This window comes from Hylobates moloch, unplaced genomic scaffold, assembly GCF_009828535.3.
Source record: "Hylobates moloch isolate HMO894 unplaced genomic scaffold, HMol_V3 SCAFFOLD_4, whole genome shotgun sequence".
NCBI lineage: Eukaryota > Metazoa > Chordata > Mammalia > Primates > Hylobatidae > Hylobates > Hylobates moloch.
Window position 1 is genome coordinate 52,820,772 of NW_026652279.1, and position 72,089 is coordinate 52,892,860.

Here is a 72,089-nt window from a genome sequence, read left to right on the forward strand (position 1 = left end):
AATGGATAAGTTTTACATTCTATGACCTTATTATCACTTTTTTTTTTTTTTTTTAGACAGAGTCTCACTGTCGCCCAGGCTGGAGTGCAGTGGCACAATCTCAGCTCACTTGCAACCTTTGCCTCCAGGGTTGAAATGATTCTCTTGCCTCAGCCTCCCGAGTAGCTGGGATTACAGGCGTGTGCCACCATGCCTGGCTAATTTTTGTATTTTTAGTAGAAATGGGATTTCACCAGGTTGCCCAAGCTGGTCTCGAATTCCTGACCTCAAGGGATCCACCCACCTTGGGCTCCCAAAGTGCTGAGATTTCAGGCATGAGCCACTGTCCCCAGCCCTTTTATTTAACTCTATATTTATGACATCGAAATGTCCCATTGAGAGTCTACATTGATATGTTTGAAATAAAATTAACCATATTCACCATAACCACCACCACTTCTGGTCAAGGCAGTTCATTTAGGCCGTGATGGCTCCTTCTTAGGAATCAAGGGTTTTATAATAAACAGGTAATCAGTCAGGATTAAGGAATAGGGACAAAGACAGAGACCAGATATATGAACTGGGCCAAAATGAAAATAGAAGAATTGAGTGAGGTTAGAAAAGAGAACTGTAGGCCAGGTGTGGTGACTTGTGCCTGTAACCCCAGCACTTTGGGAGGCTGAGGCGGATCACGAGGTCAGGAGATCGAGACCATCCTGGCTAACATGGTGAAACCCCGTCTCTACTAAAAATACAAAAAATTAGCTGGGCGTGGTGGCGGGTGCCTGTAGTCCCAGCTACTGGGGAGGCTGAGGCAGGAGGGTGGCGTGAACTCATGAGGCGGAGCTTGCAGTGAGCCAAGATCATGCCACTGCACTCCAGCCTAAGCGACAGAGCGAGAGTCCATCCATCTCAAAAAAAAAAAAAAAAGAGAACTATAATTTAGGGGTAACCGAATTATATTCCACCTGGGGCTTTCTGGTTCTAAGTATGGTTGGTACCAAAATGGATTGAGGACCACACAAAGCATTCATTTCCACTACTGGACCTTGGATACAGTTCTTAGGTCCATTGACCCTGTTCTTAAGTTCATTGGCAAATGGGGCTTGGTTAGGACAAGATTAGCCAGATTAGAAAACTGGAGTGAGATAAAGCTGGCAGGCCAATGGCATGTGTAGATACTTGAGAGACCAGAAAAAGGTAAGAACAGAGGGTGGGGGAGAGAAAGGAAGAACACCACCAGAAGACACAGCCCAATATGTTCCTTTATCTGACTACTACATCTAAAGTTCTTCTTAGTACTATTTGATTCTCTCTACCTATTTTTCTCTCTTATACATAGACTTATTTTTAATAATACTCAATGTATGATTTTTTCATGTAAAATGTTATCTAAATTTATCTTCACAATACTCAGGTATGAAAAGGCAGAAACTTGTATTACTGTTTTACAGATGAGGAAACAGACAAGAATGTAAGTAATGTTTCAATGTGGTTAATAAGTGGAAGAACAAAGCATAGAATCTAGGCTTCCTTATTGCAACTCAAAGTTCCTGCCATTAGACCCACTGTACCACTCAATAATGTAGGCAAAATTTATGGCTAACAATATAACAAGGATCACCCTCTCTAAAATATTGCCTCTTCCCTTCACAAAAAACTATGTCTGTGCATGACTGTAAGCATGTTAGTTACCAAGTGCCAAGTGACCTTGATTTTAAAACTGGGCAGATGAGTTAATCTCACTGGCTTTCTATTCTTATTTAGCTGTTGCTGTAAGAGGTTTAGAGTAGCTTTCTGAGGGCATATGTTAGCCTTCAGTTTTAGTGAGGAGTAAGGGACTAAATCCAGCGAAAACTTATGTGAAAACAACCTGAGGAAAAGCTGTAGACTGTGAGTCAAGATGGGGAATGGCAAATCTATAGCTGGTGATCAGATAGCAGTTCCTACACAAGAGACCCATGTGTGGTACAGAACATTTATGATGGAATATCCATCTGGCCTGCAAACACTACATGAATTTAAGACACTTTTGGGTCTGCAAGGTCTGAATCAGAAGGCCAATAAACATATTGATCAAGTTTATAATACCTTTGACACGAACAAGGTAAGATCTTTTACTTTTCGTTTCATTTGAAAATGCTGTGGTTCTGCACTCCTTCCTTTTTTTTTGTTTTTCCTATAAAATAGCCTTAAGTAAAATGTGTGCATCCCACTGAATAGAGAGGTCTTCAGGCAACTCACAGCTTGTAGGTAAGTGAGTCATTAAACACTTTTAGTACTGACGGCATGAAAATAATTGGGAACTAGCCTCTCCCACCCTAGGAAGTGTTCTGCATGTAGGGAGTTATTTTAAAACCAAATTAAATCTCGGCATGGAATTCTAATGCTATCATTTAAATAAATCTAATAAGTACAGATTGATTTACAAAGACTGTTTTCGAAGTATTTAATGCATTGGTGACATTTTATAGAAAAGCAAATTACAGGACTCTGCTTTTAAGAGTGTGATTGCATCTAGATTGGCAGATATAATCAATACAAATTAGCCAACATGTTGTCTGTACTCAAATCAAAAGTTAAACTGCTTCGTATTACTTTTTTCCCCATAGTTGACCAATTTAGTTTGGGGAAAATGGAAAGTTAACAGTTTTAAATTCAGACAAATTTTTGTTTCTAAAGATTGTTACTCAACTATTGTCTTGAATTTACTCATTACTGAGGAGCTGTAGTGCATTTAATTTCATTTCTTGAAAAAATACAAAGAGAAGAGAAAAGAATATATGGAATGGAAAAAAAAAGGAGAGACAAAAAAGCAACAACCTCAAACATCAGGCTCAGGTTCTGCCTGCTTTTACTTGTTTATTTTGGTTATTTTACTGTAGATTTGTATATTTCAAAATATGTAGATGTTGACTAGAATAAAAAGGAACAGAGAAAATGCTAATAGAAAATAGATGACTTTAGAAGGCCATCCAACTGATAATAGAAGAGAAAGAAGGGGAGGTAAATTGAGTAAAATTAAAAAAAAACTGGTTGTTTGATAGGATGTGTAGAATTTAGCAAAATACTTTAAACCAAGAAGCAGGTGACTTAAAAGGAGGTAACAGGCAGGAACTTGGGAAAATTAAACCCGTGCAAAATTAACAGCTATTTTAATCCTTGTAGCAATGTCAGGAACAGATTTCTTTAGGACAGTATGGTATGGTCTTTTGTGCTTTGTTACCAAACATGAGTTAAGCACTGCCTGTTTAGCATGACAGTGCTTTCCTCCTCATCAATTTTACTTAGTGTCAATGTAAGCAAAAGGCGACCTTCAAAGAGCTGACAAATCAGTGGGAAAATGTGGCAGATTCCGCTTTTGTTATTAATCCTGGAAATGTGTTCCAGATACTATAACCATGATGCCACGTTGTCTTTATTTGCCTCTCCCTGTGTGTGTGTCTCTCAACTCTCAATCTCAGTTTTCTCTTTCTTTCTCTCTGTCATTCTCTGTGCTTCACTCTTTGTATGGCTGCTATAAGCAGCCCAATATCAGGATGAAAGTTTGTTGCTCTAGACAGCAGCTTCTTAGGCTCTAACTACTCCTGAGAGGTTAGAAAATGAGCTGTCATCGAGTTTTACAGTTATTATCCAAAGGCGTTGATGTCATATACCATGCCAGCAGTTAGGTTGCTGGCCCAGTATTTGTGAACACATTGTACATGTCAGTGGTTCACATGCAAGAGTGGGAACATGCGGAAAGGAGTCCTGGATAGAAGCAAGGATCTGCTGTCAGATGAAGCCCACTGTCAAGGAAGCAGGGACAATGTCCAAACAGGTGTGTGTGTCCTTGGTGTGAGAGCCCTCTCAGTGTCCACCACAGGAATGGCCCGACCCATCCCAGGAGCTTAATTTAGATGGCTTGGAAGTTCCGCTGCTATTCATCAAAGAGATTTTATGTTTGCTTAGGAAGGAAGTGAGCCTAAGCAGTAATGACAAATGCCACAAAAGGTGTGGGGATTTCAACATAAAATCAGGTGGTAAAATGACAAGAGTAAGGATTGTTCATTATCAAGTGATACTAAGAAATGATGTGCAATTATGCACAGAAAAACAAAGTCATATATTTAATTAGATGAACTGATAAAACTAGCAACTGTCCAGAATCCCCAAAGATTTGCTATTTCTATGCAGCTTCTCTGCAGTTTTCTTTTTTTCTTTGTGTTTTTGTAAGTTCGACTTTATTTTTTAAATTTTATTTTTAAAATGAATTTTATTGTGTATGTCTAAGGTATACAACATGATGTTATGGGATACATATGGATAGGAAAAAGGGTTACTGTAATGAAGCAAATTAACATATCCATCATCTCACATAGTTACCCATTTTTTGGTCTTTGTGGCAAGAGCAGTAAAATCTACTCATTTAGCATGAGTTGCATATAAGTACAATTTTATTACTGTAGTCCTCATGGTGTGTAATGAATCTCCAGACTTGTTCCTCCTACATATCTGCTACTTTTATCCTCTGACCTACATCTCCCCATTTCCTTTTCTCCCACCCCACTCCTCGTAACCACTCTATTTGATTTTTTTTAGATTCCACATGTAAATGAGATCATGCAATATTTTTCTTTTTCTTTTATGTTCTATAGATGGAAATTATTTTAAAATGCATTTCATACTTTTCTACCTCCTCAAAGTGCTGGTAAAGCGCTTTCTTAATATATCAGGGTCATTATTATGAACAGCAGTTGTTATATTCTGTGTAATACCATGAGACACCCATTCCCATTGAAGTTTCTGGAGCTGTTTCCTTTTGTGCTTTTATCATTGTGTTTGCTTTTTCTTGTTGTTCTGTCTTTTCTCCTGCTGTCAAACTCACATTTCACAGCTTTCTTATTGTTATAATATTAATGAGCTTTTGATCTCTTTTTAATGTGCCATTTCTAACCTGGCTTTGGATTGTATTCAAGCTAAGCAAGCCTATTAGGATAGTGCTTAAAATAAAAGTAAATACATTCTGAGATTTAAAGCATAAAATTTATAATAATATTTTTTAGCTAATCACACAGCATGGTGGATTTCTCCTTGGCATTCAGTAACAATAACACTTTCTGAGTGTCAAGGATGTGGGGAAAAGAGAGACCTTACACACTATTCATGGGAATATAAACTACTACAGCTACTATGGAAAACAGTATGCAGGTTCCTCACAAAATTAAAAATAGAACTACCATATGAACCAGAAATCTCACTTCTGGGTATATATCCAAAGGTAATGAAATCAATATGTTGAAAGGTTATCTGCACTCCATGTTTATTGCAGCACTATTCACAACAGGCAAGATATGGAATCAACCCAAGTATTATCCATCAGCAAATGAATGGATTAAGAAAGTATGTCATGTATATGCAATGGAATACTATTCAGCCTCAAAAAAACAGGGAAATCCTGTCATTTCCAGTAACATAGATGAACCTGGAGGACATTATGCTTGGTGAAATAAGCCAGACACAGAAAGACAAGTAATGCATAATCAACCTCACTGATATGTGGAGCCTAAGAAAGTCAAGCTCAGAGAAGCAGAGAGTAGAATGGCTGTTGCCAAGGACTGGGGGTGACGGGGAAGAGGAGTAATAGGGAGATGTTTGTCAAAGGGTACAAAGTTTTAGTTATGCAGGATGAGTAAGTTCTGGGCATCTTGTACAGCATGGTGACTATGGTTAATAAAATATTTCATACTTGAAAATTTCTAAGAAAAAATCTTAGATGTTCTAACCACAAAAAAAGATAAGTATGTGATAAGGTGATGGATATGGAAATTAGCTTCTTTTAATCATCTCACATTGAATACACATATAAAAATAACACATTGTATACCATAAATATATATAATTTTTATTTGTCAACTATTCCTTAATAAAGCTGGAAAACAAAACCCACTTTCTGAGTGGTTGTGATGTGCCTGACACTGTTCTAGGTGCACTGAATAGATGATTACATTCAACTGTCACAATGGTAATGGAACCTATTTTATGGTAATGGCCATGGCCTTAGCACCTCAGACCTTTGGGAAATGTAATTGACCAATGCCTTAGATGCTTCACTTTAGAATTCAAATTGTGCTTGCCCTGAATCCATGCGGCCTGGGCTTAGACTACCACCAATGATTGAGTGCAGCAAAAATACTAAGGCTGGGTTATTCCTAACAGACAGGAGAGTCCTCTGTCTACAGGCTTTGGCTCAGGGATTCCCTGGCAGCTTTGCTGGACCTTGGGTTACAGGAGTGCCTAGGACACTTCTCCCAACCTTCCCTCCCTCTCTTCTTCACCTGGATCAGATTGACACCGTGGTCTGACAGCTGGCTCAACTGTTACAGACTCCCTCCCTATTTCCTTCCACACATGCATTTCTCCAAATAAAATCCTTAAATTGAGCTGAATGGGTCTACTATCCTATTAATAAGACTCACAGAAAAAGGGGCCAGAGAAAGTAGAAGATTATAACAAAAAAATCAGAAAAATTGGCCACTGTGGTGGCTCATGCCTGTAATCCCAGCACTTTGGGAGGCTGAGGCAGGCAAATCACTTGAGGTCAGGGTTCGAGACCAGCCTGGCCAACATGATGAAACCCTATCTCTATTGAAAACACAAAAATTAGCCAGGCGTGGTGGTGGGCACCTGTAATCCCAGCTGCTTTGGAGGCAGAGACAAGAGAATTGCTTGGACCTGGGAGGCGGAGGTTGCAGTGAGTTGAGATCGTGCCCTTGTACTCCAGCCTGGGTGACAGAGTGAGACTCCATCTCAGGAAAAAAAAAAAGGAAAATTTCCCAGATCTGTTAGACGCAAGTTTCACAAGGCCCAGCACAATGTGCAGAAAGACATCAACCTACAGCGTATTCTGAGAAATTTTATAAGAAGGGTAAAAAGAAAATCCTAAAGTCTTTCAAGAAAGGAAAGAAAACAGAAATAGAAACCAAAATAGCATTGAGCTTCTTAACACCAACACCAGAAGCTAGAAGTGGAAAAAAACCTTCCAAAATTCTGAGAGGAAATTATCGAGCCAAATCAAATATGAAGAGAGAATAAAGACATGCGAAGACTAGAAAATTTATTTCACACTTACTTTTTTCTTTTTTTCTTTTTTTTTTTTTTGAGACGGAGTCTCGCTCTGTCGCCCAGGCTGGAGTGCAGTGGCGCAATCTCGGCTCACTGCAAGCTCCGCCTCCCGAGTTCACGCCATTCTCCTGCCTCAGCCTCTCTGAGTAGCTGGGACTACAGGCGCCCGCCACCATGCCAGGCTAATTTTTTGTATTTTTAGTAGAGACAGGGTTTCATCGTGGTCTCGATCTCCTGACCTCGTGATCTGCCCGCCTTGGCCTCCCAAAGTGCTGGGATTACAAGCGTGAGCCACCGCACCCGGCCTACTTTTTTTTTTAGGAAGCTCTGGAGTAGGTGCTCCATCAAAAATGAGGGTTTATTAGTCTGTTCTCACACTGCCATAAAGAACTACCTGAGACTGGGTAATTTATAAAGAAAAGAGGTTTAATTGGCTTAGAGTTCTGCAGGCTGCACAGGAGACATGGCTGGGGAGGCCTCAGGAAACTTACAATCATGATAGAAGGGTGAAGCACGTCTTTACATGGTGGCAGGAGAGAGAGGGCAAAGGGGAAAGTGCTACACACTTTTAAACAACCAGATCTCGTGAGAACTCACTATTGCGAGAACAGCAAGGGGAAAACCACCCCCATGATCCAATCACCTCCCACCAGGTCCCTCTCCCAACATTGAAGATTACAATTCAACATGAGATTTGGGTGGGGACACAGAGCCAAACCATATCAGAGGACATGTATCAACAAGCGGGAAAAGAGGAATCCAACATAGGAAATCAGGTAAGGGCAGTCTCAGGATCATAGAAAAGGAAAGTCCAGATCAACAGCTATATGCAGAAAGCCCAATGAGCTGCTAATCCCATTTGAGAAGGAAGAAGGGGGATCCTGGGAGGACCTTAAAGAATGACATTGATGAATCAGCTACTATGTTTGAGGATTTCAAAAGAAATATTAATTTGTTAATAGATATTTAACAAATCTGATGCTACATTTGACTGAAAATAACAAGGCAAAGTACAAGGAAAACTACCAAAATTTAAAATGAAATACCTTAAACATTTTTATTATGAAAATTTTCCACATACAAACGTAGAATAGCTCTCATAGACGCATCACCCAGCTTCAGCAATTATAAAAATTTTGCCATTTTTGTTTCATCTGTCCTCCTACATGTGTTCTGGATTTTTTAAAAGAAAAAATACTCCAACATTATGTAATTTTGTCCTAAAAATATTTATTATTCATCTATACCAATAAGGACATTTTAAAAACATAAGTACTATGCCATTAGCATACCTAAAAATAACAGTAATTCCATCTGAAACTTTAAATAGACAAATAATAATGGTATATATTTATGGGGTACAATGCTATGATATGATATACAGTTGACCCTTGAACAACACAGGTTTGAACTATGAGGGTCCACTTACAGATTTTCTTCCTTCTCTGCCACCCCTGAGACAACAGAACCAACCCCTCCTCTTCCTCCTCCTCAGCCTACTCAAACGTGAGGATATCCTGATGAGGATGAAGACCTTTATGATGATCCACTTCTACTTAAAGAGTAGTAAATATATTTTCTCTTCCTTATTATTTTCTTCATAACATTTTATTTTCTCTAGCTTACTTTATTGTTAGAATGCATTATACAGTACACATAAGATAGAAACTATGTGTTAATCAACTGTTTCTGTTATTGGTAAGGCTTCCAAGCAATAGCAGGCTATTAGTAGTTAATACATTGTGAAGTGATTAACTCAAGCTAATTAAAATATACATCATCTCACATACTTATCATTTAAGTGTGAGAGAACATTTAAAATCTACTCTTTTAGTGATTTTGAAATACACATTATTATTAACTAATAATTGCTAATATCATCTAATACCCAGTCTGTGGACCAATTTTCAATTGTTTCAAGCATCCTTTTTTTTTTTTTCAGATTCTTGATTTGAGCTAAGATCCAAACAATGTGCCATGTTGCATTTGTGGTTATGACTCTCAAGTCTTCATTTTTTTTCTGTAATAGTTCTCTAATCATCTCCTTCCCTTTTCATGCCAATGATTCATTAGGGAAAGTGAGTCATTGGTTCTGTAGAATATCCCGCATTCTAAATGTATCTGATTGTCCTCTTGTGTCATCTAACTTGCTTTTGATTCTTCATATTACCCATAAACTGGTATTTAGCTGTAGAAACTTAAATCGATTCAGATTTGTTTGGCAAGAATAGTTTAAAGGCACATAATTATTGGTTGTCTTTAGTGAATTGTCTGCTAGGTTCAGGTGGTGTCAGGCTGATTACAATGAGTCAATTACTAACTCCATGTAAAACAAGGAAGTCAATAATTTTGGTATGCCACGGCTATGCAGAGAACAAAATGTTCCATAGGCTGGGCACGGTGGCTCACGCCTGTAATCCCAACACTCTTCAAAGGCCAAGAAGGCGAGTAGATGGCTTGAGTGCAGGAGTTCGAGACCAGCATGGGCAACATAGCAAAACCTTGTCTCTAAAAAAAATACACAAAAAAAAGTAGCTGGGCACAGTGGCTCACACTAATAGTCCCAGATACTCAGGAGGCTGAGGTGGGAGGATCGCTTGAGTCCGGAGGGGTTGAGACTGCAGTGAGCAGTGATTGCACCACTGCACTCTAGCCTGGGTGACAGAGACCCTGTTTCAAAAAACCAATTACCACAATCATTAAAATGAAACTCTTTTAGATTAACTACAATTAAGGGAATCTGGTGGGAGAACAATAGTGTGCTGGTGAATGCTTCATTAGCTCAGAGGGTTCAAGGGCAGGTAACTCTGGTGACATTTGCTTATTTCCATAGAGTAAATACTCGCGCGGTGGCCAATTTTGAAGCTAATGACTGTTTAATACTTGGCTTATACAATTTAACAATCAGCTCACACTGGCAGATGAAATACGCTCCAGCACATCATTGGGTTATATGAGGGTCATAAAATTAAATACTTATCTTTTGTATAACAGGAAGCCAATGTCTAAAATTAATAAATCAAGATATAAGAATAAGCATCTTAATTACAAATGTTGAGTAAAGACTAGGAAAAACCCCACACGTTCAGTGTTTTTAATGATAGGCCTTTTAGTTGTATTTAATTTTAAATAGGTACATGTTCTATGTACATGCTTAAAAACGGGATTCTTTAAAAATTTAAAGATAGCACAGAAGACAGCAAATCTTAATAGGTGAGGTCAGTGAGGGAAACTGCTCCTCTCAAAATTAAGATCTGTCTCTGGGAAAGACTTGGCAACACAAGTTCCTTAGTTTCTACAGCTGGAAATCATCCATTCTATTATGAAAATTCTACTGATTTCAAAGCCGATGTCCTAGATTGGTGTAAACGTGTCAAAACATAAAGTCTCCATGATGAGTACAAAATGAAAGTATGTGCCTCTTGCGGTCAGTGTTACACCTAAACCAGGTGAGATGATGGGACTTGAAGTTAGGTGGGCTCCAAAGACCGGCCACAACAACTACCACTGCCAACGCAAAACCTGGTGACGGCCTAGTGAGCCTTTGAGGGCCGGGTGCGGGCCAGCACAGATATAACAGAAACTGTAGATTTTTGTTGCTGGCCATTGGTTCCTTAAAGGCAGTGAAAGTGGGCAGGGGCTGCACTATTCTCACCTAAGCATCCATAGGCTTCACCTGGAGACTGATACAAACCACCCAGTTCTTGGGAAAGTACTTGCTGTTCTGGGAATGAACCTGCACTCTGGCTATGCTCCTAGGGAGTGCACAAAGTGGAACTTCCTTCTGCTCTGCTAACATCCATGCAGAGGCTGAGGATGAAGGAGCACCTGGCCCTGCCACTCATCCTGCGCTCTGCACTTTAGGCGTGCTGCCTTCCTTCTCACCCTCCGTTTACTCCTCTAAGTCTCCTTTCTCTTTTTAAGTGCAAGTGGTACATCAATTCATCATCATGAAACAATAGTACAGAAACATGAAGTTTATAAGAGGATTATTGACCCCCTCAAATCCCACATTTCCCCAGAATGGGCACCTATTCTAGCATGATGGCATACAGGAGATAGCAAACATATTTACTGAGTGATTAAATAAAATAATAGGGAGATGTTGTGCTGAACCCCTATTAACCTTCATAAGGAAGGCACCAGGTTCAAGAGGCCAAACAAGCTGCCCAGAGCCAGCAAATGAGACATGGGGTTTCATTAGGGGCTTATATACAAGACAGAGCCCAGTGGCAGGGGCTGGACAACATAACTGCATGGCCCAGTGGTGGCAGGCTGGGCAGGAAAACTGCAATCGCTTACAAACAGCATGCAGTTGCTATAGTGTTTTCAGTTAAGACCCTCCCCTTAATGACCTCCACCTGGCAACCTTCATGTTACCTAAAATTCAGGGCCTCAATCACCTGTGACCCATGTTCCATAGGACGGGACAGGGGCTTAGCTGTTCCTCATAGACAAGAAACAAATCTCCGGGTTGGCCAGTCCCGGATTCTCTATCTCAGAACACATTCAGGTGCATCTGCCAGACAGGGTCATCCTCAGGTTTCTCTGAAATTATTCCTATCAGGTGTGTTTACCCTGCAGGAAACAACTTAAGTAGCCTCACTTTTACATATGCACTTCTTTCCTTTCCATTCCTCTCTTTCCCTCCTTTTTTCCCCATATGTATTCCAAAGGAGGCCACCATACCTTCCAAATTGCAAGTTAGTGCTTAATTGGAGTAATTATCTCAAGAAGAAGTTTAAAATATATTTCTTTTCTTTATATGTTTATTTTTTTATTTGAATTTCTTGTTTTGTCCACAGACTTTATATGCTTATTTTAAATTTGGTTTATCATTATATTTATTTATTAAAAAATTTTTCCATAAGTTATTGGGGTACAGGTAGAATGACCTGGATGAGATTGGAGACTATTATTCTAAGTGAAGTAACTCAGGAATGGAAAACTAAACATCATATGTTCTCAGTAATATGTGGGAGCTAAGCTATGAGGATGCAAAGACATAAGAATCGTATAATGGACTTTAGGGGCTTATGGGGAAAAGTGAGAGGGGGGCGAGGGATAAAAGACTAAAATGTATTTCTTATTTGTGTATCTGGTAAGAATTTCAGCTTCCATACTCAGGCATTCAAGAAATGTTACTTTAGTTTTCTACTAAATTTACATTTTGAGTCCTCCTTTAAGAAGGAGGGCTCTCCCGCCACTCTCCAGGATTGCATGTAAACCCCAAATCTGCATCCAAACCTCCAGGTGTTGGGGGAGAATCTGTCTACACCAGTGTTTGTGGAGATAGTCCCCCTCCTTATCTCCTGATTCATTCAGAGGGCTGTTGTTTCTTCACGGCTATGCCTCCTAAGTCAGATTCTCTCTTAGCTACTTTATACTCCAAGGCCTCTTAGTCTGGGTCAGGCTTCTCTGGCCAAATACACCTACAGCCTTTTCTCCCAATCTACGCTAGGTGCAGGGGAACTTGGTGTATCTCTACCCAGGAGGTGAATCACAGGTGCTTCTGCTCTTACAACTGCCAAACGTGGTGTTTGTATTATGTCATCCAACTATTCTTGGCTCTCACATATCAGCGCCCCCCTCCCCCTCGATATCTGGCAACTCTCTCTTCCTTCCCTTATTCCACACCTTCCCAGCCTATGGAATCTTTATGTAATTTGGGAGTAGACTGGAGAATCTAGAAAAACTGTCTCTAATTATGCATTCTTCTGAATCTTTTGTTTATGGCATAAACTTTATGCTCTGAATCCTAAGTGGCTTCAACCATTGAAACTTGAGAGCTAAGAATGAACTCTTGATTCTTGCTTGACCTTCTGCTACAATGACCTATCTCTTAGGCAATGAATTTCTTTATGAATGTGGGGAGAGCTGGATGACAGGAGGGATTACCAGGAGGAAACTCACATAGTTAACATTCTGTATTATTATCTCACTGCACTTGCAAATATTTACTAAGCACCTGGAGGCATGGAGGAGGGAAGGATGCCGCAAAGATGGATGAGAATTGGTCTCTGTCCTAAATTGACTTTACAATCTAGTGGGGAAGATAGGCACATCCTCAAAAAATAAAAAGAAGTAAATAAAGAATCAAAGCTTGAGAGAGGTTTCCCTCACATTGTACTAACTCTGTGGTTCCAAGGTTCCAAATGGACCCATGGTGTTAAGGGCTGCTTTTAAACCTGGTAATATGGTCAAGGGTCCCCTAGGGGAATTCTTCAATCCCATCCCAGCAGGGCAGATCAGAATAGAAAAATTACATTCAAATATTAAGGTTGTGTGGGGCTAGGGGTGTGTGAATAGGTAGAAAATATGATTTTCTGTTCCCTCGAAGAATTTATAACCTAGTTGAGGAAAAAAGTTATATCAAGATTGTATAACCAATGAATAAAACAAGACAGTATAAGCAGAACTGACTGTGTGATCCAAGGTTCATTTACTGGCATCAGAAGATGCAGCAGAGGTTGAGCGATGGACTTAGTTAGGAAAGGCTTTCTAGAGAAGTTGAGGCATTTGGGGATCTTGAAAGAAGTGAAAAACTTTGATCATTACTAATAAAGGCTAACACTCAACACTTCTGTGCCAGTCACCCTTTTATGCATTTTATGTTTATTATCTCATAGAATCCTTACAACTGTATCATAGAGTAGATACTATTTTTCTCATCCGCATTTACACATGAGGAACCTGAGGCACAGAGAAGTAACTTGCCAGAAACTACACATCAGGATTAGAATGCTGGCTGCACCCTTGAATTGGTGTGTTATTCCACCTTTAACAAAGGAGTTGAGAACTGTAATGGAGAAAACAGCTCTAATTAGAGCAGGAGGGAAGAGGGAGAGGGCATGTGGGGGCCTAGTTGAGGCAGAGGGTTATGGCTAGAGCATAACTGGCCACAGACTCTAGGTGTCTCAACTAGAACTTTTGCTCCATATGGGTAACAAAACAGTCGTCAGGAGTACAGTTACATCCTAGCTGAGAAATCAGGCACTCAGAGCACTGAGATGCCTGGAGAGTCTCAGAGCAGAAAGTCAGCCTTTGATGATACTTCCAGCTTCTGGTCCACTTTCTTGTTGCTGTAATAGATGTGACGGTAAATAAACAGCCCTCAGGGCCACACCTAGGCATCTGGGTTTTATGCAAATAGAGTGTCATTGTTGACCCTTAAACTAGGCCAAAACTCCTCTAAGAATACTCACTTGTCAGATGCAGGAAGGCAGGGATGAGCCCATTTCCAAAGGGCAAAACTGGACTAATAGAAGTCTGATTTTTGGTGGCAAGGGAATGAAATGGAGGAGGGAAATGGGTCTAAAAAACTTGTCAAAAGTCTTTGCCTCTTTTGGCACTCCAAAAATCTTACAGAGGGAGGTAAAATGGTTTCTCTAAATGTATGGGTTTGGAACTCAAACCACAAATGGAGTGCCAGTTTAAGCCAGAAGAACAGTTGTCAGCACTAGGTTCATGTAAACTCCAGGATAAAACAAAACACCCAGAAAATCCTTAGGTTGTTATTTTCAGTTAGCAGCTTCAGCCAAACCCTGGGCATCAGGAGTGAGGGGATGATGAGTGAATTCTTAGAAACGGGGCAAAGGTTTATCCTGGACAGGAAGAGGAATGAGAAGTAGCGGGGCTGTGGGATTTGAATAATGATTATTACAGTGGGTGTGATGATGGTTTACCTACAAATCTGTTCATAAACCACATCTTAGCTTTAATGTAGCAGAAGTCCTTGCTGTTTTTTTTTTTTTTTTAAATGAGTCCCTTAGGGAATCTCTTTATGATATGAATCACAGCCCAACAACAGGACAGTGGAGGCAGCACCTTGGGAAGAATCAGAATGTCTGGCCTCCTGTCCCCGCTCTGACCCTTACTTGGGGTATGTAATCTTGGACAAGACCATTAACCTCTCTGTGTCTCAAATCATTCATTTCCAAAACTGGGACAACAAGACCTATGCTGCCTGCATTATCATTGAGCTCATGTGAAATAATGCAGTTGAAAACACTTTGAAAAAATGTGCAATCCAGTCCACAAAAGGATGGAATGTTTATCTGTAAAATGCAGATAACTCTGACCTCAGCCCCCACAGGTTTGATAACAGTGCAGATTTAACAGTATTTCTTATCAAGCTTGTATTGTATTTCCAAACGAAAGGTATTTCTACAGGTGCGGGAGTTGCTTTCCTGCCATTTCTTGTTTTTAATTTTTCTTAATGCTTTCGACATTTATTCGTGCTGTTTTGGGCAACATTTGCCCCTTGCAATGGCTGCCAATCATGGAATGAAATTCATTAAATGAGAATCATCTTAGTATTTTGACTGTCGTCTTACTATAACCCAGGACTCATGCTTGGGAGCCCCAGCTCTACTTGAAATTCAGAAGTGACCTTTGGTTATCTGCTCCCTAGCTTCTTTGTGTAGGAGCCCTTAAAAATTGGAGCAGGCAACATGCCTTTTAACTTGTGTCATAATCACTGTTGTTCATTAACCGGTGGCTACCCTGCAACCTGTAACACTGTACTGGGTTTTCTGGCCTACAAAGTGACCACAATTAACTGTTTATATTCATAAGATACATTTACTGGAAACAAATGATCTTATATTACATTGTAAATCATTAAGTTGCAATCTCTTAAGGGTTAAGAGCAAGGGTTCAGAGCTACTAGCATGGAAGCTCTCAGGAAGCATTTGTTGTGATAATAAAGTACATCATATTTGTTTGGTACTTCATAATTTACAAAGAATTTTCATATATACTATCAAACAACATTTTGGTTAAGCTTCTCACAGAATTTTACCTGTTAAAGACATCAACTTTACCCACTGACATACATTTAAACGTAAGCTGTTGTAATTCATGTATTTTAACAAAATCTATTGAAATTGTGGTTCTTAATTCTGGCTATATATGAGAAGCACCTAGAGACATTATTAAAAATACCAGTGGCTGTGTTTCTAACTCAGAACAACTAAATCAAAACAATGTTTTGTTTTTTTAAGCTGCCCAATTATTCTAATGTGTAGCCACACATAAGGATCACTGCTCTCCAAGAAAGACTGCAGTCTAAGCAGCAGAAAACTAAGGGGCCGTCTATATGTGTGCCATGGGTACATAAAGAAAGTGGATTCTGACTCCAAAACTACTAATTCAGAAGCAGTTCTTCTGACTTTTAGTTACAGCCCCGGTTAAAAAAAAATGTCGGCCTTGGCCGGACGCGGTGGCTCACTCATGCTTGTAATCCCAGCACTTTGGGAGGCTGAGGCTGGTGGATCACCTGAGGTCACGAGTTTGAGATCAACCTGGCCAACATGGTGAAACCCTGTCTCTACTAAAAATACAAAAATGAGCCGGGCATGGTGGTGGGCACCTGTAATCCCAGCGACTTGGGTGTCTGAGGCAGGAGAATCTCTTGAACCTGGGAGGCAGAGGTTGCTGTGAGATTGTGCCACTGCATTCCTGCCTGGGTGACAGAGCAAGACTCTGTCTCAAAAAAAAAAAAAAAAAAAAAAAAACCCTTGAAGCAAGTAATATACTAATAGTTATATCCATCCCACCATCGAATTCTGCCATTTTCTACATCCTCAACTCACCTCTTCTGTTCATTAAGGAGCAAGGATCCAGGCTTTTGCAAAGGAAATGAAACACTTGTAGGAGACAGGCTGATTGAATAAGGGTGAAGCTGGGTTTTATTTTATCTGTTGCAATATCAGTTTAGGAAGACAGATGCTTAGGAAGCCCATAATATCTACCTGAGAAAGTTCCTTGCAAAAGGCTACTGTGACTATAGTCCTAGGTCTGCAGTAATTAACTATAGTATTCAGAAGTGGTCAAACTTGGACAATTGTCTTGCCTTCCCCAAACCCACATGAGATGACTTCTGATTCACAGTGGACCTGCTAAGCTGGCTGCATTCTGGGGGCAGATGGCTAGGGCTTTCTGATATCCAGAAAAAATAATCAGGAGCTCATTTGGCAAATATTATGAGAAGTCATTTGTCTCAGAACCCCTTGAATTGTTACAGTCATGGTCAAGTCAAGAACAACAGTGTCTGATCTCAGATCTGCATAAAGATCACATTATATAACCAATTACCAAGCCAGCAGTATATTTCTGATCTCACAGAGGCAAGCCTCTCATCAGGACATTCCAGCAATTCTGTGTTTCATAGAGACGGTGTTTTGCTGTTAATATTAGTATCTGTGGGTGAAAATAGGCTAGGTCATAAATCCTGTACACAACATTTCCCTTGCGGATTTTTAAAATTCACAAAAGGTATTAGTATATATTTAATATGACAGGACCTTATGTTGTCTATTTTTAAAGTTCCTAAAATGTAAATTAAATACCACTGACAATTATTGATCAATTGTGTAATGTGCTTATGCTAGCCGTCTAGGTTTCCTTACTTCTGACCATCTGAGTAATCATTTTCAGAGACATTTCAATCCATATGTTGCTATCAAATCACCACAGCTGGTAAAATGTCATTGAAAAGTGTCATATGTTAAAGAAAGCATGCAAATGTCTTCAGGTTATGGGGCTGTGAAAATTCATGAATTTTTCACAGATAGTGATGCTATGAAAAATAACTGAAAGTTAATGCTGTGTGGGGAATCAGTTTTGATCTGTCTATAGTTCAGTGAATTTTTGTTGGAGCTGGATTGTTTTCCTAAATTAGAGAGTACATAGAAAAAATGGGTTTATCCCCAGTTGCTGTAATAACAACAATTTCTATTTCTGTGGTTTGTTTTTTTTTTTTTTTGGACAGAGTATCGCTCAATCAGAGTGCAGTGGTGCGATCTCGGCTCACTGCAACCTCCACCTCCTGGGTTCAAGCAATTCTCTGCCTTAGCTTCCTGAGTAGCTGGAATTGCAGGCGCCTGCCACCACGCCTGGCTAAGTTTTGTATTTTTAGTAGAGACGGGGATTTCACCATCTTGGTCAGGCTGGTCTTGAACTCCTGACCTCATGGTCCACCCTCCTCTGCCTCCCAAAGTGCTGTGATTACAGGTGTGAGCCATCGCATTCCCTTCCTTCTGTAGTCTTAATATTACTAGAACTCTAGATGCTATGGTTCTTGGTTAATACTGTGTAGAGCCTTATTAGAACTCTTTGTTAACACTATGTAGGCCTCATGTCTGCAAAGCACAATACCTGGTCTTATATGCATAGCAAGTATTACATCAACACCAGTAATTATAATTGTCATCATGATAACTTTTATTATGATTGTTATTATTACTAGTTCGGTCTGTTTCCCATCTAAAAACAAAGGACTGTTTCTAGAACTAAAATTCTAAGATTTGAAGCAATGAAATGAAGCCAAGTTCCCTTAATGACATTACTCAATTTATAAATTCATAGCTCTATTATTGGGACAAAACCCCAAAGCAGATGTCTCTGAAATATACTAAGATAACATTTTAGTATCTATTTCTGGAGTTACTCAAGCAAACAGAGAGGGAACAATGGTGGGACCATACTGGGCATATCAGATGGTATCTGCAGTGAAATTTCACCCAGGGATTGCACAGGGTGAGGAGAATGGAAGAATTAGTCGGGCCTATAATGCAGCTACGAGGCCCCCTGGATGGCAGGTGGGTGGAGAGATGCTGAATCAAAGCAAAGACAGGCTGCACAGCAAAAGCCAGCTGTGGATTCCTAGCCGAGAGTGTGGGTGAAGATTAACAACAAAGTCAGTTGAGGCTGGACAAGGATGAACACATCAGGCTTGGAAGGGCATTTGGGAACATTTCCTGGGGACACTGTAGGCTGAGGGAGACTATTGTCTATGGGGTGCTGAAGGTTAAACTTATGGGCAAGGGGCCAAGGGCTAAGGATTCCAAAATGGACAGAAGAAATGTTCATGAAATACACCAGGAAGCAGAGGAGGAGAAAAAGAGAATGAGCCAGATGGCACTGAAAGTGAGGTGTGGGAGGGCCCTAGAAGTGGTGGCCCCAAGAGCTGTCTGGGCTCAAAGTCTCCAGGAGACTGAGCAGATTATTGTACCCAGGCCAGACTTCCCTTGAGCTGGTATGAAAAGAGCATAGGCCCCAAGGTGCAGCATCTTCATCTCCAAGCACCTCTGAATTTCCTTACTATATACAATTCTATCTACTACCAAGTAGCTCACACACAGGAATCCAGAATAGCACACTGCACTGAACGTGTCCCATCTACTCAAGTCTGTGATGCCTCTCCTAGAAAGAGAATTCAATTGTAATGAGTTCTGAGGGTAATGGTGGGTGGTACCAAAAACCAAGGCCTTAGAGTATGGCTGACTGGGTTTAAATCCTGCATTTACCCCGTCCTCATTTTTGTTACTTTAATTCATTTATTTAACTTCTCTGAAAATCAGTTTTATTCTCTGTAAAGTAAGAATAATAAGATGACCCACAAAATTGCTGTTAGAATTAGAAATAATGCATTGAAAGTGACTAACACAGTGCCCAGGACACAGGCTTTTTTCTTTTTTTTTTTTTGAAAAATTAATGGTAGCTTTTATACTTAGCAATAAATAATAAAATAATATTTTCACATGTACATAAGCCTTTTTTTTTTGAGACAGGGTCTCACTCTGTCACCCAGGCTGGAGTGCAGTGTTGCGATCATGGCTCATCTCAACCTCCAACTCCCGGGCTCAGTGATCCTCTCATTTCAACCTCCCGAATAGCTGGGACGACAGGTGCACACCACAACACCTGGTTTATTTTTGTATTTTTTGTAGAGACGGTGCTTCACCATGTTGCCCAGGCTGGTTTCAAACTCCTGGGCTCAAGCGTTTCACCTGTCTTAGTTGCCCAAAGTGGTGGGATTACAAGCATGAGCCGCCACGCCCCACCTCATATAAGCCTTATAATTTAACTTTTTACCTGCCTGCAAATTGATCGTATCCTGAAAACACCTATGATTTCTGGGAGCTCATGAACATTGCCTGAAGACCATATATTCCACTTCTGGTTTTCTGTTGGACAGAAGTACTACAAGCTCTCGTTTTCCTTATTTTGATTATTTCCTTATTTTGACTTCTAAAGTTTCATCTATTTAATGGTAGAAAGGAAAAAAATTAACCATATATTCATACATACATATTTTTATGCTTTCTTTTTTTTTCTTTTTTTGAGACAGAGTTTTGCTCTGTTGCCCAGGCTGGAGTGCAGTGGCGTGATCTCGGCTCACTGCAACCTCTGCCTCCCAGGTTCAAGCGATTCTCCTGCCTCAGCCTCCCAAGTAGCTGGGACTACAGGTGCGTACCACCATGCCTAGCTAATTTTTTTTTTTTTTGTATTTTTAGTAGAGATGGGGTTTCACCATGTTAGCCAGGATGGTCTCCATTTCCTAACTTCATGATCTGCCTGCCTTGGCCTCCCCAAGTGCTGGGATTACAGGCATGAGCCACCGCACCCGGCCTTTATGCTTTCTTTATAGATATAAAAACGTGCTTATATTTTTTATGGTTTTTTTTTTCAATTTTCATTTTAAATTCAGGAGTACAGGTTTGTTATCTGGGTATTTTGCATGATGCTGAGGTTTGGGATACTACTGATCCCATCATCCAGATAGTGATTATAGTACCCAATAGGTAGTTTTTCAACCCCTACTCCCTTCCTCTCCTTCCCCAGCCAGTAGTCCCCAGTTGCTATTGTTGCCATGTTTGTGTCCATGAGTACCCAGCGTTTAGCTCCTACTTAAGAGCAAGAACATAAGTGAGAACATGTGGTATTTGCTTTTCTGTACCTGTGTTAATTTCCTTAGGATAATGGCCTCCAGCTTCATCCATGTTGCTGCAAAAGATATGATTTTGTTCTGTTTTTCGGCTGCATAGTATTCCATGGTGTACATGCACCACATTTTCTTTATCCAATCCACTGTTGATGGGCACCTAGGTTGATTCCGTGTCTTTGCTATTGTGAGTAGTGCTGTGGTGAACTTAGAAGTGCATACATCTTTTTGGTAGAATGATTTGTTTTCTTTTAGGATATATACCCAGTAATGGGATTGCTGGGTCAAATGGTAGCTCTGTTTTAAGTTGTTTGAGACATCTCCAAACTGCTTTCTGTAGTGGCTGAACTAATTTACATCCCCACCAACACTATATAAACATTCCTTCTTCTCTGCAGCCTCGCTGGCATCTATTGTTTTTTGACTTTTTAAAAATTATATTTTAAGTCCTGGTATACATGTGCAAAGCATGCAGGTTTGTTACATAGGTATACATGTGCCATGGTGGTTGGCTGTACCCATGAACCCGTCATCTAGGTTTTAAGCCCTGAATGCATTATGTATTTGTCCTAATGCTTTCCCTCCCCTTGCCCCCCACCCCCCAGTAGGCCCTGGTGTGTGATGTTCCCCTCCCTGTGTCCATGTGTTCTCATTGTTCAACTCCCACTTATGAGTGAGAACATGCAGTGTTTGGTTTTCTTTTCCTGTGTTAGTTTGCTGAAGATGATGGTTTCCAGATTGATCCATGTCCCTGCAAAGGACATAAACTCATTTTTTTATGGCTGCATAGTATTCCATGGTGTATATGTACAAGGTTTTCTTTATCCCGTCTATCATTGATGGGCATTTGGGTTGGTTCCAAGTCTTTGCTATTGTGAATACTGCTGCAATAAATGTGAGTGTGTATGTGCCTTTATAGTAGAATGATTTATAATCCTTTGGGTATATACCCAGTAATGGGATTGCTGGGTCAAATGCTAGCTCTGTTTTAAGTTCTTTGAGAAATCTCCAAACTGCTTTCCATAGTGGCTGAACTAATTTACATTCCCGCCAACAGTATATACATGTTCCTTCTTCTCTGCAGCCTCGCCAGCCTCTACTTTTTTTCAACTTTTTAATAATAGGCATTCTGACTGGTATGAGATGATATCTCACTGTGGTTTTGATTTGCATTTCTCTGAAGATTAGTGATGTTGACCGTCCATAGGTTTTGGGAACCAGAAGAAACCTTAAATTTGAAGTCTCCATATAGTTTTTCCTTCTTTCCTCTCCCCCTTATGAAATGATTCACAATATATAATGAAGCCAAACCCCCTTAGGGGCCTGAGAAGCTGTTATGCTTTCATATCCTGACACCTCCTCCCCTAGCTCCCCATTAAACTTTTCCCTGGAATCCACTCCAGAACATGATGTATACATCGATAAACATGTTGGGGTTAAAATTGTTTTATATGCATGCTCCAAACTCTCCTTTCCTGAGCCTCACTAGAATGGGTTCTGGCTTTGCGAGCTCTTAATTTCTTCCCCTTCCTCAGTTTCAAAGGGGGATCTGCCATTGCCAAATAGATTCTTTACAATTTTGTGATGTAGAATTATAAGACAAATTGGTGGGGGTAAAAGAATAAAATGTTCTCATGCTAGGGCTGGTAGTGAAAGATTAGGAAGTGGAGATTATTGAAAATTGAAGAGTATGACATATGTGGAGAAGTAGATGAGAGAGGAAGGGGGTGTTGTGAAGAAATCCTTAAAGTTTCTTGCAACTCATATGTATTCCAGAAATGCAAGCAAAGACCTTCCATTAGTTTGAAATTAATGTTTGATTGCTGGACTTCTTTTTCTTTTTTTTTTTTTTTTGAGATGGAGTTTCACTCTTGTTGCCCAGGCTGGAGTGCAATGGCGCGATCTCGGCTCACTGCAACCTCTGCCTCTCAGGTTCAAGCGATTTCTCCTGCCTCAGCTTCCCAAGTAGCTGGGATTACAGGCATGCGCTGCCACACCTGGCTAATTCTGTATTTTTAGTAGAGATGGGGTTTCTCCATGTTGGTCAGGCTGGTCTTGAACTCCCAACTTCAGGTGATCCACCCACCTCAGCCTCCCAAAGTGCTGGGATTACAGGCATGAGCCACCGTGCCCGGCCTGCTGGACTTTATTGTTATGGCATATATCATTTTGAGACTGAGCCATATGGGTCATAATTTTTCAAATTAGTTGTAATAAGGTTACATAAATTTACATTGGAATAAATCACAATTACAATAGCCACTTGGAGAGATGGCTAGATGATAAAATTGCCTACAGAGAAAGGTGTGGATTAGAAAAACAGTGTAGCTCCATGGTTCTCCAATCTTAGGATATATAAGACTTATCTGGGGAGCATTTTAAAATGCAGACTCTTGGACTATATCCCAAGGAGCTTTGATGCCGTTTTTTTTTTTGTTTTTTTTTTTGGTGGGAGGTCTAGGAATCTGCATGTTTCATTATCCCCCATATGATTCTTGTGCAAGGAATTTATGAACCCCACTCAGGCTCAGGCCAATAAGAATTCGTCATTTCCAAACAGTTCCGTGTGTCAGGGGACTCCTGAAGTTCAACTATGGAAACGTGAGCTTAAGAGTGTTCCCGGCCGGGCACGGTGGCTCACACCTGCAATCCCAGCACTTTGGGAAGCCAAGGTGGGTTGATCACGAGGTCAAGAGATTGAGACCATCCTGGCTAACACAGTGAAACCCCGTCTCTACTAAAAATACAAAAAATTACCTGGGCGTGGTGGTGGGCACCTGTAGTCCCAGCTACTTGGGAGGCTGAGCAGGAGAATGGCATGAACTCGGGAGGCCAGATTGCACCACTGCACTCCAGCCTGGGCGACAGAGCAAGACTCCGTCTCAAAAAAAAAGAAAGAAAGAAAGAAAGAAAAAACGACTATTCCCTTGGATCACCCCAAAGGAAACCTTTGGACTGTCTCTATTGCATCCTTCTTAGTCACATTTGCAGGGATATCTCCTCACCTTTGCAGTGATAATTATCCCCCTCTCCAGCCCTTGAAATCCATAGATTAACTGAAAACAATAATTTTTTTTCCTCCTGATTCATAGAATGAGCAGGTACCCTAAACCCTCTCCAACACTAACACAAGCCATTAAATCACATTTGCCAAAGTCATTTCACCAATGCAAATTTCTACAAAATCTTAACAGAAAGATAATGGAACAGAAGAATTGGCTGCAAATTGTAAAGATTAATTTGCCTGAGTGCATGACAGAATACTGAAATGAAAACACAAAATGTTTTGCTTACAGAAGTTTTTCAAAGAGGATGCCCTTGTCTAAGTAGAAAGGTTTGATTAACCAGGTTGTTCATTTAAAAACCATACAGTGAAAATATTTATGTGCATCTCATGGTAAGGGCTCACCCAGGGCTCTTAAAGCCTGAATTAAAAGATATTAGGACCACCCATGCACTGTACCTAAAAATAAAATATCAAATATTCTAAGGGCAACATTGCTCTATTTAGCCTTTTGCCATTCATCATGCAGGTGACATTGAAAAATGCAGTCACCGAAGTGGAACTTGTAAAGTGAAACTGACCATCATCAAATAAAAGGCTTTTATGGAAACTCTGGAGGATCAACTTAATAACAAGCCAGGCTTGCAGGGTGGATGCTCCTGTGACTCTTTGGTAAATTCACACAATAACTGTCCAGGAGACTGCTGAATTGATTGGTCAACCCTAAAGACCCCGGAGGAAGGCCTGGGAGTAAATGTACCTCTGGTTGGATACCGTCCATTCAGCTTATTTCATCCACACTTCCAGACCTGTTTCTGAAAAATAATGGTCATGTCCTGCTGAATCTGGAGATATGATACCTCGTTGTCATCTTAAATAAATTTCAACCCTATAATAACATATTTCCCTTGTCTCAGTCATAGCTCTGCTAGAGATTAATAAAGTGAAGTGGCAGTGAGCAGTAGGAAAGGCAAGCAGCGAAAAGGTAAAATCAGTTAGGTTTTGTGTATTTGAACACATTTCTTTTAGGGCACCCATTCAAATAGACTCCTATCTGTTAGAAGAAATCTTATCTCTTATAAGAAGTATCAAAGTTACTGATGAGGTAAAGAGGTCTAAGTTGTAAAACACAAAAATCTAATACTAAATGTAGTAAAATGACTTTGAAATGTTTTCTTATCACTTTCTGACTGTAAAAGTAAAACATCCACAGTGTAGAAAATAAAAGTATAATAAATTTAGAAAACAATGCTACAGTGATTACCATATTAGCTTCCAACATCTGAAATATTGTGGTAATCTTATTTTTAAAAACTTTTAAAAGGCCAAATAGACTTTGCTTCCCAATTCAGAACTATTGGTTGTTTCTCAGTTGCTTTTCTTATAGGCTTCGTGAAACTATTCACAAAAGCTTGAGACTCAGTCAAACACATAACACTTTACAGACTGATAAATATAAAGCTGTTTATTTCCGGGGAGCAGTGGTTCACTTTATGTCACATCCCGGGTTTGTAAACAGGCCCTGGCATCACAAATACTTCAAAAAAACTACAGCCTGCAGCATGTTTTCTTGTGCTGAATATGCCACCATTAGCATTAGAACTCACATGGGATATAGCGAAGAATGAGTCACATGCCTCCCTAGAGCTGGCCACCTTTCCTAAAACAGTTGAACATTTATGTATGTGAGGTTTGAAGCATATGATTCTAAATAGTGACATAGATTGTTTCTGTTTCAACTGAAAATGTTTTACCAATTAAAAACAGGATAAGGCACACTACCTAAACTTACAGTCCTTAAATAATCTTCTCCAAGATTGATGACTATGACAAAATCTTTATAGAAAAAGAGCCTCATTAATTTTGATTCATACCTACAACTATGCACTTAAATCCTAACCTGGAATTTAGCAGTCCAAAATATCAACCAGTTCCTATTAAAAGGAATATAAAATTTGTCTGCTTGATATGTTTTTCTTCTATTAAAAATTGGTACTTGGTCTTCAGAAAAGGACAAAATCTGAAGAAATTCAGAAGAAAGGCATTGAAGAAGTTAAGTGGTGAGGATTCAGCCTTCTATCATGGCATTTTATGTTTGTTTCTTTGGCATAAGAAGTAAACATTTTCTCTAAAAAGGTAGTTAATCTGAACTTGATAAAGAATATCTACAAAAACCTGACAGTAAGCCTCATACTTAATGTTAAGAACTAAGAGCTTTCCCGCTAAGATCAGAAACAAGGCAAGGATGTCCCCTCTCATCACTGCTTTTCAACATTTTACTGGAAGTCCTAGCTACTGCACTAAGACAAGAAAAGGATATAAAATTTAAACTGTTAGGGAAGGAGAAAATAAAACTGTCTTTGCAAATAACGTGATACTCAACTTTGGAAAACTCAAAAGAATTGACCAAAAAAACAAAAACGAAAACAAAAACAAAAAACAAACCTCCTAGAACTAATAAGAGATTTTAGCAAAGTTTCAGACACAAAGTTTTTTATACAAAAGTCATCAGTCATCACCTTCCTATATACCAGCAATAAATAAGTGGAGTTAACATATTACCATTTACATTGGCACCCTCAATTGAAATAATTAGGTATAAATCTAACAAAATCTGTGCAAAATCTATATGAGGAAAACTATAAAACTCTGATAAAAGAAATCAAAGAACTAAATAAAAGGAGAGAGATTCTATATTCATGGAAAGGGAGACTCAGTATTGTCAAGGTGTCACTTCCTCCCAAATTGATCTGTAGATTCAACGAAATTCAAATCAAAATCCTAGCAAGTTACTTTGTAAATATTGACAAATTGATTCTAATGTTTATATGGAGACCCAGAATTGCTAATACAATATTGAAGGAGAAGAACAAATTTGGGGGACTGAAACTACCTGACTTCAAAACTTAGTGTAAAAGTATAGTAATTGAGACAGTGTGGTATTTCTGAAAGAATAGTTACATCAATCAATATGATGGAATAGAGGGCCAGAAATAGACCCACATATATCTAGTCAACTAATCATTGACAAAGAAACAAAGGCAATACAGTGGAGAAAAGACAGTCTTTTCAACAAATGGTGCTGAACCAATGAAACATCCACGTGCAAAGAAAAGCATCTAGACAAAGACCTTACACCTTTCACAAAAATTTATTCAAAATGAATCAGAGACCTAAATATAAAATGCAAAACTATAAAACTCCTAAAAGATAACTTAGGAGAAAATCTAGATGACGTTGGGTTTGGTAATGATGTTTTCGATACAATGCTAAAGGCATAACTCATGAAAAATAATAAGCTGGAGTTTATCAAAATTAAAAACTTCTGCTCTGAAAAAGACATTGTCAGAGAATGAAAAGACAAGCCACCAACTGGGAGAAAATATTTGCAAAAAACAGCTGATGAAGGACTGTTATCCAGAATACAAAAAGAACTCCTAAAACTCAACAAGAAGAAGACAATCTGGATTAAGATGGTGGAGAGGGGCAGGACTAGCTTGCAGCTCCTGCTCGGATGGATGGAGCAGTGTGTGGAGACTCACATCATGGACTTTTGCTCCAAGAACTACCACAGGTACATACCAGCAAAGTTGAGAGAATCCACATACCCTTTGAAGGAACTAGATCACCGCTGCAGTCTTCCTGAGATGCTGAAAAGCTGTGCTGGTATCCATGACTGCAAAGCCTTGAAGACAGATCACAAGACTCTTTGCAGATACTTCCCATTACCAGCCCGGAGCACAGTGGCTCCACTAGGTGGCTAGACCCAGAAGAGCAAAAACAATTACTACAGTTTGGCTCTTAGGAAGCTCCATTCCTAGGGGAAGGGGGAGAACATCACATCAAGGGAGCATCCCACAGGACAAAAGAATCTGAACAGCAGCCTTGAATCTCAGATCTTCCTTCTGTTATATTCTACCCAAATGAGAAGGAACCAGAAAAACGATTCTAATAGTATGACAAAACAAGACTCCAAGATCATACCAGCTCACCAGCAATGGATTCAAAACAAGACAAAATCTCTGAACTGCAAAATAGAATTCAGAAAGTCGATTATTAAGCTAATCAAGGAAGCACTAGAGGAAGGTGAAGACCAACTTAAAGATACAGGATATGAAAGGAAAAGGAAAATTCTTCAGTGAAATAGATTGCATAAATAAAAAACAATCACAACTTCTGGAAATCAAGGACCCAATTAGAGAAATGCAAAATACATTAGAAAGTCTCAGCAATAGAATCAAATAAGCAGAAGAAAGAACTTTAGAGCTCAAAGACAAGGCTTTTGAATTAACCCAATCTGTCGAAGACAAAAAAAAAAGAATTAAAAAAAATGAACAGAACCTCCAAGAGGTTTGGGACTATGTTAAATGTCAAAACCTAAGAATAACTGGGTTCCTGGGGAAGAAGAGAAATCTAAAAGTTAGAAAACATATTTGAGGGAATAGTAAAGTGAAACTTCCTCAGCCTTGCTAGAGATTTAGATATCCAAATACAAGAGGCTCAAAGATCACCTGGGAAATTCATCACAAAAAGATCATTGCCTAGGCACATAGTCATCAGGTTATCTAAAGTCAAGACAAATGAAAGAATCTTAAGAGCTGCGAGGCAAAATCGTCAGGCAACCTATAAAGGAAAACCTATCAGATTAACAGCAGATTTCTCAGCAGAAACCCTACAAGCTAGAAGGGATTGGGGTCCTATTTTTGGCCTCCTTAAAGAAAGCAATTATCAGCCAAGAATTTTGTATCCAGTGAAACCGAGCTTCATAAATGAAGGAAAGATAGTCATTAACAGACAAACAAATGCTGAGAGAATTCTCCAGTACAAAGACAGCACTACAAGAACTGCTAAAAGGAGCTCTAAATCTTGAAACAAATCCTCAAAATAAACCAAAATAGAACCTCCTTAAAGCATAAATCTCACAGGACCTATATAACAATAACACAATGAAAAGAAAAAAAAAAAACAGGCTGGGTGTGGTGGCTCATGCCTGTAATTCCAGCACTTTGGGAGGCCAAGGCAGGCGGATCACGAGGTCAGGAGATCGAGACCATCCTGGCTAACATGGTGAAACCTCGTCTGTACTAAAAATACAAAAAATTAGCTGGGAATGGTGGCATGCACCTGTAGTCCCAGCTACTTGGGAGGCTGAGGCAGGAGAATGGTGTGAACCCAGGAGGCGGAACTTGCAGTGAGCTGAGATTACGCCACTGCTCTCCAGCATGGGGGACAGAGCGAGACTCTGTCTCAAAAAAAAAAAACAGACCTTCAGGCAACAAATAGCACAATCAATAGAATAATACCTCACATCTGAATACTAACGTTGAATATAAATGGCCTAGATGCTCCGCTTAAAAGATGCAGAATGGCAGAATAAATAGGACTTCACCAAACAACTATCTGCTGCCTTCAAGAGACTCACCTAACAAATAAGGACTCACATAAACTTAAGGTAAGGGGGTGGAAAAAGACATTCCATGCAAATGGACACCAAAAGCGAGCAGGAGTAGCTGTTCTTATATCAGACAAAGCAAACTTTAAAGTAACAGCAGTTAAAAAACACAAAGGAGAACCTTATATAGTAATAAATGGACTAGTCCAACAGGAAAATATCACAATTCTAAATATATATTCACCTAACACTGGAGTTCCCCAATTTTTTTCTTTTTTTTTGGGGGATGGAGTCTTGCTCTGTCACCCAGGCTGGAGTGCAATGGCACAATCTCAGCTCACTGCAACATCCGCCTCCTGGGTTCAAACGATTCTCCTGCCTCAGCCTCCAATGTAGCTGGGATTACAGGCGTCTGCCACCATGCCCTGCTAATTTTTGTATTTTTAGTAGAGTCAGGGTTTCACCATGTTGGTCAGTCTGGTCTCAAACTCTTGATCTCAGGTGATCCACCTGCCTCAGCCTCCCAAAGTGCTGGGATTACAGGCCTGAGCCACCATGCCTGGCCTGGAGCTCCCAAATTTATAAACAATTATTACTAGACCTAAGAAATGAAATAGATGGCAACACAATAATAGTGGAAGACTTTAACACTCCACTGATACCACTACACAGGTCATTAAGACAGAAAGTCAGCAAAGAAATAATGGACTTAAACTGTACCCTAGAACAAATGGACTTAACACATATTTACAGAGCATTCTACCCAACACCTACAGAATATACATTCTATTCATCAGCACATGGAACATTCTCCAAGATAGACCATATGGTAGGCCACAAAACAAGTCTCAGTAAATTTGAGAAAATTGAAATTATATCAAATACTCTCTCAGACTGCAGTGGAATAAAATTGGAAATCAACTCCATAGGGAACCCTCAAAACCATGCAAATACATGGAAATTAAATAACCTGCTTCAGAATGATCGTTGGGTCAACAATGAGATTGAGATGGAAATTTAAAAATTCCTTGAACTGAATGATAATAGTGACACAACCTATCAAAACCTCTGTGATACAGCAAAAGTGGTACTACAAAGAAAGTTTATAGCATTAAATGCCTACATCAAAAAGTCTGAAAGAGCACAAATAAGGTCACACCTCACAGAACTGGATAAACATGAATAATCTAAACCGAAACCCAGCAGAAGAAAATAAATAATGAAGATCAGAGCAGAACTAAATGAAATTGAAACAAAAAAATACAAAAGATAAATGAAACAGAAAACTGGTTCTTTGAAAAGATAAATAAAACTGACAGGCCATTAACTAGATTAACCAAGAAAAGAAGAGAGAAGATCCAAATAAGCTCAATTAGAAATGAAACAGGAGATGTTACAACCGATACCACAGAAATACAAAAGACCATTCAAGGCTGCTATGAACACCTTTACGTGCATAAAATAGAAAACCTAGAGGAGACGGATAAAGTCCTGGAAATACACAAACCTCCTAGGTTAAATCAGGAAGATATTGAATCTATTGACAGACCAATAACAAGCAGCAAGATTGAAATGGTAACAAAAAAATTGCCAACAAAAAAGTCCAGGATTCACAGCTGAATTATATTGGACAGTCAAAAGAGAATTGGTACCAATCCTATTGACACTACTCCAAAAGCTAGAGAAAGAGAATCCTCCCTAAATCCTTCTATTAAGCCAGTATCACCTTAGTACCAAAATCAGGAAGGACATAACAAAAAAAAGAAAACCACAGACCAATAACCCTGATGAACAAAGATGCAAAAACCCTCAATAAAATACTAGCCAACTGAATCCAACAGCATATCAAAAAAATAATCCACCAAGATCAAGTGGGTTTTATATTAGGGATGCAGGGATGGTTTAACATACATAAGTTAATAAATGTAATACACCACATAAACAGAATTAAAAACAAAAATCACATGATCATGTCAATAGACACAGAAGAAGCATTTGACAAAATCTAGCATCCCTTTATGATTAAAACCGTCAGCAAAATTGGCATAAAAGGGACATACCTTAAGGTAATAAAAGTAATCTGTGACAAACCCACAGCCAACATCATACTGAATGGGTAAAAGTTGAAAGCATTTCCTCTGAGAACAAGACAAGATGCCCACTTTCACCACTTCTGTTCAACTTAGTACTGGAAGTCCTACCCAGAACAATAAGACAAGAGAAAGAAAGAAAGGGAATCCAAATCAGTAAAGAGGAAGTCAAATTGTTGCTCTTTGCTGATGATGTGATCATATACCTAGAAAACTCTAAAGACTCCTCCAAACAGCTCCTAGAACTGATAAATGAATTCAGCAAAAGTTAAGGATACAAAATTAATGTACACAAACCAGTAGCTCTTCTATACACCAACAGTGATCAAGCTGAGAATCAAGTTAAGAACTCAACCCCTTTCACAATAGCTGCAAAAAATTAAATACTTAGGAATATACCTAACCAAGGAGTCGAAAGACCTCTACGAGGAAAACTACAAAACACTGCTGAAAGAAATCATAGATGACACAAACAAATGAAAACACATCCCATACTCATGGATGAGTAGAATCAATATTGTGAAAATGACCATAGTACCAAAAGCAATCTTCAAATTAAATGCAACTCCCATCAAAATACCACCAACATTTTTCACAGAACTAGAAAAAAAAATTCTAAAATTCATATGGAACCAAAAAAAAGCCTGCATAGCTAAATCAAGACTAAGCAAAAAGAACAAATCTAGAGACATCATATTACCCAACTTCAAATTATACTATAAGGCCATAGTCAACCAAACAGCATGGCACTGGTATAAAAATAGGCACATAGACAAATCGAATAGAATAGAGAACCCAGAAATAAAGCCAAATACTTACAGCCAACTGATCTTTGACAAAGCAAACAAAAACATAAAGTGGGGGAAAGGACACCCTATTCAACAAATGGTGCTGGGATAATTGGCAAGCCACATGTAGAAGAATAAATCTAGATCCTTGTTTCTCACCTTATACAAAAATCAACTCAAGATGGATCAAAGACTTAAATCAAAGATCCGAAACCATAAGTATTCTAGAAGATAACACCAGAAAAACCCTTCTAGACATTGGCTTAGGCAAAGACTTCATGATCAAGAACCCAAAAGCAAATGCAACAAAAACAAAATACATAGGAATCAAACTAAAAAGCTTCTGCACAGCAAAAAGAAATAATCAGTAGAGTTTACAGACAACCCACAGAGTGGGAGAAAATCTCACAATCTGTACATTTGACAAAGGACTAATAGCGAGAATCTACAAAGAACTCAAACAAATCAGCAAGAAAAAACCAAACAAACCCATCAAAAAGTGGGTTAATAAAAAAGAATGCGTTCATATCCTTTGCAGGGACATGGATGAAGCTGGAAACCATCATTCTCAGCAAACTAACACAGGAACAGAAAACCAAACACCTCATGTTCTCACTCATAAGTGGATATTGAACAATGAGAACACATGGACACAGGGAGGGGCCTGTCAGGCGGTAGGGGGCTAGAGGAGGGATAGCATTAGGAGAAATACCTAATGTAGATGATGGGTTGATGGGTGCAGCAAACCACCATGGCATGTGTATACCTGTGTAACAAACCTGCACGTTCTGCACACGTATCCCAGAACTTAAAGTATAATAATAATAAAAAAGTGGGCTAAGGACATGGATAGACAATTCTCAAAAGAAGATATACACATGGCCAACAAGCATATGGAAAAATGTAAATCAAAACCACAATGCAATATCACCTCACTCCTGCAAGAATGGCCATAATCAAAAAATCAAAAAAACAACAAATGTTGGTGTGGATGCAGAGAAAAGGGAACACTTTTACACTGCTGGTGGGAATGTAAACTAGTACAACTACTATGTGAAACAGTGCGGAGATTCCTTAAAAACTAAACGTAGACCCACTGTTTGATCCAGCAATCCCACTGCTAGGTATCTACCCAGAGAAAAAGAAGTCATTATATGAAAAAGATACTTGCACATGTGTGTGTATGGCAGCACAATTTGCAAATGCAAAAATATGGAACCAGCCTAAATGCCTGTCAATCAATGAGTGGATAAAGAAAATTATCCATATATATATGTGTGTGTATGTGTGTATACACCATGGAATACTACTCAGCCATAAAAAGGAATGAAACAATGGCATTTGCAGCAACCTGGATAAAAGTAGAGACTATTATTCTAAGTGAAGTAACTCAGAAATGGAAAAACCAAACAATGTCTGTTCTCACTCATATGTGGGAGCTAAGCTATGAGGATGCAAAGCCATAAGAATGATACATTGGACTTTGGGGAAAGGGTAGGGGGTGGCGAGGGATAAAAGACTACACATTGGGTACAGTGTTCACTGCTCAGGTGATGGGTGCACCAAAATCTCAGAAATCACCACTAAAAAACGTATTCATGTAACCAAATGCCCCCTGATCCCCAAAAACCTATTGAAATAAAAAAATTGAAAAAAGGAAAACAATCAGATTAAGAAATAAGCCAAATATTTCACCAAAGAAGAAATACAGATGGTAAACAAGCATAGAAAAAGATGCTCAACATCATATATTATTAGGGAATTGCAAGTTAAAACAAGGAGATACCACTACACACCTACTAGAATGCCCAAAATCCAGAACACTAAAAACACCAAATGCCAGTGAGGATGTCGTGCAACGGGAACTCTCATTCAGTGCTGGTAGAAATGTAAAATGGTTCAACTACTTTGAAAGATAGTTTGGCAGTTTCTTAAAAACTAAACATACTCCTACATATCATCCAAATCCCCTGGTATTTGTCCAAAGGGGTTAAAAGCTTAAGTCCGCAAGAAATCTGCACATAGATATTTATAGCAACTTTATTTATAATTGCCAAAATCTGGAAGCAATCAAAACGTCCTGCAGGAAGTGAGTGGGTAAATAAACTGAGGTACATCCAGACAATGGAGTATTATTTAGTGCTGAAAAGAAATGAGCTATCAAACCCTGGAAAGACATGGAGGAAATTTAAATGCATATTACTAAGTGAAAGAAGCCAATCTGAAAAAGCTACATACTATATACTACAAACTGTATAATTTTAACTATATGACTTTCTAGAAAGGTAAAGCTATGGAGACCATAAAAAGATTAATGGTTGCCAGGAGTTAGAGAAGACTAAATAGGCACAGCACAGAGGAATTTTAGGATAGCAAGATTACTCTATGCAATACTATAATGGTGGGTACATGGCATTATATATCTAGACTTGCAGAATGTAAAATACAGAGTGGACACTAATGTAAACTATGGACTTTGGGTGATGATGATGTGTCAGTGTAGGTTCAGCAGTTGTAACAAATGTACCATTCTGGTGGGAGATGGAGGAGGCTATGCATGTGTGGGGACAAGGAGTATATAGGAAACCTCTGTACCTTCCATTCAATTTTGCTGTGAGCCTAAAACTACACTAAAAAATAATGCCTATTTACTTAAGGCGCTTAATTGTAAAATTAAAGTCACTTGTGTCTATAAACTTTTTTTAAATGAAACACTAGGGGAAAGTTTTATGCTGAAATCTTATGGATTGATTTAAGTTATACTAAAGGCCCTGCTCACGAATGCTGACTTCTCAAATAAAAAACAATTATTCTTCTTAAATATTTATTTCTCTTTTCACCTTACTTTCCATAGGATGGATTTATTGACTTTTTGGAGTTTATTGCTGCTGTAAATCTAATCGTGCAAGAAAAAATGGAGCAAAAATTAAAATGGTATTTTAAGCTGTATGATGCTGATGGAAATGGTTCTATCGACAAAAATGAACTACTGGACATGTTCATGGTAAGTGAAGTAGTAAAGTATCCTTTTCAGGCCACCATATAGTTAACCCAATTTCCCTTCCTATGGAGTACATAACAGCTGTCTATGGCGTTGGCTATTTTTGGGATATACATTTTGAATTGCTAAAGTAATGTAAGCTTTACTTAACCTATTGATTACTGAATGGGCAACAGCAAATCAGCGTTTTCTTCTTGGTGCAGTCCACCTTGACATTCACAAATTTAACAGAGCATTGCGATGAAAAAATGAAACAAATATGATATTGTAAAACAACTTTTCTTTTTTTCTGCCTCAGTGCAGAATGCCTTGTGAGGAATAGCTAAACTATGAGATGGTTTATATATGTTTAACAAGAGACATGGACTAAGAATGAAGGTATGTGAGGACTAATCTTTCTGGGAGCTATACTGAAGTATTTCTAATAGTTGGTTCAGGGATCTCAGATCTTTTCCATATCTAAAGTTCAATAAGTGCCTTTATGAGCCACTATACCACCACCCCAATGGAGTAGGAGATAGTTATTATCATGGTATGAAACAACAAAAATCCCAGAGTAAAAAAAATGGTTAAGCAGGACGCTATACCTAAATGAAGAGGTGTAATTAATATTATGAATTCAAGACATTGAATTTGCATCACAGACTCAAAGAGCATTAGAATTAGATGTCTTAGAAATGATCTGGTTCAAATTCTTTGTTTCGTAGATGAAGGAGCTGAGTTACAAATAAAATACATAGGAGAAATATTAGCAAAAATGCCAGAAAAAAAGTGAGTAGAACTACATTTATAATTAAACTTCTCAACAAATGTTCAAAGCAGATAAAAATGTAAAGCTGAATAAACAACTGTAGAGTTAACCAACATATGGAAAGAATTCAAGGGTAGGATAATACCAATATTGCTAATGTTTTCATTTCACATAGATCATTCACACAAAAAAATGTGCTAGGATTCACTTGGCAAGCGAACAATTTAGAAATTCTGCCTATACCTTATATATTGCAACACAAAATTAGAAATCAAATATTCTATAGAGAATACCCAACCCTGTGTAAATTTTAAAATGTTCTCTTAAATACTCAGCTTTTTCTAAAAACAATGAACACGTAAATACAGCATACAGATCTTAAGATGCCACCAAAGAATTTCTCGAAACAAGGGTTTTTATTCTGAGATCTAAGAATCAATGGTCTTCAGGAGTCATTTTAGCCCTTAAACTTAAGGGCTAAACTTAGAAAGGGAAAAAAAGAACATAGGAAAATTAAAATAATAAAAGCACAGAACAGAAATTTAAAAATTTAATTATTAATAATATGGCAATATTACAAATAATAGCATTTGTCTTTAATTAAATTAATCAGTAGTAAAAACAGTAATAGCAAATTCTGGTAAGAGCATGGTAAGGAATGCACCTTACACACTGCGGAGAGGGGGTAAGTGGAGAAAGCATTCCGGGAAATGTGGTGATCTGCGTCAAGAGGCTAAAAGCTGATCTTTGTTTTAGAGTTAGCATTACTTATTTTGAGTCGGGAAAAACAATTATTAAGGATAAAAGTCCTATGATTTACATCACAGAATCTCTTAAGATAGCAAAAAAATTTAAAAAACGAAAAGAGGAAAATGTTTAAATCAATTAATGCAATGGAATATACACTTATTGAGACACTGGCAGCCTAGGAACATACTTTCTATGTAACAGGCAGGTGAAAAAAATCAGCAAGCTAAATATAAAGTGTATAATCTAAGTTCTCTCTACAAACAATACAGATGCTAAAATGGAATTCAGCCCAGGCATTAAGAGATTACAAGGAAGTACCACAGTATAGGCAGGATCTACAAAGGAGATAGTTACAGCTTAATCTCACTTCAAGGGTATAAAACAGTCAAGAGAAAGGTTTTTAAGGATTTTTGAGGGAAATTTATTTAGTAGGACCCCCCAAGTCAATAACATGGGGATGTTAGGAAACCATTGAGATGTGGTTATATCCTGCAATTTGAGGACCACAACAGTGAGTGTCTGGGTCATGAGTGAGAAGTCTAAAAAAGCAAACAGTGGCAGCAAGAGTGCACATATTGGAAGTATCTGCCTTCCTAGAATTTGTTGGGACAAAGGATGCTAGGGTGTTTTCCACAGATCAGGTATGGAACACTGAGAGGAAGCTGGCATAGAGCTGTGTTAGAACTTATCCTGCAGGGCCACTGGAAGAGGTGAAGAAAACTCAAAGCTGCAGGTAGACCTAGAGCACTGTCTATTCAGGGGACATTTCACAAGGTCTGGATTCGTTTTGGTGTGTTGGAGAGTAGAAAATGCATAGTGCTATTGTCGTCTATTGCTTAGACACCAGGGATGCTGCGAAGTATTCAACAGTGCACAGGACAGCCCTGAACAAGAAAGAATTGCCTAGTCTGAAAATGGCAATCAAGCGGATTTTAAGAGTTTTTTTATTTTTTTGAGACAGAGTCTCACTCTGTCACCCAGGCTGGAGTGCAATGGCACGATCTCGGCTCACTGCAACCTCCACCTCCCGGGTTCAAGCGATTCTCCTGCCTCAGCCTCCTGAGTAGCTGGGATTACAGGCGCCCACCACCATGCCTGGCTAATTTTTGTATTTTTAGTAGAAACTGGGTTTCACCATATTGGCCAGGCTGGTCTATGAACTCCTGACCTCATGATCCGCCCACCTCAGCCTCCCAAAGTGCTGGGATTACAGGTGTGAATCACCACGCCCGGCCACAGATTTTAAGAATTTCTAAGCGGGAAAGGACCAGCTGGAATCAAGATGCCTCATGCCTACAGAATTGCAGGAGAGAGAGTCTACACCTGCCAGGCCAGGGAGCACTGAAATGAGCTAACCAGGACAGTACTTGCCGAGTGAGAACTCTCCTGCTTCCCTTTCTCTCCTGCATCCTCCTGCTCCCACATAGGGAGTGCTCAGAGACTGCGATTAGGAAACCAGGGAAGAAAGAGTGCATATAGTAAATGAGGAAGGAAAGAAGAAGAAGAAAAAAAAGCTTCTTGCCTATCCCCCGATCCTGCTGCTTCTATTAAAAAAAAGAAGGAAAACAGAGCAAGCTGATGACTCCCTCCAAAAATATTATCCCCTCAGTGCTCCTCCACTTTCCAATCAGTATTTCACTTTCACTTATATGACCTGAAAATTGGTGATGAACAAATCAAGATCTCACAATTTTTTGTTATGACTTTTTATGTGGGGCTAATATCACTTCAGAATGTGGGGATACTGGACACCTGGCCACATTTTCTAGGCTTTTGAAGCCTCTAACCAAACACTGAGAAATCCTTAAAATTTTCTTCAAATGTGATGCTATATGTATGTAACTGTTACTTTAAATATTGTCCTATATTTAACCATAAGATCCATGAGACCTAAACTTGCTAAAGCCAAGACTGGTGTTTTACCATCATTTATTGTGATTAATCCTGGAACTCAAGGTTGGTAATGCTTGGGAAGCAGCAAGAGAGAGAGTCATATTTATGATTGTGTCCTCTAATTGAAATATGTTGCTAGAAGTTTTTCTAAAGATTCCTTCATGTTCAATCAAGATAGTTATGTTCAAATTCCCAAATGAATAATCCTCTTTCATTTTATCATGAAGTTCTATGTCAAGTCTGGGTCATTTAATTTAATCACCTTGGAGGTAGGGGAGGTTGGCTACATCTTCCCTCTAGGAAGGCTGGAAATGTCATTTGCCCCCTGGGCCCTGATAGTATGTGGGAGAAATTCAGCACCCTTCTAAGGTGTATATATCTGTCTCCTCAGTCAATCATTCCACAAAAGGGCACAAAGAACCAGGGGTGCCAGCGGTGGAAGAGGAAGCTTGAGGAAGCTTGAGACTATTACAGCATTGTGGTCATCCTTTTACTTTCATCCATAAGACCCAAATGAATCTGTCTGAAATTGAGAGCAATGTCTGTTTTCTGGGTCTGGAATTCTTATGACCATGACCACTACAATATTTTCTCCAATGGGCTCATTGCATCTGTTGTGATCTAATATGTTGAATGGATCCCTGTATGCTGTATAAAATAGGACTTCAGTCTCTATTCAGTTCGTTTAATTTCCAAGTCTTATTACCCAGAACTGACATACAATCTTTTCTTTTTATTTACTTTTAACAACTGGTACAGGTTGGATAGCAACTGACAACACATCCCCAAATTCTGTCACATTGGAGCAGAAATGTTGCAAATTGTATTTGCTTCCAGAAAAGCTGACCTCTTTCATTTAATGTCTTTTTGCAGGCGGTACAAGCCCTCAATGGCCAGCAAACTCTGAGTCCTGAAGAATTCATCAACTTGGTGTTCCATAAGATCGATATAAACAATGATGGTAATGGAGCTTCTCTCTACTGGATCACTTTTCCTACAAAGTAGGAGATGGTGGTAGTGGGAAGTGTCATTTAGACAAAAGCAGGAAGCATTCAAGGGAACCCTAGTTGTGACTTGGGCTTCATAATGGGACCAATCCAATGTTCTCAGTATGATTCAATTGAGTAAATATTTATTGACCATATTTATTTCCAATGTGTGGTGCTTGACATGTTGGGATATATAACGAGTAAAGGTGAGACGAGCAAATAAATCAGAAAAATATAGGATGAAGTACCTTCTGCTGTTTGCTCTGAGACACATTCTATTAATCAGTTCCTCTCCACTGGAGAGGAAAACTCTCCAGTAATAGAAAACTTGAGCTTATAAATAAACTCAAGTTTTCCCTACTGTAGAAAACTTTCCTTCATTTATGCTATCTTCTACTATCAGGATTTTTTCTTACTTTGGACTAAACATTTCTGGAGAAGAGTCCACACTTGCCTCCATTTCTGCTTTTTCTACCTTTTCTATCTACATTTCTGCTCTTTCTGATTATTTCTCCATCTGCTCTTTCTACTCTGTAATCTGGGTTCCTGTTTAGCTCAGAGGAGGTACCGTTCTTCTTCAGAGGTAGGAAAGAGTGAAGAGAGAAGACACAGACAGCCAAAGAGAAATGAGTGCTTCTACCATATAGCTTTGATATCAGCAAACAGGTAGGTGAGCATAATGACTTGAGATTGAGGCAGAAGATCTAGGAATGGTCCTTGAAAAACAGAAAATTTGACATTGTTAAAAATATAAGATATTAGTAAAAGGTTTTAAAAAATGGATAAGAGGCATTGGCATGCCAATCACAGTTGTCATCATTCCAAAACTCCTTCCAAAGGCATCAACCTGCCCACCATGCATCACTTCTTGTGGTAGACACGAGAGGGCAGTAGAGATGCATGTTCCCATGTTGAGTGTGGCAGGTTGTACTAGTAAAATGTGGCAGCTCAGCATGACAGGATGGGATGGTGGGGCCGGGAGGAAGCTCAAATGCAGCCACTGCTGCAAGAAAGCCAAACGACTGGACAAGAGTATACTGCTCAAGAAAGCAATTTGAAGATGCATCAGTCGCATCAATCTTCTTCTCTTAAGAACCTCAGTGTAGATCTGCCTCTCCTGAATCTCAATTCAGTATGCTCACTTACTAGTATACCGACATCAAATAATGAAACATGCCAGTACATGTGAAAGCTTGTAAGAAACAGAGTCAGACTACCCAGAGTAGATAAGGAGGCTAAGTGCAGCTAGGAAAGGACCAGAGAAATGGAGAGTGGAGGGTCTGATGAGGACAATGAAGACTTTATTTGGAATATGCAACTGAAAATGGTGGTCATCGAACTGGAGAAATGCTGTAGATTTTATTCTGTTTCACTTTGTTTTTAATCTTGGAGGTGCTGCAAGATGGCAGGGATTGGAGTAGAGTAAATCATCCAATTCAGCCTGGGGCTGAAAGCATTGATGTAGAAGAATGAGTACTCTGGAAGTAGACGGGACATCACAAAGTTTTAAGATTTGGTTTATACAGTGACTTCCAAAAGGGCAGATCAAGAATGTTTGATAATATCCATGAACACTGCTTCTAGTGCTAGGAGTGCGGGGAATAGGAAAGTGACCTTCCTCAGAGAAGTACGAAGATTTTGGTATTCTTAGGAAAAACTAAGATTCTATTAGTTTGAGGACACAGATGATGTATTCCAGAAAACATGAATATGATTCAGGACTTTTTGTTTACTATCCAAGAAGATTCCCCAAGGGCAAAGTATAAGGAATAGATAAAATGGGGACTGTGATTAGAAAGGAACTTGAAATAGAAAGGGCTGTGTTAAAAGAGATGTGAATTCAGAAAAGAGAAATTGCGCCTGGGCAATAGCTGAGGCTACCTGAAGTTAGAGAGATGAGCTCTTTGACCTACAAGAATAAGTCAACGACAGGAAAAAGGGGATGAATTATGGTTTCTAGAATAGTTTATAAAACTAAATACACTAATTGTTTCCTCTTATAAAAACTGGTATTATTATTATTATCATTATTATTATTATTTAAGATTGAGTCTCACTCTGTCACCCAGACTGGAGTGCAGTGGTATGGTCTCGGCTCACTGCAACCTCCGCTTCCTGGGTTCAAGCAATTCTTCTGCCTCAGCGTCCCAAGTAGCTTGGACTACAGGCTCCCCACACCATGCCCGGCTAATTTTTGTATTTTTTAGTAGAGACGGGGTTTCACCATATTGGCCAGGCTGGTCTTGAACTCCTGACCTTGTGATCCACCCGCCTCAGCCTCCCAAAGTGTTGGGATTACAGGCGTGAGCCACTGTGCCCAGCCCCAAAAACTTGTATTTTAAGTAAAAAAAAGATACATCCACATCCATATACACTTTGGAGTAACTATGAATCACTTTTTTTTAGCAAATGCATATACAGAACTAAAACTGATAGAACTTGCTTTTGTATAAAAATTATTGACAGCTGTTACATCATTTCATCAAGAGACAGCTGGATCATTCCATACATCAAGAAAAAGATGCTAACAGATGTGCTGGTGGACAGAGACAGCCCAGTGTAACCTAAGACAAGGAAGAAAAAGTGATGAAGACATAAAAGGTTGATATTTGCAGAAGTACAAAAGTATTTGGCCAGTATTTGACAGAGAAGAATAATATGAAGTGCTTCATTTACAAATAAAGGGAGAGTTAACACCACAGAGGAGAATGTGTATTCACATTTGTGAAAGCTCAACTCTGTATACCTCAAATATAATTTTTTATTGTTCATTATCATTATCAAAACATCAGCATTGATAGAAATAGAGATGCTCAATTAAGTATGCCAAAATGCTGTTGACTATACACCGACACACACACATATATATATATATTTTATTTCTCAAAATAAAAGCAAGCACATCATTATGCCGATAATCTAATGAATATTGAAACCAAAGGTAAAGATGATCACAGCACACAAAGATACAACTAAAAAGACTTTAGGTACATATACGAAAATCCCAATTTGAATGTTAATTGTTTGCAAAAGAATGGTCAACATCACATCTGTTGTGACAGAAAAATGCACAACAGTTGTGAAATAGTCTAAACACAATTCGCATAATAGCAAATCAAAGTTAGAAGGTTAAGCAAAATAAAGGTACAGGATTAATGCTAGATTTATAACAAGGTGAAGAGCTATGAGCTCCATGAAGGCAAGAACCATTTCTGTTTGGTGTACTTTGATATTTCCTATGCTGGCACATAGTAGGTGCTCTATAAATAACTGTGAAATGGAAGAGTGTCTGCTAAGAAGATGTCATATAAGAAATAAAGAGAAGATTAAATCAAGAAACAATATGAAATTCTATAGGAAGAAATGTATCTAGAATTTTTTTTTTGGAAATTAACAAATATATGCATATATGTTAAAAACTTCCTAAAATATAAACCTGGATCAGTTAGCAGGAGTTAATTACCTTTGGGAAATCAGACCAGGTGCCAGAAAGAGGTTTAAGGGGAATTTTTTTCTTTTCATTACATCTTTCTGTATTGTTCAATATTTTAAGCATGAGGACATATTATTTTTATAATTTAACAAATTAGTTTTATTTTTATATTATGATCAAAAGCATCAGGAAAGAGAGCTTGAAGAGACAGAGGCAGAAAATTGAAGCTAAACATTCAGTATTATTGAAAAATGAAAACAGAGAAGACAACAAGACAAGTCAGGAAAAATGACTAAGTGTGGAATTCTGCAGGCTTTACCACCAGAAGAATAGCAATCCATATTCTACCATGCTCTATTTAGGCATCATTCTTGACATGATTTAGGGAGATTTATAGATGTTCACAACATCAAGTGCAGAAAGTGCCTCGGTAAGTCTCACACAGAGCCAAATAAGGCACAGGGATAAGGGAGACTTAAGTGGCTCATAATAACAAATGGTGAAGGTGAAAAGAGGCAAAGAGGAAATGAAAAGGGTGATTATTATTATTATTGAGACGGAGTCTTTCTCTGTCACCAGGCTGGAGTGCAATGGCACTACTTGGCTCACTGCAACCTCCGCCTCCTGGGTTCAAGTGATTCTCCTGCCTCAGCCTCCCGAGTAGCTGGGATTACAGGCGCCTGCCACTACACCCGGCTAATTTTTGTATTTTTAGTAGAAACGGGGTTTCACCATATTGGCCAGGCTAGTCTCAATCTCCTGACCTCAGGCAATCCACCCGCCTCGGCCTCCCGAAGTGCAGGGATTACAGGCATGTGCCACCGTGCCCGGCCAAAAAGGGTGATTATTGAGCAGATATTTTGGGTAAAAAAAACATAGGCAAGACATAAATAAATGTTATTGACTAACTAACAAGAAAGACCAGTGCTTTAGACTGGAACATTGTGAAAAGCCACGAGGGTCACATTGAATCAAACTGGGAAACTGAGAATTACCAGGAGATAAGAGGGAACTGAGTTTCCACGGAGAGGAAAAGAAACTACTGCATGCTAAAGCTCTGCTGTAAAATGTCGCTAAATGCTTCTAGTGCCACCTTGCTAATAAACACAATTCTGTGTCATTCAAAATCTTCACCAGCATCCTCCCTTGAAAACTTGGTTATTCTCATCTCCTGAATCTTCTCCACCCTATCTTTGCTACTGTTCCAGCCCTAGCTCAATATTTTATGAAGTTATAATGAAAAGAAATTAAAATTTAAAAAAATCCTCTACACAGGCTGATTTCTTTTAAAACCAGGATGACTTCTTTAGACCAGAAATGCTAATGTAGGCATGCACAGTAAATTCTGCTTTTTTGGGGGTAGGTGGGGGTGAAGGAGAATGTTTTGTTTTGTTATAAAAGATTATTTAAGATGTAAATGGGAAGAAATGCATGATTTAGGAATATCAACAGGTAACTCGGATTGCAAAAACAGGGCTAAGTAAAATATTCCTGGGTAGCTATTCTATTACTAATGAAACTCCTGAAATTGGTAGTGAGTGCTGAAAGAGCACCAGTGATACTGCTTTCAGGGTCCCCAGACGTACAGAATGCACCCACCAATACAACAAATAGCCCTGAATAATGTAGATTCCAATTATATATGTTTCAACTTATAAAAATAAAATCGTGAAGTTTCCGAATAATGTCTTACGAAAATTGAAATGTGTCGGCCGGGTGCAGTGGCTCACGCCTGTAATCCCAGCACTTTGAGAGGCCGAGGTGGGCGGATCACGAGGTCAGGAGATGGAGACCAGCCTGGCTAACATGGTGAAACCCCTGTCTCTACCAAAAATTAGAAAATACTAGCCGGGCGTGGTGGCGGGTGCCTGTAGTCCCAGCTACTCGGGAGGCTGAGGCAGGAGAATGGTGTGAACCCGGGAGGCGGAGCTTGCAGTGAGCCGAGATCGTGCCACTGCACTCCAGCCTGGGAGACAGAGCGAGACTCTGTCTCAAAAAAAAAAAAAAAAAAAAAAAAATGGAAACGTGTCTGTATATAAAAATTGAAATGTGTCCATATATATAAAACACATATATAAAGTTTTTATTACTTATACAAAGTAATAAAAGCTCAGTAATGACAGATTCCTTCTAAGTCCCATGATCTTCCTCCTCTATCATCTCACAGGCATTGGTTTGGTTTTTTTTGTTTTTTTTTTTAGACGGAGTCTTGCTCTGTCGCCCAGGCTGGAGTGCAGTGGCGCCATCTCAGCTCACTGCAGGCTCCGCCTTCCGGGTTCACGCCATTCTCCTGCCTCAGCCTCCCGAGTAGCTGGGACTACAGGCGCCCACCACCACGCCCGGCTAATTTTTTGTATTTTTAATAGAGATGGGGTTCCACTATGTTGGCCAGACTGGTCTGGAACTCCTGACCTCGTGATCCGCCCGCCTTGGCCTCCCAAAGTGCTGGGTTTACAGGCATGAGCCACCGCTCTTGGCCTTGCTGGTAGATTCTTTAGTGGGAAGCTTCTGGACCTCCACAGGTGACTCTTTCTAGGGAAATACGGAAGCCCATTCTTTTAATTTGTTGGGGCCTAAACCCACAGTCAAAGTAAAGCAGAATAAGAAGCAATGTTAAAGAACATCAGATAAAGGAAGGCACTTAGTCAGTGTGTGCCTTCTGAGCACCTACCATATTCATAGCAGTGTAGTCGGCTATGGTGGCGGTAGCTGTGTGGTAATAGAAAATGGTAATTGTGGTTAGGGCTTAATAAACGTGATGAATAAATGAATGAATGTTGAGTGCTAGAGGGAAACAGTGAAGAAAATTTCAAAAGAAGTAGTTTAGGTATAGTAAACATGTAACTATAGGTAGAGTTTGATGATTTGGAACAGAGATTTTTTTTTATGGTAAGTGGTTAGATAACATGAAAAAAGTTAATAAGCAGAGTTCACAAGTGTTTTGAAGGAAGTGAAAAAACAGCAGTGAATACTTCCATCTTTTCTCTCTTTTCCATGTCAGTAACCTGCATTGCTTTTCAACTGAGACCACTACTATATCCCGGTTCTTTCAGATGCTGCCTCTTCTATAGCTATAGTTATAGCAGAGAAGTTTTATAACTAAACAGTCAAAACTGCCTCCAGCTCCACTTCCACTTCTCTCTTGGTCATGCTGAGCCCCACTAAATTTGAAAAGTCTTTGGGGTTGGGAATTTACCAGCTGTGATTTTCTTTTGCAAAGGGCGGTTATTCCGTGATTGTTTGAGGTTCCCTGCCCCGTTGCCACTGACCCATGGGACTCTCCCCTGCCACACACATACCACTTTTAAAAATTTGCAATCTTCTCTACTCCCTATGGTTTATTCCACAATTGTACCTTTTCTGTGACACACGTGGGGCCCTACTCCTGACTGCTGTTAACTAAGGTTTTTCATAGACCTTTCTTTGGCATAAGCAAAATATAAGGAACACAGATTAGATTTTTCTCTTAAAAAATGCATTTTAGCATTTTGCATTGAAACCAAAAGGGAGGTGTCTTACGAATATATGATGATTCATGCTTTTTGACATTTGAATCAATATTGTGGTATTTTAGATATTTGTCTTCTCCATTAAAAAGTATAGGTACAGCCTAACACCTGACTTCAGTCCCTGTTGACTTCCTTCCTTGAATGTACTTTCTCCAGTTCTTGAATGTACTCGATCCGTCTTTGGCTGATCTATCCATCCACAAACCTCACCTGGGTACAGTCTCTTTGAGATCAGTAACTGCATCTGTACCCTTCAACTTGAACACACTCATAATCCGAACCCAAATGATTTATATCAACAGAGAATTCCACCTTCCCAAAAATGTTTAAAAGTCATCTTGTGGGATGAAGGTAGTAGAAAAACATGGCAGCCAGGACACATGGATGTAAGGCGATAAATTTACAGCACTGGGCTGGCCAGCACAGACCTAAGGCATAAGTCAAGGTGATAAGATTAGGACTCAAAAACCAGAAAAAGAGAAGAGAACTAATGAGCAGAAATAACTTGTGGAATGAACACATGTTGAAGCTTTCTCACAGCTTTAGACAGTCCCAAGAATTATTTCTTCAGAGAGAAGAATATTGAAAATAGCCTCGTGAGTAGTCATTGTTAAAAATCTCCCATCGATTGTGCTCCTAAGACTTGGTCGTATCTTCAAGATTAAAAGTCCAAAAACCAATACTGTGCAGAGATAGAATTGTATATGTGCTCTTATTTCATCTGGGGCATTACCTGATATTTTCAACTAAACATAAAAATAGTTTTACTATCTTTATTTTCATTGGCAACAGCACCAGTTAATGCTTTTTTTTTTTTTTTTTTTTTTTAAATGAAGATCTTCAAAGATCTTAGAGTCTGGCTGAGGGGAAAGGATATCAAAAGAATATCAGTAAACATACCAGTAAGTATGTCATTTGTGCCAGTGAGTGGTATAGGCAAAGCCTCTTATTAACTGTTTATTATTTTCCAGGAGAATTGACTTTAGAAGAATTTATCAATGGCATGGCAAAAGATCAGGATCTCCTGGAGATTGTTTACAAGAGCTTCGACTTCTCCAATGTGCTGAGAGTAATCTGTAATGGGAAGCAGCCAGACACGGAGACAGACTCCTCCAAATCTCCTGACAAGGCTGGTCTAGGGAAGTTGAAAATGAAGTATCTGTGAGAACACCTTTCCCAGCTATCAATGAGCACAACATTTCAGTAGAGAAGAAATAGAATCTTCACCATGTACATGCTGTTGATTTCAGGTCTTTGTTATAATTCATATAGGCTTGTGAATATAGCACTTATTTTAATCCAATAGAGACTTCCATAAAGATCCTAAACAGATGCATTGTTGCTTTTCTGTGCTCTCTCTGCAGATTAAAACATAATGATTACACTGAAGGATTGTCTCCATACCTATCCGTTCAAATTAGAACTCTCCTTTGTGTTTCCTTGTGCACTTAATCTACACCTTGGAATAGATCTGGATTCTCGGTTGGAAAGTGTCTCCACAGTTTAGCATTCTTAGATTAAACATTCATGTGGTAAATGTGTTTGCTGCCTCTTTGCTCTTGTTGCATCTGTATATTATAAATGACTGAGTTCTGGCTTATTTGAGAAACTTTTTTTTCTGCGCTTATTTCTCATTCGTGAATGCTGTCTTGCATTAGTAATGATGCTCTGCTTCAAAAGAAAAATCTTAAGCTATGTAATAAGAGGAGAAAACTTCAGGCTGGGCAGTGAGAATGTTTTCATATGATTCGTTATAAATTTGCGTCCAGTTGTGCATGAAAATGTGATGTATCATCTGTAATTATTATGCCAGTTGGAGGTTTGATCAGAACAGCAGACAGCCAGGCTATGCAACAACAAGCACTTGACATTTTAAACGGTCCTGACATTATAGCTCTGACATTTCATTTTTATATCCTTTCCAGAAAATGAAATGATGAATGGGATTTCTTGATGGGTTAGAACTTTTTAAGGCTTGAGTTCTGTATCACAGGCCCATTAGTATGTCTGTCAACGACTGGCTTTCTTGTAGAAACACAGTGGAGGTTTCTAAGACCAGATGTGAACCATCTTTATGTCAAAAGCTTCATAATTAGGCTTTCATATTCAAATGTGGGTTAAAAACACACAACTGGAAGACTACAAAGACAGAGTTGGACTATCCATTTCTCCCTCACAGCTGTCCGAGCAGATCAGTGCAGAAACGGAGGCACAGAGGAAATAAATGGCAGTAGAAATGAAGTATAAATGGAGGTCAAGAAAAAGATATAGATGAACATTTAGATGAACATATAGATGGAGGGAGAAATGTCCTCGGAATTTTTTTCCAAAAGATTTCGAGGAGATTCACAAAGATGTATGCAATGCAAGATAAAATGTTGAAATAAAATTATCATAGATAATACAAGGAAAATTATTGTAGCCGTGGTGACACAAAGTTTACTCATTTGCAAAAGGTGGGTAAGGTGGGTTACTCTTTGGACTCTGAGACTCCTAGAAGTGAAAAGGGAAACATCATTATAAGAGCCAGAATATGAGCAAGGTAAACAATCCCACGAAGTTGTTGTGTTGCCAGATGACATTGTGCCTTAAACTGTCCAATGTTCCATGTATTGTTAAGATTTGCAAATGCAAGGTATAAGGATAATGCTAAACAGAACTCATTTTCCTTGTAGCTGAATCTTTCTCAAGGTATCTCAACCAATTTAGGGAAAAGGCAGCAGTTTCAAGGCAGAAGGTGTTGCTTCCCAAGTTCACCCCATCTTGGCTTTCGCTTACAGAATTCCCATCCAATGCTTCCCTCCCTGGCCTGGCTATTTTCACTAGTGGCGGCACCATTCTCACTCCAGGCATTGTATTGTATTCATAGATCCTTTCAACTCAGTGGACTTTGTAACCTCAACATCCTCCCCTCCACCCATCTTTCATGGGCACTCAGGGCCCTTCTGTTCCTCTGTCCCAGGACTCAACTACCTCTGCACACCCCACTCAGAGGAAAGAGAAGGAGATGATGGATGGGAGAGTGCAAGGAGGAAGTTGGGACATTGGCAGGAACAGCAGGCGGCAAGTTGGAATACAAGAGAAGGGCTTGGGAGTCAGGCAAGCCTGGGTCTGAATCAAGTTCTATTAGCATGTTCTAATAGCATGTACTTTGTGACTCTGGGGAAATGACATAACTTCTTTGAGTCTCAGCTACCAAAATTAAATGGGGATAACAGCAACATCTCTGGACTATTAGGATTAAATAAGTCTGCTCAGCAAAATTCCAGAGTAAGTACTGGCCTGTGCTAGGCTGTCACTATGTCTCATCTGGATTATTCTAGCGATTTCCTAAACAATCTCCCTACTTCAACCCTTGTCCCTCCACAGTCTATTCTCAATAGAGCAGCCAGAGTGACCCAATGAAAGCATAAGGCACACTGACTTGATCTTTAAAAGTTATATGAATATATCAAATTATTACATGTACCCCCAAACTATGTACATCTATTATGCATAAATTAAAAAAAGAAAAAATAATCTTACCTATAGATAAAATGTATACTGACACAAGAAAATGTTCATGAGTGGTTGCCGAGTGAAAAAAAATTATGCTATAATAAAAATACATATTATTGTTTTAAAAAAGCATAAGGCAGAGCCTGATTTAAAACTCCCGTGTGGCTCCTATTTTCATTCAAGATAAAAGCCAAAGTTCTCAGAGTGGCCTTTAGGGCTTTACATAATCTACCCGCTCTTCTCGCCTTATTTTTCTCGCTTCATTTGCTGCTACTCTTGCCCTCATTCACTCCACTTCAGCCACAGAGGCCACTTCTAAACCACTCCAAGCACAGCACTCCTCAGGGACTTGGCTCTTGCTATCCTAGGCCTGGGATATTTACTTCTAGAATATCAACATGACTTTTTCTTTCACCTCCATCAAGCTTTTGCTCCATTGAAGCTTTTCGTAATTGTAACCTCGTCAATGAGGCCTTTCCTGACCAACTTTCTAAATTGCAAAAGTCCATTTCCTTCACCCTCACACCCTCTATGCTCCTACCCTACTCAATTTTAGAAGTAGTGTTAGAAGGTAGTGTTTGCTACCTTCTAACCTACTATACCATTGCTTATTTTGTTTATTCTTTGTTTCTCTTCTCTGGAATATGAATTCTACAAGGCAAAGATTTTTGGCTCTTTAGTTTATTAATAGATCCTCAGCACTTAGGATGCAGCCTAGCACATAGTAGGCACTTAACAAATATGTTGAATGAATAGAGGAAATAAAAACCTTGTCAATAATTATACACCTTAAAAGTGACAGAGCTAACAAAACTCAATTTCTTTTGCAGAGTCTTTCATACTATGTGTCCCTTCATTAGATCGCAGAAGCCATAATGGGGAAAATAGTTTTTTCTATTATCCTTGAAATTAACTTCCATGGGATCTCATATCATCCAACTGATGCTGCCATTTAAAAAATATTTTTGGAATTGGCTTTTAAGCAGTTGCTTGATCACACAAGAAAATCATAATGTTATCATCATATTATCATCCCAGCTGCTGATGGTTTTGGTTTTTGATTTGTAGTTTTCTTACCACAGTAACATTTGTTTATCTGTACTCTGGTCACCTGACTTGATTACAAATTGTTTCTGGCTTTTTCCAGAATTCAAAATATATCCTGAAAACTAGAATGATGTACCACCACTAAACACAAAATGGTTCTCAAAATATAAATAGATTTTTAAAATACTTAACACAAAACTATGTAATCCAAAAATTAAAAAGAAAAGAAAAAGTTAAATTCATTTGTACAAGTATGAGAAACATCTAACACATTTAAAATACAAAACCTTAGACAAATTCACAAGAACAACACGAAGATTCCAAAGATGGAGAAACTATCAGGATAGTTTTGCAAAGGAGGAAAATACACTGACTACTAAACATACAAAAAATATTTTAAGGTCACAGATGATAAGAAAAAAACCCACAAATTAAAACAAAACTTAGAAACAATTTTATACGTCAAATTTAAAGTTGCTTTAGAAAAAATCAATCTGATGGTAACATTCAGAGAAGGGGGTTGACAGATATAAAGGAATTCTTTGTACTGTTTTTACAACTTTTCTGTAAATCTAAAATTAGTTTAAAGGTTAAAAAAATAAATACCCTGTTCAGTTTTATTGATCTATTTGTCTATTCCTGCATCAATACCATACTCTGTAAATTACTGTAACATTACAATAAGTCTTGATATCTGATATCTGCTTTCTTTTTTCTTCTTGCAATTTCCTTGGCTATACCTGACCCTTGGTATTTTTATGCTAAATGTAAAGTCAGCTTGCCAGTTTTCACAAAACCACTACTGGGATTGTCTATGAGAATAACATTGAATTTATAGGTCAGTTAGGGGAAAGAAAAGTGAAAGACAAAAATGTAAAAGTGAAAGAGAAAAAATGTGAGCTGTAACAACAGCACACTGAGTGTATCTTCCTCTTTTATCTCTGTGAGCTCCTCTCCTAGGTCTTGTAAAAAGAGTAAAGCTGGACCTGACGAGAGCTTGGATATCTCTAGATTTACTGTCTGGTCTAATTGGTATACAGTTTATTTTTCTATGTGGAGGATTCTTTTCTGATAAAATATTAATCTGGTATGAAAGATAAAGCTCTCGGCCGGGAACGGTGGTGGCTCACACCTGTAATCCTAGCACTTTGGGAGGCCGAGGGGGGTGGATTGCCTGAGCTCAGGAGTTCGAGACCAGCCTGGGCAACATAGTGAAACCCCATTTCTACTAAGATAATAATAAAAAAAAATTAGGCAGGCGTGGTGGTGGGCGCCTGTAGTCCCAGCTACTCTGGAAGCTGAGGGAGGAGAATTGCTTGAACCTGGGAGGCAGAGCTTGCAGTGAGCCTAGATCGAGCCGCTACATTCCAGTCCTATTTTAGCAGGTGTTTATATCATGATTTCAGGTAAATTGATGACTTTGCTTACATCAGCTTAGGAGTGGAGGATAAGAATTACTTTCAGTAGAACAGTCAACAGCAGAATCCTAGCTTGACATAGCTTCAGCAAAGAGGAAAATATCCTTACACATGTAACTTAAACATTCAGACAGCTGGATACAAGGGCTCAAATGATGATGTTATCAGCTCTCTGGATCTCTCATCTTTGTTTCTCTCTCTGTACGCTGGCCTCATATTCTTCTTCAGTGTCCTCCCTAAGGCTGAGATAGATGGCCACAAATGAATCTAACCCAATTCTCCATCCCCACGGAAAACAGTCCCTTCATCCCACCCCCTCCACCAACGCCCATGTGTCAAATCTGAGGGAAGCCTGTGCTGCTTAGGTCTATTGTCTGTATCAGCCACTGTGCCTAGGAAGGTGGAAGGTATGTCTAGCCTTGCTCACACACACACCTTCTTTGTCTTGGTGTATATTGTGGGATGGGGCAGGCTGTGTGGGGAGCCATCCTCAGCCTCACCTGAATCTCAGAAATGGGTTTCCTATAGCAGAGAGGAGTTCTGTTTCCAGAAGGCAGAGAGCTGGACAGGCAAGAATAGCACATGGTGCTGAAGTTACAAAAGTACTGAGCCTCATTTCATGTCACATATGGTAGAGAGCTAAGTGAATGACAAAGTAAAGCAAAGCACCTTTTGTTAAATACTGTAGAAACAAACTATTGTAGAATTAATGCAAATTTTAAGCATTGTCTGAAAAATTTTTTAAAATTTAAGCATGGTCTAAAATACTGTAGAAGTCCTTTCCTATTAGGACTTTACCCCTAGATTTATTGAGGTAAAATTGATGAATTAAAATTGTACATGTTTAAGAGATACAACACGATGATTTTATATGTGTATACATTGTGAAATGATTACCACAATTAAGTTAATTAACACACCTCACATCACCTCACATGTGTCTGTGGTGAGAACACTCTTTTTTTTTTTTTTTTTTGAGATGGAGTCTCGCTCTGTCGCGCAGGCTGGAGTGTAGTGGTGCGATCTCGGCTCACTGCAAGCTCTGCCTCCCGGGTTCAAGCCATTCTCCTGCCTCAGCCTCCAGAGTAGCTGGGACTACAGGCGCCCGCCACCACACCCGGCTAATTTTTTTTTTTTTTTTTTATATTTTTAGTAGAGACGGGGTTTCACCACGTTAGCCAGGATGATCTCGATCTCCTGACTTGGTGATCTGCCCGCCTCAGCCTCCCCAAGTGCTGAGATTACAGGCGTGAGCCACCGTGCTGGGCCAAGAACACTCTTTTAGCAATTTTCAAGCATATAATACAGTATTATTAATTATAGTTGCCATGCTGTACAATGGAGCCCCAGAATCTATTCATTTTATAAGTTTGTACCCTTTGACAAACATCTCCTAATTCCCCTGACCCCACAGCCCCTGGCAACCACTACCGTACTCTGCTTCTCTAAGTTGGACTGTTTTAGATTCCAAGTACAAATGAGATAATGCAGTTTTCGTCTTTTTGTGTCTGGCTTATTTCACTTTGCATAAAGTCCTCAAGGTTCATTCACATTTTTCTCATATAGAAGTATTTCCTCCATTTTCATGGCTGAATAATATTTCTTTAAGTATATATGTACTTAAAGAATTAATACTTAAAGAAATATTATTTAAGAAATTTTCTTATCCATTTTCTTTATCCATTCATTCATTCATCCATGAGCATTTCTCTAAGTACTCAGGACTATTCCTATTGCTAACGTGATCCCCGTAAGACTTTGGCACTTTCCCACCGCCAGCTGGAGAATGTACCCCCAGTCACCTACTAATAACCACTGCTCCAGGCACTGGGTGAACCCTTCCAATTTCCCTTCATCACTTCAGTGACCACAATCCTGGCTGCCCGTTAGAATCTCTCAGGAGGCTTTACAAAATCCCAAAGATCAGGTTATACCTGAGGCCATGTGAATCAGAATCTCTGGGATTGAGACCCAGACTTCAGCAATTTTTAAAGCTCTTTGGGTGATTCCAATTTGCAGCCAAGTTTGGGTACCTGATCCAGTGGATGACAGCCTGTATGCTGACTCAGCCTAGACAATCCTTGCTTTCCTATTGGAGTGATAAAACATAGAGGACTAAGATTGAATAATGACACGAGAGGGAATGGACAAGAAAGTATCATAGCTCTGCCTGCATTGGTTTTAGGCCGTGAATCCCAAACAAGAAGCCGATGGGGGCCGGGCGCGGTGGCTCACGCTTGTAATCCCAGCACTTTGGGAGGCTGAGGCGGGCGGATCACGACGTCAGGAGATCAAGACCACGGTGAAACCCCGCCTCTACTAAAAATACAAAAAAAAATTAGCCGGGTGTATTGGCGGGCGCCTGTAGTTCCAGCTACTCGGAGAGGCTGAGGCAGGAGAATGGCGTGAACCCGGGAGGCGGAGCTTGCAGTGAGCCGAGATTGCGCCACTGCACTCCAGCCTGGGCGACAGAGCGAGACTCCGTCTCAAAAAAAAAAAAAAAAAAAAAAAAAAAAAGAAGCTGATGGGCCAGACCCAATCATTTATGGTACCCACAGCATATTTTAACAATTAAAAAAAAATCACATGGATTTTTTTATCTTGTCTTGAAATTTAAAGACTGAGGCAATATTGGGCAGCAACTAGTGAGCTGCTGTTGAGTAACAACAACCTTCTCGAGGCAGAAAATGGATTTTCCAGTTTGTCGTAGTTTCGTCACTCTCTTTTAACACAGACATAAAGATGCACTGATGCAGATATAATTGAGATGTAGGTATACATAGAGCCACTATGGCTATCACAGGGACGTAAAGGAGATGCTGACAGATCTCAATGATTCTCTTCTCCACCTAGGCAAACTTAACACCTTGAGGCAGAATTCATTCAATGCAATTATTTAATTCAACAACCACAAATAATAGCATGTACAGTACATTCCAATTTACAGAGAACGTTCACACTCATTTTTCATCTGATCTTCATAGAAGTTATATGAAGAAGGCTTTATTATGCTTCCTACTTCACAGATGAAAAAATTGAGGCTCAGATGATTTCAAGAGATTTTTAGGTCATTAAGTCCCCAAATCAGGACTTGAATATATGCTTTTTATCTTAAATCCCATACTCTCAATTATAACATGTTGTAATCCTCCCCAAAGAACAGTAACAGCTTGAAAGGCATGTTGAAAAGTTGTAATGGGTAATGGAGCTAGAAAACTCTAGGATCTCTGGGTGCTGATTATATGCATAAGGCACCCTCAGACCATACTTAGCACAAGCTAAAACCAGTTACAGCTGTCTGCCTTCTATAAAGAAGGGCCTTAAACGCACGATTAATTTGGCTAAGGGCCAAACGAGCACCATAAGTACCATAAACATTAATTTGTACTTTACTTATCCAGAAATTTTGAAAAATTTAAACCTTTCTAAACTGAAGTTCACTTTGAAACTTATATAACTCCATAATATTTACCAACATATATGGTAAAATATAATTTGCTAGGGATTCAGAAAGGAAATTGACAAAATATTTTGATTCCTTGACTCCTTTTTTTTTTTTTTTTTTTTTGAGACGGAGTCTCGCTCTGTCGCCCAGGCTGGAGTGCAGTGGCGCAATCTCGGCTCACTGCAAGCTCCGCCTCCTGGGTTCACGCCGTTCTCTTGCCTCAGCCTCTCCGAGTAGCTGGGACTACAGGCGCCCGCCACCACGCCCGGCTAATTTTTTGTATTTTTAGTAGAGACGGGGTTTCACCGTGGTCTCGATCTCCTGACCTCGTGATCCGCCCGCCTCGGCCTCCCAAAGTGCTGGGATTCCTTGACTCTTGAATTTCACATACAGGATTTAGAGAGAAACTCTATTTCAAGGATAACTATCTATCTAGATTGACAGTTTCTGATTTGTCACTATTTTCTCCTTATTGAAGGTAAATAACTTGGCATTGTGCCTGGATATGTACTGTAAATGAGCAGTACATTTTAGTTCTTATAATTATTACAATTATCCTTCCAATCTTTTTTACACCGGACTTTTTATTTGACGTGTCCTTGCCATGGTTTCTTGCACTTAGTATACCTTTTTAGTTACATTGAATAAATGTTTGTTACATTGAACTAAGATAAACAACTTTGTAAATTTTGATGTACAAATTCCAAAAAGATCCTTGGTGGAGATTTTGATAAATTTCTGCACTATAGAATATGCAAAATGTTTTTAGAATAATATGACGATACCTATTAAAAGTTAAACAATTAGTTTATTAATTTTAAATATCTTTTTAATAGTGAAGTACTATAGCAAATATTTACTGATTAATGCAATTTAATAATCACTAATTTATTGGTCTGTAAATTGGGCTTTCCTCTCATTCAATCTGGTTTCTCTCAGTTGATCCAGTGAAACTTTACTGTAAAAAAGTTACTTTTATAATTGTAATTATCACAGTAACAAATTTTAAGACATTATCAACTAAAATTAAACTTGAGGAAAAAAATTGATGAAATTCCAGAATTTAATTTTATATTATATGTTTAAAACATCGTGATATCAGAGGGAAAGATAAATGTCAAGTGCAAAATTCCTAAAATCAGTAAGAAAAAGACAAGCAACCATGTGGAAAAATGCATAATGTTTGGAAACAGAATTATCCCAGAAACATGCGAGAAGACATTTAGCCTCGCTGGTAATCAGAAAAATACAAAATAAAGCAATAATTGTTTTATTGTCAGATTAGAAAAAAAATACAAAGTAATAATATCAAAGTTGGTACCTAGGATGGATGAGGGCAAAGAAGAGTCCTCATTCGCTGCTGTGGAAATATCATAATCTCTCAGGTCACTGGTTAAAATTAAATATGTGCATACCCTACCAGCCGGGGTTTCCTCCTTTTTAAATCTACTCTAGAGAAACATTCACACATATGCTTAAGGAGACATATACAAGGATACGTATTGCAGCTTTGTTTGTAAGAGGGAAAGTTGAAAACAAATTGTCTATCAATTTGGAACAGGTAAGTAAACAGATATACTTGCATTAGTTGGGGATTAGTTCCTGTTGTACACAATAGATAATTCGATTTGGAGTGTTCTGACCAAATGCATTATTATTATTATTTTTTTTCACACTGCAGAATTTAGAGGTAGTTGGTCCAGGGCTGGTGTAGCAAATTCAAAATATCATCCAAGTGTCAGACTCCTTCTGTCTTTCCGATTTGCTGCCCGTAAGTGTTGCTCCCAACCGCATGGTCACAGGAGGCTCCTGACCCCTCTCTCTGAGCATCGCAACTGTGTTTCAGAAGGAAGGAGGAAGGGACAGGACACTGTGACAGCAGAGTCAGTGGCATTTGAAAAGCTTTTCTAAAAGCCTCACATAGTGACCTCCACTTCCAGATTTTGGCCAGAACTGTGTCATATATCACCCTAGCTACAAGAGAGCATGTAGCATTTTATGTGGGCATGTTGTGATTCTAAATAAAATCAGGAGGAAGGAGGAAGGGTAGAATAGATCCTGGATTGGCAAACAGCTATACCTTCAACAATACTCATAAATGGAATATTGTTAGGGATGTGCTAGATCCAAAAGAATCAAACTGGATAGATCTCTGAGACATGGTGAATGAAAAAACCTATTGTACAATGCCATTTATACATTCACATCCATGCATACAGACACAGAGAACAGGAAACTAATACAGAGGGAAAGGTCTGGAAGGATGCACACCAAATCCTAAGAATGATGAATTGTGGGAGTAAAAGTTGTAAATCTCTAGTTTATTGATAACTCAGGATGAAGTGGACATGGAGATATGTTGTCCAGATCCCCTTTTAAGGAAGGACTTGCTGCCAGTCACAATGTTTTCAGTAGACAACCTCCAACTGCCATCCCCTTCTGCGGTTGCTTCGGGTGCAAACCTGCCTCACTCAAGGTTACAGCCCTGGATGGCAGGAATGGGTGGCCCACATTCATTAACTGATCAACGGCAGAGTATAAAGGCCCAGCTATTTTGGATCAATATTGAGCACTCTAACGGCCATTTATCTCCAGATCCACCCAGTGGAATCAGCTGAGGCTGTTCAGCCTGCATTGTGGCTAATTTTCCCCTTTCCCTTGTTTCCTTCTCTTCCCTTCCACAGATGTTGTTCAAGGGTCCTTCATAGCAAACATTCTGCACACTCAAGTCTGTCTCGGAATCTACTTTCCAAAGAACCCAACCTATGTGAACGTTCTGTTGTAAAGTGATATGTGTGTTCCTGAAACGGCAAATGTTTTGTATAATTGCACACTAAAAATAGCCAGGCTTATGAAAAAGATAGGATTGGGACAAACTATTCAAAATCTATCTAACTGTATAAGTGGAGAACCAATAAAATCAACTTTAACAGTTAATCTCCAACCACAATCAGTAGATCCCTATAGCCTTAACCCTGATTCCTGTTTTCTTCATCAGGGCATCCTCAGGGCATTCGCTTCCAGTAGAGACCAGCTGCATCAAAATTAAAAAGAAGGAGTAGCTTTTTTTCATCAATCACTTTTTTTAAACCCAGGGGAAAATATTTCCTTCACAACTGCTTTATCTGCACTCATGGCTTCACCAGATAGCTTAAAGGTATGGAAATCAAGGCAGACCAGTTACTACTTGGACTAAAGGAAGGCACTCCTGCAGGATTTCCTTTTTTTTCTGTCAAGGTCTTCATATGTTACTAAGACTTTCTCTTTAATTACAAGAAAGCTTGTTGTGATCACTTCAAAATACTAATGAGATACAAAAATTTCATGTAGGTATCAATGCAGCTTCTATGCTGTACTGACATCAGTCCTTGATTATCATTACAAACACAAGACTTGAAGGAGACAAGACTGATGTGTTTATTTTATTTTATTATTTTATTTTATCTTGAGATGGAGTCTTGCTCTGTCCCCCAGGCTGGAGTGCAGTGGCATGATCTCAGCTCACTGCAATCTCTGCCTTCTCAGTTCAAGCGATTCTCCTGCCTCAGCCTCCCAAGTGTCTGGGACTACAGGCACCTGCCACCACGCCCGGCTAATTTTTTGTATTTTCAGTAGAGACCAGGTTTCACCATGTTAACCCAGATGGTCTCTATCTCCTGACCACGTGATCTGCCTACCTCAGCCTCCCAAAGTGCTGGGATTACAGGTGTAAACCACCGCGCCTGGCCTAGATTTTTTTTTTTAAAGGAAACTCCATTTGTGTATTATTTCTATTAACATTTAAATAATGTATCTGTATGAAAGAGGAATACTGAAGAGAGGGAAACCAAGTACAAGAATGATAATTTGGTATAAGCTTGGAATAACAGAGTCACAGCACAATTTTTTCAAGTTCCTGGGCCTCTCTGGACACTAATCCCTAGAAAGAATTATTTTTTGTCCATTTATTGTTATTTGTAGGTTTACAGATCTGCCATCATCTAAGTTTGTCTTACCTACTGCTATGGTATGAATGTGTTCCCTCCAAAATTCAGGTGTTGCCAATGTGATAGTATTAAGAGGTTGGGTCTCTTAAGTAACAGCAGCTGATGAGGCTATGAAGGCTGTTCCCTTATTAGTGAGATTGAGGCCCTTATAAAAGTAGCTTCACATTGTTTTTGGCTGTCAGGAGGCTTTTGCCTTCTGCACATGTGGCTGCAGTGAGGAAGCTCTCACTTGACCAGGTGCCAGTGCCTTGATCTTGGAGTTGCCAATCTGCAGAACTGTGAGTGAATAAATTTCTGTTTTTTCATAGAGTACCCAGTCTGTAGCGTTCTGTTATAGTAGCACAACACTGTTCTTCTACCGTCAGTTTATTTAAGGAATAACTGTGTACCAGGCAGAGTGAGGAATCCTTTCTCACTTGACTTCCCGAGATTGTTTTCTGGTATCCCAGATTGCAAAACATGTTTAAAGGCAATAGTTCAGTGCAATAGAAATACATTAGGGTCAAACTAAATGTGGACCAAAGAGATGTGTGTACCTGCTTTGGTGATGTGTTTTAGTTGAAATAGTTCTGACAGGTAGGCTTAGAGGCAGGGGACAGCTTGCCAATGTTCTCTGAGTCAAAGTGACTACCGTCAGGTTTACAAAAAGTCGCGTGTAGTCTGTTCTACTCTAGAGAAGTTTATTAGGTTTGAGATGCCTGTGAGAACTGGGCTATGACTTTGGTGGAGACTGTGTAAGACAAACAACATCCTTGTTGATTCTTGACACGCCGGTGACATTTTCCTGGAGAAGCTAGGTTGTTTGGGCTCAGTGTTTTTGTTTTCACTTACTTCTACATATCTGTATTTTAAATTTATTTTATTCTCAGATAAATAGTTTTTCTTCTCCAAAGGGGAATAGGTTTTTGTTTTAGATGGTAAACAAAGTTCTGATTTAGCACTACCTGTCTCATATTGATAGTAAGTCTACATGAAAAGCCACCACTGTATGTTGCTACAAACTCTGAGGAATAGATAAATATAACTCTCAGCCCACACAGTCTGGCTGGAGGGGCCATAACATCATCTTTCTAAAAATGAATATAAATTCTACTTTCAGGTTACCACTCTTCTGGGTAATGAAAATGTAATCTCAGTTTAGGAGCTCTTTCCCATCCTCCTCTTTTCATCTGTCTAGGAAGCTTATCAAATGGCAATATATAGGAAGATGGGACCTGGTCTTTATTGCCATATATCCCGCTGACTTCTGTTGTAATCAGTGATCATATCAAAATATATTTTTTAAATGTCTAAAAGTAAAAATGGCACAGGCAAAGACAATCAAAATGGATGTCTGCAGTAACTTACTAGCACAAGAAAAAAAGGACATACTGAAGTTCTTGTTCTTCTGGTCTGCAACTATTGGTCCACCCAAGCTACAATTACATCTCTTTGCCCCTATAGGGGCAAACCTTTTCAAGTTTCTGTACCATGTGTAAGTGCTTCTCAGATGCTTTAAATGCAGTATGCTACTCCTATTCTACTTTTGGCCATGGAAACTGTCTTCTCTACTCCTCTGCTCCTTAGGACATAGGTAAAGTTATGATCCTTGCATCTTCCTAGAGATAGTCAAGAATCTGGTCGTGTAGGGAGCTAGTGAGTTACCCTGGTCTTCAGTTCCTCATGCTTATCAAGGTTTAAATTGGATTTGGCCCAGGTTAGAGATGGGAGTCAGGGACCAGAAATGGTCAGAGTACAGATAATTTTCAGAAATACATCTCAGCTTCTAACTTTGTTTCCAACTCTATCCTCCTTTTCTGATCCAAAGACTTTTTCTTTAATAGAGGGGACTGTAGACTGTGTCTCCATATAGGCCTCCCCAAATCTATTGTTTAGGGTGATTTTTATGGTCTGGGTCCTTCGAGGCTCTTAGGCCTTGGCTTTTTTTTGTTATTGTTGTTGCTGCTGTTTCATACCCACTCAGGCAACAAAATGCTGCTGACTAAACAAAAGAATGTTCACCGCATGATAAGGAATACAAGGAATGGCAAAAGTATGCCTACTCTATATTTCAATATTTATTTTCCATATCTGCTTCAGGCACCTGACCCATCTGTCAAGACTATACACAAACATCTCAAGCACAAAAACAGTTTTCCTCCTTGAAAGACTGCCCAGTCTTCAGATTGCTCTATTAGAAAGTTATTTGTTAGCCAGGTGCAGTGATGCATGCCTGTGGTCCCAGCTACTCGGGAGGTTGAGGTGGGAGGATCGCTTGAGCCCAGGAGGTTGAGGCTGCAGTGAGCTGTGATTGCACCACTGCACTCCAGCCTGAGTGACAGAGTGAGACCCTGTTTCAGGAAAAGAAAAGAAAAGAAAAAAAAACAACAAGAGAGAGAGTTATTTGTTATAATGATCTGAAAGCTATCTAACTTCCACAGGGGCAGACCATTTTCCCGAGAATATTAAAATAAAGAGAAAGGAAAATAGTCAGTCACTCTTACAGTATCACTTCTCTCCAGGTCTCTCTTCAAATAGCCTCTTCTGTTTATCACCTTACCAACCCAAAGGCAGAACCCAAACCAGTGTGTAGAATGCAAAGTTAACTTTTTGGAATCACTGTTTTCCGTAGCTCTTCTGTCATCCAAATTCCTGCCTAAGACTTTCAATTAGCAGTGTGGGCAACCAACTCTTAATCAGTATGCCTTATTTCTCAGTGACAAGACCAATGGCACGTGTTTGAGGGAGGTAATATATTGGTCATTGGAATTCGGAACCCTCCACAGGCCGTGTGAGGGTCTACAAGGCTCTACGTAGTCTGGCTTTTTCCTTATCTCCAGCCTCAACTCATACGACACTTCCCCTCTGCTTTCTCCACCCTAGACACTCACCCTTTTTTCCATTTGTCTTTGCTGTGCTTCCTGTTAACATAGGGCATTTGCTCTGCTATACCTACCTTCAGAAATAACTTTTTCCCTCTTTGGTATTTCTCGTCTTCAGACTTTAGCTCAAATGGTATAGCCTTGGAAATTTTCTCAATTTCCCTCCCAAGATGCTTTGTCTTTATTTTTCTAGAGTTACTGGTTTACATTTCTATGATTATTCATTTCCCCTATTCTAACAGTTTGCAGAGAGCTGGCAATTGGTAGGCATTGCACAAAAAATTGTTGAATAAATGAACTGAGAGATTGTACCTATATGTAAAGCTAGATCCAAGCTCACTTGTTGAGCAGGCCCTCTCCACTCTCTCCCACCTGTTTTCATCTCTGCATGATTCCTTTTCCTCTTTAATTGCAGTGCCTGCTTCCAGCAGGCACTAGAATCAAATAAATGGATAAATGTGCCTAGTTTTCTTTTTTCTTCCGAAAGGCCAATTACAGTCTGGGGTGATGATTATCCCACGGAGTCATCCAGACCTTGTTTAATGAGCAACATGAATCTGCAGGGACATGCTGTTTCCCAGAATTGGGGTCAAAGGTTGCAAAGATGGGCTGCAAAAAACCCACAAAAGCCAGTGACAGTTTTTTATTTTTTCCCAAATGCCGTTTATTCTGACTAGTGGTATTTACAGTGTATCCTGTCATTGTAATAACACACCAATTAATGGGGAAAATGGCAGCTCATTACCCTATGAAATAGTAGAATTTTCAAATTGGCTGGATGCTCTCAAAAGCTTGTAATCACAAACTCTGCTCTTATTCTGTTTAAAATGTAGCTTACCTTCAGATTAGATGTCATTATAAATCCTTTGACATACAACTTCCCTTCAGATGTAGCTCATTTAGATTGTGTAAAACATTACTAAAATTTCATTTTTCATGAAAATCAGGTATGTTAATTTGAATATCTAAGGCAGACTTAAATTCTTAAGGAAATTTTTTTTTTTTTTTGAGACAGAGTCTCGCTCTGTCGCCCAGGCTGGAGTGCAGTGGCACAATCTCGGCTCACTGCAAGCTCCACCTCCCAAGTTCAGGCCATTCTCTTGCCTCAGCCTCCCGAATAGCTGGGGCTACAGGCGCCCGCCACCACACCTGGCTAATTTTTTTGTATTTTGTTAGTAGGGATGGGGTTTCACTGTGTTAGCCAGGATGGTCTCGATCTCCTGACCTCGTGATCTGCCTGCCTCAGCCTCCCAAAGTGCTGGGATTGCAGGCGTGAACCACTGCGCCCGGCCAGGAAATTTTTATAAGTGGTGATGCTTTCTCAGTTTTCTCAGGGTTTCTTAGAAACCCTATCAACGGCTAATATTTAGAATATATTATTTATTCTGACCATTTGCTTCTTTTGAAAGATACTACTATACGTTCTGGTGGTACAATTTTAAATGATAATATATTATTTTAATCACACACACACACACAAAACCCCACCCCCACCAAAACATTTAAGAGGGTAAAACGGTGACAATTTGGATGTGAACAGCTTACTATCTAACCAACCCAGTTTTCATTTCCCACAGCTATAATGGAAGCTGCTAAAGCTAAGGAAGGCCAGGTGTGATGGTGTACACCTATAATCCCAGCACCTTGGGAGGCTGAGGCAGGTGGATCACTTGAGCCCAGGAGTTTGAAATCAGCCAAGCAACATAGTGAAACCTTGTCTCTACCAAAAAAATTTAAAAAATTAGCCGGGATTGGTGGCTGCACCTGTGGTTACAGCTGCTAAGAAGGCTGAGGTAGTATTGCTTGAGCCTGAGAGGTTGAGGCTGCAGCTAGCCATGGATGCGCCATTGCAGTCCAGTGTAGGTTACAGTGAGACCCTGTCTGATAAAAAAGCTAAGGAGTAAGACACATTTATAGGGAGATGATTTAAAGTAAGCTAAAAAGTACAATAGTTTATTTGAAATTGAACAAAAATAAATGAGGCAGGTAGTTTGCTTATGATGCAGACATTTTATTTATAATATAATCTATGTTACCAAGAATCCACACACAAGTATGGATATGGAAAACTATTCTGCTAATAATTCAATTACAGAAAAAAGAATTTAAAAGGCAAAAAAAAGTCACCATCTAAAGCATTGATCCCTTTAATCTTTTTTCAGCACCATCCATTTGAGGGGGAAAAGATTTCTTTGGTCTTAACATTTTTACTTAGCAAAAAAAAGTACGAAATGTACTATATAAAGAAGACATGGGGATTTGTTCAGTGATTCTGTTCAGTGATAATTAAAGGATACTATTGAAAGCAAGCAGTTTGACTTCAAAATTTTATTTCTGCTATTTGGAATTTTCCTGAAATAATCTAAAAAGGTGGATTGTGACTCAACCGTAAGTTTTGAGGGCCTAAACCCCACATTCCTTTTTTTTAAATTAGCCCTTTAATTTTAATATGTGGTAGGTTATGACAGGTAATCAAGGTTAAGACCAGAAGTAGGAGAGTGAGTTTTTGGAGGTAGGGGACAGTGGAAAGATTTGAGGAGACACTGATAATCAAGATGGTTGCATATGAAATGTAGTTCTTACATAGGAACTTTACATTGCTGTTCTTTTTCCCTGTTGCTTGCTCAGAAATTCCATTTTGAAAAAAAACTAAAATTTGTGCGTTAGCAGTGAATGTTCAACATAATTAACATTACAAATAGTTCAATGATCTCTCTTTGTAAAATAATTGGTGACTATACAAATAAAAATATATAGCTTTCTACACTGCCTTCTGTTCTAAGTTAGCAAATGTATTTTTTTTTCTCTAGGGTAAGATTGTCCATTAAAACATCTACTCTCTGCTTACTTTCTATTTTGAAAATTGTTTAGTATTTTCAACTTCATCCTTTTAGGCAAAAATACATTTCAACAAAGCTAGTGTGGTCACAGCTAGCATATCTGTATAGTGACTGAATAACAACTTAAAATCCTAAGGTCATATTAAATGAGAAAAATAGAATGTGTTACTTGTTTTGGATCCTAGAACATTAAAATGCAGGTACGATGGTAGAAGATCAGTTGTATTTTTCTCTGTGACTTGTTGGGCTCACTAGAAAAAATTATAAGGAAAATCCAACTAATGGCCTTGTAGCTCAAAGAAAAGGAAGTCCCTAACCAAATCCGGGTTATATGAACTAGAATGCAAAGTTATTTTCTACAATTGCATTGTTTCCAATTGAGTGGATACCAAGTGTTCTTTTTCTTTCATTTTAGAAAAATCACTTCTAATAGAAATAGGAGAAGTAGAAGCAGCAGCAGCTACAACCCCAGGTACAGCTGAGTATCCCTTAACCTTATAAACAAAAATGGAATGGGAAAGATGCTTCGAGATCAATCTAACCATAGGCCCCAATGAGCTAACTGCCTAGTGCATTTCCTAGGCTGAAAGATGAGTCTGTGAGGCTCTTTCCTGCTAGGGCAGTGGTAATGATGAAGTGAGCAGAGACAGAAAGAGTCATTTATTAATGCATTCTTCAATTCATCAAGTATCTATTGTATATCGTAGACTTACATGCACTGGACTCTGGGATAGAGCATACGGAGACAAAGTTAATAAAGCCATATATGGACCATGCCCTTTTGGAGTTTACAAGCCAGAGGAGTTGTTAATCAAGTAAATTACATTATGAGTATAAAATTGCAACTCTGAACAAGCACTAGGAAAGGGCCAGACCAATTCAGCTCAAGGTTTTACAAACAATGTTAGTTCAGTTATTAATTCAGTGAACGTGAAGGACATTATCTGGCCACTTTCAGAATATGTTTGAGATCTTGGAAAGGGTACATTTCAGTGCCTTTCCTTGTTTTTGCAAAGCCGTTGTTGTTGAATTGGTGTAAAAGCACAAGGGGGTAGGATTATGTAGGTTTTTCATTATCTGGAAGAAAACAAATATTTTTGAAAGAAAAAATATTTAATTCGATTTTAAGTTAATTATAATTACTTGCCAATGTTGGTAATAGCACAGCTTCAATCTTGGACTCAGATTGGTTAGCACCACTTTGTTTATTTTTCCATACTGATTTTCATGTATTTGTTTTTTTAAAAAATTAAACTTTTTATTTTGTGATAATTATAGATTAACATGTAATTATAAGAAATATGCAGAGATCTTTCACTCATTTCCTTTAATGGTAACAGCTATCAAAATGACAGTAAAATATCACAATAGGTACTATATTACATTGACAATGACACAGTCAAGCTACAGAATATTTCCATCACCTACAAGGATCTAGTGTGACCCTTTTATAATCCCACCCACTTCCTTCCTGCCTCCACCTCCTCAACACCTGGTGACCACTAAACTGTTCTCCATTTTTTTTTTTTTTTTGAGACGGAGTCTCACTCTGTTGCCCAGACTAGAGTGCAGTGGCACAATCTTGGCTCACTGCAACCTCCAATTCCCTGGTCAAGAGATTCTCCTGCTCAGCCTCCTGCGTAGCTGGGATTACAGACACGCGCCACTACGCCCAGCTAATTTTTGTATTTTTAGTAGAGACGAGGTTTCACCATGTTGGCCAGGATGGTCTCGATCTCCTGACCTCGTGATCCGCCCGCCTTGGCCTCCCAAAGTGCTGGGATTATAGGCGTGAGCCACAGCGCCCGGCCTAACTGTTCTCTATTTCTATAATTTTGTCATTTAGAGAATGATATACAAATAGAATTATATAATATGTAACCTTTTGGAACTTGCTTTTAAAACCAAGCATAATTCTCTGGAGATTGATTCATGTTGCATGCATCATTAGTCAGTTCCTTTCTATTGCTGAGTTAGTATTCCATGATATGGGTATACCATAGTTTGCTTAACTAGTCACCAGTGAAGGACATACGGGTTGTTTCTGGTTTGGGGTGACTGTGAATAATACTGCTATAAAAATTCATGTATAGGTGTGAGATAAATGCTCAGAAGAGATTGCTGGGTTATATGGTAATTGCATGTTTGCTTTTTCCACAAATTGCCTTACTATTTTCCAAAGAGACCGTACCATTTTACATTCCCACCGGTACAGTGTGAATGATTCAGTTTCTCTACATGTTCATTAGCATTTGGTATTGTCACTATTTTTTATTTTAGCCATTCTTATAGCTATGTGATATATCTTTGTAGTTTTTTATTTATTTATTTATTTTTTGGAGATGATGTCTCACTATCTTGCCCAGGCTGGTCTTCAACTCCTGAGCTCAAGGGATCCTGCTGTGTCAGCCTCCTGAGTAGCTGAGACTACAGGCTTGCACTATTGCACCTGCCTCTCTTTGTGGTTTTTAATTTATGTTTTCCTAATGGCTAATGATGTTGAACAGCTTTTCATATGTTTATTTGCAATCTGTATAACCTGTTTAGTGAAATATCTGTTCATGTCTTTTGCCCATTTTCCAATGGATTTTTTTAACTGTTGAATTTTGAGGGTTTATTATATATTTTTAGATACTAGTCTTTTGTCAGATATGTGTTTTGCAAATATTTTCTTTCCATCTGTAGTTTATCTTTTCATCCTCTTAACAGGGTCTGGGTCTTTCACAGACTAAAATTTTAAATTTGATAACAGTTTTTCCATTTTTTTCTTTATAGGTAGTGATTTTGACGTGAAGTCTAAGAAGTCTTTGACTAGTGCTAGAGCCCAATGTTTATTTTTCCATTTTATAGTTTTGCATTTTACATTTATGTCTGTAATCTATGTTGAGTTAATTTTTATATAAGATATAGGACTTAGATTAATGCTTATTTTTTCGTCTGTGGATGTCCAATTGCTCCAACATCTTTAGTTGAAAAGGCGCTTTTCTTTATTGAAATACTTTTGCAACTTTGTCAAGAATCAGCTGGGCATATTTCTTAGGAGTCTGTTTCTGGGTTCTCTATTCTGTTCCGTTGATATGTATGTGTCTGTTCTTCTGGCAATACCACACAATCTTGATTATCTTAGCTATATAATAAGTATTGAAATTGGGTAGACTGATTACTTTCACTTTATTTCTTTTTCAAAATTGTTTTAGCTATATCTAGTTGCCTTGCCTGTCCACATAAATTTTAGAATAAATTTATTTATATCTTTAAAAAAATCTTTCAGAGATTTTGATTTCCCTCATGAATATAGATGTGAGACCTCAGTAATATATTAACAAATCAAATTCAGCAATATATTATGAGAATTATACACCACCAGCAAGTGTAGTTTATTCCAGGAATGGAAGGCAGGTCTAATATTTGAAAATCAATCATATTAAAAGATCAAAGAGGAAAAATCACATGATCATATCACTTGATGCAGAGAAGGCATTTGACAAAATTCAATACCCATTCAAGGTATGAATGTCTTTGGGTTTATCCTGCTTTTGGTTCAGTCAGCTTCCTTTTTTTTTTTTTTTTTTGAGACGGAGTCTCGCTCTGTCGCCCAGGCTGGAGTGCAGTGGCGTGATCTCAGCTCACTGCAAGCTCCGCCTCCCGGGTTCACGCCATTCTCCTGCCTCAGCCTCCCAAGTAGCTGGGACTACAGGCGCCCGCCACCACGCCCAGCTATTTTTGTATTTTTAGTGGAGAGGGGGTTTCACCATGTTAGCCAGGATGATCTGGATCTCCTGACCTCGTGATCTGCCCGCCTCGGCCTCTCAAAGTGTTGGGATTACAGGCGTGAACCACCGCCCCCTGCCAGTCAGTTTCTTTTAATGTGCAGGTTTATGTCTCTTGCTGAATTTGGGGAATTTCTAGCTATTATTTCTTTAAATACCATTTCAGTCCCATTCTTTTTCTCCTCTCCCTTGGAAACACCGATGACATACATATTAGATCTGTTATAATCCCACATATCCCAAGGCTCTGTTTATTTTGTTCAGCCTACTTTTCTGTCTTTTGTTCACACTGGGTAACTTTTATTGCTCAATCTCCCAGTTCTCTGATTCTCCTGTCCTCTCCATTCTGCTGTTGAGCCCGTCCACTGAGGTGTTCATTTTGGTGGTTGTTCTAAAATTTCCCTTTGGTTCTTCTTCATATCTTTTATTTCCTTGCTGAGGCTTTCTAGTTAATCATTCACCTCAAGCATGTTCATAATTGCTCATCTATGTATTTTTGTTATGGCTGCTTTAAAATCTCTTTCAGATCATTGTTGCATCTTGGTTCTCTTGGTGTTAGCATTCATTGATTGTCTTTTGCCGTTCAGTTGAAATCATCCTGTTCTTAGTATGATGGTATTTTTTTGGTTTTTTTTTTTTTTGTTTTTTTTTTTTGAGACGGAGTCTTGCTGTTTTGCTCAGGCCGGAGTGCAGTGGCGCGATCTCGGCTCACTGCAAGCTCCGCCTCCTGGGTTCACGTCGTTCTCCTGCCTCAGCCTCCCGAGTAGCTGGGACTACAGGCGCCCGCCACCGCGCCTGGCTAATTTTTTGTATTTTTAGTAGAGATGGGGTTTCACTGTGTTAGCCAGGATGGTCTCGATCTCCTGACCTTGTGATCCGCCGGCCTCAGCCTCCCAAAGTGCTGGGATTACAGGCGTGAGCCACCGCGCCCAGCCGATGGTATTTTTAAAAATTGAAACCTGGACATTCTTGTCTTATGTTAATAAGACTCAATCATATTTAGACTATTTTAACTGGTTTTTCTCTCTAAGAGCTCTGACAAGTGTAGAGGGGCACTGCCTTGTTACCGCTAGGTGGAAGCAGAAGTCTAGGTTTCCTACCCAGCCTCCTGCGGACAGGTGGGAAGTCCTTGTTACTGCTAGATTGGGGGAGAGTTTCTGCTGCTGATGGAGTCTCCACTGACACTAGGGTGGGGTGGTCTTATTGCTGCTGGGTGACGCTGAGTGTCATGACTCTCCACTAGGTTTCTTCTGACATCTTCTTCCCCATGTGGTAAGAGGAAGGGGTGCCTCATTACAGCTGGGTAAGAAGTCCAGGGTCCTCCAGTGATCTCTGCAGATACCACCATGGGATAAATGGTGGGGCCTTGTTATCAGGTTGGGTGGCTTTGGGATAAAAATCCTGCCTCGCTACTTGGACTTTGTTAACACTGCCCTGGTGCGAATTTTGGAATGCCTCATTGCAGTTTATCGAGTGAGGAAGGGTAAGTTCCCACAGTGAGTCTGTCTGCGTGGGTGGGAGGGAGGCCACAGTTTTCTTCATGCTGTTTGAATGGAATAGAGAGGTTATAGCTAAAAGTTTTCTGTCTTGCTAGGCTTCCCCTATCCTGGTCCTTTCAGAGAGAGAAGCCTTTTTTCCGTGCTCACTGGCATTTTCAGGTCTCTGGCTTCTTCAGTTCCCAGTATGGAATATATGATACAGAAAGGGAAACCGGGGAACTCATTGCTTTGTTGTTTTCTGGGTCTCTAGGGCCATAGCTGGTCGGCTGCTTCTCTCCATATAATGTCCAGAGTTTTCTTATATATAATGTCCAGAGTTTTACTTGTATTTAACAGAGGGAATAGGGATAAGTACTTCTACTCAATCCTTCCAGAAGCAGAAGTCAGTCAGTTTTTCTGATTAATATATTTTTATTCCACATATAGTCTCTTCTGGAGTTCAGTAAATAAGAATCTAAATAATTCACAAAGGAACGTGGACATACCCAAAATATATGCCCAGAATCCAAACACTATTCACCTTCATCACGGTCTCTACTGTGGTCCAAACTGCGACCGTCTCTCATCTGAATTATTGGAATGATCTCATGATTGCTTGCCCCTACCCCCTGCTTTCTATATTCATTACAGAATCCATAGGGATCCTATTAAAACATGAGTCTGATCACTGCTGAAAATTTTCCCACGTGTTCCCCAGCCACCCGCAGGGTAAAAGCAGAAATCTCTACAATGGCTTACAAGGCTCTACAAATTCTGCACCCACCCTTTTGACCTCACTTCTTCCTATTCTGCCCCTCACTCAATTTGATGTGACCATGGTGTTCCTCTCACATGTGGGGCTTATCCCCACCTCAGGATCTTTGCATTAGCTCTTTCCTTTGTCTGCAACACTCTTGCACCACATATATCCTCATGGATAGCTCCTTCCTTCTGGCAGATCTTCGTTCAAAGGTATAACCTTCCCAGGCCTTTCCTTACCACCTTGGTTAATGCTGCAACCATCTCTACCTTCCATGTTCCTCTTCTTGCTTTATTTTCTCCATAGCAATTTCCTCTTCTAATATACCATGCAATTTACTATTTTAGTTTGTTTACTTTTTGCCTCTCTCCATTAAAATATAAACCCATGCAGGGGTATTGTCTATTTTATTGCTGTGTTTTCCACATTAAAAACAGTGCCTGACATATAGGAAGTGCTCAATAAATATCTGCTGAATGAATAAGTGACCTTCCAAGCTTCATTGAGGTAGAAATTTTTCATGATGCAGCAATAGCTCTGGTGGTCTGACTGACAGCAGCTGTGATGATGACAA

At 39.1% G+C, this 72,089-nt stretch overlaps 1 protein-coding gene across 2 annotated transcripts; it reads left to right on the top strand.

The window, feature by feature from the left end:
• Positions 1 to 1,765: 1,765 nt before the first annotated feature.
• GUCA1C (guanylate cyclase activator 1C) lies at positions 1,766 to 47,801 on the top strand. 2 transcript variants are annotated; one of them, XM_032149130.1, is made up of 4 exons: positions 1,766 to 2,086; positions 34,941 to 35,090; positions 39,355 to 39,442; positions 47,384 to 47,801. In XM_032149130.1, exons 1-4 carry the CDS (start codon positions 1,883 to 1,885, stop codon positions 47,575 to 47,577), a joined length of 636 nt encoding a protein of 211 aa, XP_032005021.1. In that variant the 5' UTR covers positions 1,766 to 1,882; the 3' UTR covers positions 47,578 to 47,801. The 2 variants fall into 2 exon arrangements, with proteins under 2 accessions (XP_032005021.1, XP_032005022.1); XM_032149131.1 differs by having other exon boundaries at positions 1,799 to 2,086; positions 39,355 to 39,482; positions 47,384 to 47,798.
• The last annotated feature ends 24,288 nt before the right edge of the window (positions 47,802 to 72,089 follow it).

Excerpts from the sequence above, each read along its gene's own strand:
- GUCA1C (XM_032149130.1), top strand. The coding sequence starts at position 1,883 with ATGGGGAATGGCAAATCTATAGCTGGTGATCAGATAGCAGTTCCTACA. Across the intron at positions 2,087-34,940 it reads ATACCTTTGACACGAACAAG|GATGGATTTATTGACTTTTT; the intron begins GTAAGATCTTTT and ends TACTTTCCATAG. Across the intron at positions 35,091-39,354 it reads AACTACTGGACATGTTCATG|GCGGTACAAGCCCTCAATGG; the intron begins GTAAGTGAAGTA and ends GTCTTTTTGCAG.